At 39.3% G+C, this 52,561-nt stretch overlaps 1 protein-coding gene and 3 pseudogenes across 1 annotated transcript; all 4 read left to right on the forward strand.

The window, feature by feature from the left end:
* Nucleotides 1-513: 513 nt before the first annotated feature.
* LOC122911616 lies at nt 514-1,244 on the forward strand (annotated as a pseudogene).
* Nucleotides 1,245-7,059: 5,815 nt separating this feature from the next.
* On the forward strand, nt 7,060-14,035 carry LOC122911615 (annotated as a pseudogene).
* A 1,933-nt stretch (nt 14,036-15,968) lies between these two features.
* Nucleotides 15,969-27,637, forward strand: ZNF570 (zinc finger protein 570). Its single transcript, XM_044260069.1, is given in 5 exon segments — nt 15,969-15,977; nt 18,212-18,338; nt 21,665-21,763; nt 26,148-26,329; nt 26,331-27,637. Coding segments are annotated over 5 exon segments (1,056 nt in total). The 3' UTR covers nt 26,970-27,637.
* LOC122914619 lies at nt 21,977-23,099 on the forward strand (annotated as a pseudogene).
* Nucleotides 27,638-52,561: the final 24,924 nt, after the last annotated feature.

Consider the following 52,561-nt stretch of genomic DNA (forward strand, 5'->3'; position numbering starts at 1 on the left):
GGAGCTGCCTGAGTCCAATTGGCAGACCATGCCTTGAGTTCCAGTCCAGCTCAGGGAGGACCCTAGGCTCCTCTAGCTCCCAACCAGGACCCAATCCTTCCACCCTGGGCTAGGCTTTGGCCATGAGTACTCAGCCCCTGACTTAGATACCTTCTCAAGGCCTGGCCTACAGGTCCCCTAGTAGGTCTATCTGCCTGGGCCACCCTTCTGGTACTCCCCTTGGGGTGCCTGGGCCCGCCCCCACCATACCTGGGGCCAGGTATGGGCGTGTGACCACCCACCTTGCCTGCATGTCCAGTTCCTGGCTACTCCCCCACTCTGCCCAGGCCTTGAGTGTCTACATTAAGCAGATCTCAAACACCAATGAATGAATTTTTAAAAAATGCTTCCACTTCAACCCTCCCTTAAAAGTTGCTATGATGGCCTTCTACACGATCACGCTGAGCTAGTACCCGCGCCTGGAATCGGGTCGCAGCCCCAGCCGTGCCTGCCGCCTGCCACTGCCTCCGGACCATGGACCCCCGCAAAGTGAGCGAGCTTCGGGTAAGCAGGATCCGAGCGTTCTGCACACCAAGGAAATGCGTTTCCTGCGGGAGTGGGTGGAGAGTATGGGGGGTAAAATACCACCTGCCACTCATAAAACTAAATCAGAAGACAGTATCAAGGAAGAAAAACCAGATAGTAAGAAGGCGGAGGAAAACATAAAGACAGATGAACCATCAAGTGAGGAGAGTGATCTAGAAGTTGATAATGAAGGTGTGATTGAACCAGATACCGATGCCCCTCAAGAAATGGGAGATGAAAATGCAGAGATAACCGAGGAAATTATGGATCAGGCAAATGATAAAAAAGTGGCTGCCATTGATGCCCTAAATGATGGTGAACTACAGAAAGCCATTGACTTGTTCACAGATGCCATCAAACTAAATCCTCGCTTGGCCATTCTGTATGCCAAGAGAGCCAGTGTCTTCATCAAATTACAGAAGCCAAATGCTGCCATTTGAGACTGTGACAGAGCTATTGAAATAAATCCTGATTCAGCTCAGCCTTATAAGTGGCACGGGAAAGCACATAGATTTCTGGGCCATTGGGAAGAAGCAGGCGCATGATCTTGCCCTTGCTTGCAAACTGGATTATGATGAAGATGCTAGTGCGATGCTGAAAGAAGTTCAACCGAGGGCCCAGAAAATTGCTGAACATCGGAGAAAATATGAGTGAAAACGTGAAGAGCAAGAGATCAAAGAAAGAATAGAAAGGGTTAAGAAGGCTCGGGAGGAAGAAGCCAGACGACAATCAGGAGCTCAGTATGGCTCTTTCCCAGGTGGCTTTCCTGGGGGAATGCCTGGTAATTTTCCTGGAGGAATGCCTGGAATGGCGGGGGGATGCCTGGAATGGCAGGAATGCCCGGGCTCAATGAAATCTTAGTGATCCGGAAGTTCTTGAAGCCATGCAGGATCCAGAAGTTATGGTGGCCTTCCAGGATGTGGCCAGAACCCAGCGAATATGTCAAAATATCAGAGCAACCCAAAGGTTATGAATCTCATCAGTAAATTGTCAGCCAAATTTGGAGGTCAAGCATAATGCCCTTCTGACAAATAAAACCCTTGCTGAAGGAAAAGCAACTTCGATCACCTAATGGATGTCGCAATAATACAAACCAGTGTACCTCCGACCTTCTCATGAAGAAAGCTGGGGTGCTGTGAAGAGAGTCCCTATCCTCTCTGCTCCCATGCAACTGAAACATTCTACAATGGTTTGCCATTAGGGTATTCATTCAGATAATGTTTTCCTACTAGGAACTACAGACTTTAAACACTTTTTAAACCTTAAAATATTTAAAAACATATTAAAAGGGTGTGTTAGTCCCTACATTTTTCTTTACTAATCATTTCAGTTTTTTTCCTTTGGATTAATTGGGCAAGGAAGATATTTCAGTGTGGAAGATTCATTGCTCAGTTATAACGTGTGAAATAAAGGGTTATTAGTGGGAGGCAAATAATACATTAAAATAGATGAAGTTTGAGTTGGAGATACGGTTTCTGAAGCATTTTGACTTGTCTTTTTAAATGCTTTATTTTTTAAACACAATTTATTTTGATAGAACCATTGGGACCACCAGTATTGCAGTCGGACCTGGGTAGGGACCGGAAGTGCTTGGCAGGGCAGCAACAACCTTACTCCTTTTATATAGTGTGCACCCTTGTGCAGATGCACTTAAATCTTACACTGTGGTGAAGGGATGATTTTTATAATGCTGCAGTAGACTTGGATTACTTAGCTGTGTTCTTGTCTGATATAGAAGATAAATGTTTTGCATTATTTCCACATAGGGGAAATAAGGGAATACCTTTTTTTTTTTTTTTAAATATTTCTGTGTTTAGAGTGACCTTTCCTGGTCAGAAAATACCCATCTCTTTGTGTGCTTTCTGCTTATTTTCATGTCCCCCCTTCTCCCCTCCCAGTACTCTTTGGGCTAAAGATAGTCCTTTTCACTGGCGTCATCACTATTATCATCATTCACAGCATAATTGTGCAAGTATATGTAATGCTGGGTTTACTATGTAATACATATAGTGATTATGTAAGGTAATACCCATAACAGTTGTAGTTTCTTACTTGGCCAAGCGATTGCATATTTACATGTTAGGTTTCTGCTTCGGTGAGATCTTAACCATCTCAGAAGATGTTGGAAGGAGGGATTCCCTTTGATGTTCAGTCTTCTGAGGAAATACCTGTTGCAGTTGGAGTTTATCTGACATTATTCATCTTCGTAGTTTGGAGGGTATGAGGTTTGAATTCATTGATCTACATAGAGGGGAACCAAATTTCTTGATCCAATATGAATTATAAAATTGATGAGATCCATGGTTCTTCATTGTGGGGTTGATGGCATTATGAGTGTTCTTATCAGCTCTTGAATACTGCACCATATCCCCCACCTCTCCTTTTTTCCTTCCCTCTCCTCCAAGGATAAAGAAATGATGGATTTTCTGTTGTACATTCAAATCTCAACACTAATTAAGACTAAGTCTAGGCACTGTACTAGGAATCGTTAGGTTTCTACCTTTCCAATTTAACGTGCTGGTGTTCAAAAACAGTTGCCAAGGGATGAGACCCTCTATACTTTGCTTATTTGAAGAATCAGTGGTAGGAGCAGTGAAGAAAATTCCATGGAATAATTTCTGAAATAGCACATTTCTGAAGTCATAAGTAAGTTGATTCAGGTTCTAACCCTTTATACAAGCAAATAGAAATGCATCTGTTATTTAAGTGAGAAAAGGCTGTATGCTAACTGAGCATGCTTTTTAAATCCTTTAAAAATACTCAGCATATAAACTTGCGTTTGAGCTTGTCAGTGGTTTTTTTGTTGGTAATGTGTGTTCTCTCTCGAATTTTCTATTTTTTTTTCTCTCGAATTTTCTAATGTGTGCTGTGAATAACCCGAGAAGACCAGTTCCTTTTGGGTTCCTTATTTGATTACTTTTTACTTAATTATATATTACTTAAGTACATTCTAACATTGCAGATATTACCGTAAGTGGGTAAAAGTAAAATTGGTTTTCTGAAAAAAAAAAAAAAGTTGCTATGATGTAGTTCCTTGATACTTTTTCCTTTAATTTTTAAGGGATTTTTCCCTAAGATTTTCATTCATTAATTTGAGAGAGAGAGATAAAACATGAGCAGAGGCGAGAGGCAGAAGGAGAGGGAGAAAAAGACTCCCCACTGAGCAAAGAGCCTGACTTGGGGCTGGATCCCAAGACCCTAAGATCATGACCTGAGCCAAAGGCAGAATCTTAACCATCTGAGCCACCCAGGTGCCCCCCTTTTATTTTTAATTGAACAAATTAGACATTATAATAGCAGTTCACACAGTAAATGGTAAGATATATACAGGTTATATAGTAGGAATAGTTTGCACGTTTTATCATAAATATTTTATTGGTTTTTATTTTGTTTTCTATTTTCTGTTGAATTATTCTCTGCCTTAATCTTTGTTATTTCCTTCTTTCTGCCTTTTGTTTTGTTTTTAAACTAATCTCTATACCTAACGTGTGGCTCTAACTCACCACCCTCAGATTAAGAGTCACACTCTAACTACCCAGCCAGTCAGGCACCTCTGCTTTCTTTATTTTTAGTTTGCCCTACTTTTATTGAGATCTTTCTTTTCAGAAGCAAGTCATGGTTCACCTCCCCTTCCAATTTACCCAAATTCCCTACTCCTCTCTAACGCCCCTTGGAGGTGAACCGTGAGAGACTATGGACTCTGAAAAACAGTCTGAGGGGTTTGAAGTGGCAGGGGGGTGGGAGGTTGGGGTACCAGGTGGTGGGTATTATAGAGGGCACGGCTTGCATGGAGCACTGGGTGTGGTGAAAAAATAATGAACACTGTTTTTCTGAAAATAAATAAATTGGAAAAAAAAAAAGACTCCCAGCAATTCTATAGGAGAAAAAAAAAAAAGAAGAAGCAAGTCAATCTGTGTGGCCCGTCCTTAAGAAAGAGTTACACATTCCAGAATTTTTAAGGTCAATTATAACACTTTTATTTATTTTTTTTAAAGATTTTCTTTTGTTTATTTGACAGACAGAGATCACAGTAGACAGAGAGGAAGGCAGAGAGAGAGAGAGGGAAGCAGGCTCCCCAATGAGCAGAAAGCCCGATGCGGGACTCGATTCCAGGACCCCGAGATCATGACCCAAGCGGAAGGCAGTGGCTTAATCCACTGAGCCACCCAGGCGCCCCAATTATAACACTTTTAAAAACTTCGATTAAAGGGGATGCATTGGGCTCCCTGCTCAACAGGGAGCCTGCTTCGCTCTCACCCTCTCCCTGCTGCTCCTCCTGCTTGTGCATGCTTGCATGCTCACTCGCTCTCTCTCCATCAAATAAATAAAATAGTTTTAAAAATAAATAACCTTATAAATCTTTAATTTTTCATTTGGATCTAGGCACTCAAAACAGCATGTGTGGGCAAGAACCTTGTCTGTGATGCTTTAGGATCTTCCTCTCTTGCTCCCCATTAAAGAACTTCCAGAAAGTCAAAAAACCTTAAATGTTCTTAAGGGGAGCATAATATTTGTAGGCGTTCAGCTAGACCTCAATTGTGAAATTTAAGAGTTTGATTTTTGTTTCTGTCTTTCTTCTGTACCTGACCAAGAGGACAGAAATGCCTCCTGGCCTATTGCCTAGTTGAGGGGAGTTATTGAGGACCAGCAAGAATTTCAGGGAAAACCTAGTAATTCATGATATTTTTCTGATATATAAGGAAGAGACCAATGATGCTAATGAAAAGAATGTGGTAGCCTATGAAAAAATATATAAAGAAAATGAGGAGAAAGAGCCTGCTAAGGACAGTTTTAGAAATGGTAGGTGTATAGGATTATTCAGGAGATTCGTGAGCAATACATCTAAGAAATGATTTAATGAAAGAGAGAAGTGACTGAAGGAAACCAGAATATGTCACCTCTAAATATGCCTCCTTAACATAAAAGTTACTCTGAGCTGAAGGCAATTAAGAAGATATAAACCCAAGGGTGCCTGGGTGGCTCAGTGGGTTAAAGCCTTTGCCTTCAGCTCAGGTCATGGTCTCAGGGTTCTGGGATCGAGCCCTGCAACGGGCCCTCTGCTCAGCAGGGAACCTGCTTCCCCCTCTCTCTCTGACTACTTGTGACCTCTGTCTACCAAATAAATAAAATCTTAAAAAAAAAAAAGGAGATGCAAACCCAGAAAGAACTCCCCATTTTCTGCCTAAAGGCAAAAAAATTATTTTGCAGGAGACAGACTCCTACTCACCCCAGAGAGGGCATCAGAGGAATCTGCAAACAAACCCTACTCCATTTGTTTCCTCTTGATACTCACCTTCCCACAGTTTGCTGCTCTTGGAAGCCTAAAACTGCTTTCTTTGTCCTGTCATTTTCTATAAACTTATTCTTTGTTGACGATGGTATATAATCTGGAATTCTAAGCCACCTATTTGAGCTGTTTTTGTTTTAGATTTCTCCTGGGTGATACCTGCTGCCCATCTCGATAAGCTGTTTTTCTGCTGTTAATCTTGTCTTTTATTACAGGGGTCTCAGCCAGCTGCTCAGAAGTGTAGAAGGAAAATTACTTTTCCACCCCTACATATTCAAGAAGTCTTAGGTTGTGGCTCCACTATGTTTTTTGACTACTTTATTGGTATTTGTGAGTGATTAATTTTTTAGTCTCTGCTCCTTTTTCTCTTCAGGGTATTGACCAATATTTTAAGTGACAGACATTAAATTAAAGCTTGTTTGTCCATTTAATGTTATAAATATTTCCCCCAAATTCATGATGTTGTTTTTGGTTTTGCTTTATTTACTTATACTATTCAAATATTTGGGGTATTTATAAATAACCATAAAGATTTACGAATAACGATTATGTGAAAATTCTCTCTCTCTCTCTCTGGATTCCTCCCCTTGCTTATGTTTAGAAAACCTGTAGCCTAAACCAAAATAATAAAAATATTTACAAGATATTTCTTTAGATTTTTTTTTGCCATTTCTAATTAATTCAGTCCATCTTTAATGTTTCTAAGGATGAAGAATGCAATGGAATGAAGAATGTCACGTCACCTTTATAGATTAGTCATTTCCTTAACACTTCATTGGACACTCTAGACCTTTCCCTGTAGTATAAAAGTTGACATTACATACATTACTGAACAGGCTGTCTTTATTTCAGGGGACACAACAAACTCAGCATCCCACATTCAGATGCTCACACCCTGGCAAGCACACCATGGTCCTCGGGGCCACATCACTGACCCTCACAACAGGGCGGACCCTCACACACACGCCTGAGGCCTTGGAAGAGAAAAGCTCCGCAGTGCCCTTCTCAGAGCTCCCTGGTCGGGTATCAGCCGGACTCGCCTTCTTCAAGCAAGCACAACCGGGGTACCAACCCTTCGCCTCAGGAGTTGGCCTCCAGCAGGTCTGTCATGTGCGCTTGCGCACGGCCAGGCCGGGCGGCCACTCCCAGAAGTCTCCCCGGCTCTCGTGCGGGGCGTGCCGCTTTACGTCACAGGATTTTTACGACCCTACGCTCCGTGTTCCACGGTGCGCGTCGTGACTGGGACCTCGGGCTCTCTCTGCGTGTCCCTTGTTGGGCGCCGCGCGTGAGTGGCCCCAGTGTGAGGAAGACGTCCTTGTGGGCCGCCGCGGAAAAGGCTGTGCGGACGCAGCGTGGAGTCCGTGTAGACGGCAAGTGGCGGTCCCCTCAGGCCTGTGGGTGCTCGAGCCGCAGAGGAGGGTGCTTGCGCCCCTGTGAGAAGGACGGAAAGGGTGCGTATTTATGGGAGGCGGAGCTAGGGTGCAGTGGTAAGACTAGGATAGGTGCGTGGTTGCTCTCCTGTGACGGAGACGTAAGGTGCGTGTCGTTCATCTGAGCTTGGGTTGTGGTAGCTCTATGGTGAGTGGCCCTGGGACCGCTGGCTCTGGGTTCGCTGCCGCTTCCTCCACCTTCCTGTCAGCCACGTGTGACTACTACAGAGAAGTGACTGCTGGCGGGCAAACATACTGAGACCAGCTATTAGGACGGGAATTTTAGATCATGAATTATCCCGACACTGGCTTCTAGGAACGTGTGGATAGAGAGACTCCAAGAATAGTATTCCTTCCTGGGACTGTCCTTCTTGGGAGTTTTCTGGGGTCCATTTACATACCTGAGAATGTCAGCATTCTTTGAGCCCTTAAGGAAGAAACCACGTGTGAACAGTCTTGCTTCATTCTGGTTAACACGTCTGAGGTCACAGCGGTTGTAGCCATAGAACATAAATGCTCAGTACCGTAGTGACTCTGATTATTCCCGTTCAGGTTTCTGTAGTTAAGCAATGAAAACGTGAGTTTGTGACGTGTGTTTACAAGTTAAGGGACCGAGCCAGAATTCACGTGACCAAGACCAGGATTTCTTAACAGGGGTCCTTTGTATTTATAGGTGTAGAGGGAACCACAGCTCCCTGAAATCGTGTAGATAATTGCTGCGTATATTTGGAAACTTTAATTTTCCCAGGGTGTACATAATCCAAAAGATTTACACCTAGTTTTATCTAGAAACAAAAATTGCTACACATTGAAACGATTTTGCACAAAATTAGTGATCAGGATGATGGGGATGGTTGAGAAAGCCCATGACATCAATGAGAGAATATTACGCAGGTGATGTAATTTCTGTTTATACAAATTAGTTATTTTAAGGAAAGAGACTGTTATCTAATGAAACCATCTTTATATTTATTGGATATAGTAGTTAAGAAAATTTTAGGGGTGCCTGGGTGGCTCAGTTGGTTAAGTGTCTCCCTTCAGCTCAGGTCATGATCTCAAGGTCCTGGGATTGAGCCCCATGTCTGGCTTCCTGCTCAGCAGAGGGTCTCTGCTTCTTCCTCTCCCTCTGCCCCACCCCTTGCTGGTGTGTGTGTGTGCCATTTCTCTCAAATAAATAAAATCTAGAAAAAGAGGAAAATTAAAATTATATATGACGTTCATATTTAAAAATAGAATTTTGTAAAACCCTTTTGGGAGGATTATATCCAAAATGATATTTTATTTGGTTATTCAGAGAAGAATGGAAGGTATTGGACAGTTTCTGTGTACTCAAAAAACTTTCCTGCCTATTTTATGTACATATTGTTGTTAATCTGCAAAGGCCATTTCCCTTCTGTTAATGGAAAAATGTTTATAGTGAAATGTATCTGATTATATTCATGTGGTACAACTAAAGGCTGTTAAAGAACAGGTAAGTAGTAGTTGTTTCAGTCACTGATTTTTCATGGCAGGCCTAGTATGTACAGATGTTTTAATTATTTTTTTTAACTTTATTTATTTATTTGTGAGAAAGAGAGTACAAGCGAGGGGTGAGGGTGGCAGGGAGAGGGAGAAGCAGGCTACCTGCTGAGCAAGGAGCCCCATGCATGACTCAATCCCAGGACCCTGGGATCATCATGACCTGAGCCAAAGGCAGACACTTGACTGAGCCAGCCACCCAGGCATCCCAGTACAGATTTATTTTTGTTTTTCAGATTTTATTTATTTGACAGACAGAGATCACAAGTAAGCAGAGAGGCAGGCAGAGAGAGAGGGAGGAAGCAGGCTCCCTGCTGAGCAGAGAGCCCAGCTGGGGGCTCGATCCCAGGACCCTGAGATCATGACCTGAGCTGAAGGCAAAGGCTTTAACCCACTGAGCCACCCAGGCGCCTCTAGATTTTTTTTTAAATGTTGAAAATATAGCCTCTGCCGTAACAGTGACTTAAAATATTTTAAATACTTTTGAATATCCTTATGTTGTGTTTATTATAATAAAAATAATGCAGACTTATTGCAAAAGAAATTAATGTCCTAAGAATTTTTTTTTTTTTTTTTTTTTGACACAGAGAGAGACAGCAAGAGAGGAAATACAAGCAGAGGGAGTCGGAGAGGGAGAAGCAGGCTTCCCGCTGGGAAGGGAGCCGGCTTTATCCCAGAACCTTGGGATCATGACCTGAGCCAAAGGCAGATGCTTAATAACTGAGCCACCCAGGTACCCCTAATGTCCTAAGAAATTAAAAAAAAAAAATCTCACTGTCTAAAGTAATCACTTTTGGGGCGCCTGGGTGGCTCAGCAGATCCCAGGGTCCTGGGATTGAGCCCCACATTGGGCTCTCTGCTTCCTCCTCTCTCTCTGCCTGCCTCTCTGCCTACCGTGATCTCTGTCTGTCAAATAAATAAATAAAATCTTTTAAAAAAAGATTTTAAAGTAATCACTTTTAATATTTTGGTGTATGTGTTTCTAGTTTATGTGTGAACATTTCTTTGTGGCTTTGTTTTGGCAAAACATAATTGGTGAAATAAGAGAGACAAAATTCTACTCTTAGTTTGAAAAAGAAATCTAGCCCAATCATGGGTTTCCTTGTACCTCTGTTTGTTAGGGAGGAGGAAATGCCAGGGACCTTCTTCTTTGAAGAACACTTAATTTTCACATCTTAGATATTAGGAATGTTGTTCAAAATCTTATTGTGGCACCAAATTATTAAATAATACAACCTTTCATAATTAATAATTTAGGCTGTGGCACATGCCTGTAGTCACAGCTACTTGGGAGGCTGAGACAGGAGGATCATTTAAGTCTTTAAGAAAAATTATATTTTCACAAAGGTAGGAACTGAAATTTTTAAAAGTAAAGAGAAAGCTCAAGGAGCACAAATTTTCTATGAGAAAAGCATAATGCAGGAGAATTAATTTCCATGTGTAATAATGGATTAAGGTCGTGTAATGACTTTTGTTTTCAGTAGTGATAAATAATTTATATCAGCCATCTTATACTTTTTAGTGTTTATATAGATTGTCTTGTTTATTTTTTTAAGATTTTATTTGTTTATTTGACAGAGAACACAAGTAGGCTGAGCATCAGGCAGAGGAAGAGAGAGAAGCAGGCTTTCTGCCGAGCAGGGAGCCCAATACGGAACTCAATCCCAGGATCCCAGGATCCCAGAATCATGACCTGAGGCAAAGGCAGACACTTAACCAACTGAGCCACCTAGGCACCCCTAGATTGTCTTATTTATTCTTCAAAACAGTCATATGTTGTAGGTGATACTCTTTTTTTTTTTTTAAGATTTATTAATTTATCTATTTGACAGACAGAGATCACAAGTAGGCAGAGAGGCAGGCAGAGAGAGAGGAAGGGAAGCAGGTTCCCTTCTGAGCAGAGAGCCCGATGCGGGGCTCGATCCCAGGACCCTGAGCTCATGACCTGAGCCGAAAGCAGAGGCTTTCACCAACTGAGCCACCCAGGCGCCCCAGTAGGTGATATTCTTAAACTTCTTTGCTCATTTTGTAATAAACAGAGGCACTGAGGTATTATTATTAACCCTCACAGCTTAAAGCTCATTTTCAGTTCCTAGAAGTCAGCCAATAGAGCCTGTATTCTTAATTTCAACACAATATCACCTCCCTACATTATGCATACCTTTTAAAAACTGTCTTACTGAGTTAATATTGTTTTCTTTCTTTTTAAAAAAAAAAGATTTATTTATTTATTTATTTATTTGAGAGGCAGAGATCACAAGTAGGCAGAGAGGCAGGCAGAGAGAGAAGGGTGGGGATGCAGGTTCCCTGCTGAGCAGAGAGCCCAATGTGGGACTCTATCCCAGGACCCTGGGATCATGACCTGAGCCGAAGGCAGAGGCTTTAACCCACTGAGCCACCCAGGTGCCCCAAGTTAATATTGTTTTTCAGCATTTCTTTTTTTTTTAAAAAAAGATTTTATTTATTCATTTGACAGAGATCACAGGTAGGCAGAGAGGAAGGCAGAGAGAGAGGGGGAAGCAGGCTCCCCGCTGAGCAGAGAGCCCGATGCGGGGCTCGATCCCAGGACCCTGAGATCATGACCTGAGACAAAAGCAGAGGCTTAACCCACTGAGCCACACACAGCCACACACAAAAACAAATGTTTTTGATTTGTTGAAAAACAAACGTTTTTTAGCATTTCATATGGATTTTTTTTTTTCTAAGATTTTACTTATTTATTTGACAGACCGAGATCACAAGTAGACAGGCAGGCATAGGGAGAAGAAGGGAAGCAGGCTCCCTTCCGAGGAGAGAGCCCGATGCAGGGCTCAATCCCAGGACCCAGGGATCATGACCTGAGCTGAAGGCAGAGGCTTTAACCCACTGAGCCACTCAGGCACCCCTTCATGTGGATTATTATTGAAGCCACAGTGTGTCACCATATTGCAGACTATAATATTTTAACCTCTTGGCTTCTGTGAGAAAGTTACCTTTTTAAGTTTTGGTTATCAAAAATTATTCTCTGATGAACATCTTTGTGCATATGCCCTACATACTTCTATAGTTATTTCCTTTTAAAAATTTTCCTAGAAATGGAATTTTGTGGTTAAAAAAATCAGACTTTGGTTAAGTGCCTACAATATGCTAGAGCCAGAAATTTTGGGCTTTGGAGTATTAAAATCCTGGATAGCCGGGCGCCTGGGTGGCTCAGTGGGTTAGGCCGCTGCCTTCGGCTCAGGTCGTGATCTCAGGGTCCTGGGATCAAGTCCCGCATCGGGCTCTCTGCTCAGCCCGGAGCCTGCTTCCTCCTCTCTCTCTCTCTGCCTGCCTCTCTGCCTACTTGTGATCTCTCTCTGTCAAATAAATAAAATAAAATCTTTAAAAAAAATTAAAAAAATAAAATAAAATCCTGGATAGCCATAGTTGCTTCCTTTAAAATGCTTATTATCTAAAATGAGGTAAAATCTGAATGGAAATAATTGTAAGGCAGTGTGTGGTGAAGACCACTGGAAAGATTTAGGTGACCTACTTTGTGAATACAGGAAAGACACACCAGTGTATCTATAGCAACAGTCAGGATATAAACAAAATATACCACTTCTATGGAATATCTAAGGTAATAAGTGGATTTTGTGCTGTGACCTTTTTTTAAAAAGATTTTATTTATTTATTGGACACAGTAAGAGAAATCACAAGTAGGCAGAGGCAGGCAGAGGGTGGGGGGGGAAACAGGCTCCCTGCTGAGCAGAGAGCCCGATGCGGGGCTCGATCCCTGTGCCCTGAGATCATAACCTGAGCCAAAGGCAGAGGCTTAACCCACTGAACCACCCAGGCGCCCCTGTGCTGTAACTTTTATACTCAGTTCTCCTCTTAATTTTGTTAGAGGTAAAGTAAAACTAATAGGATATCAATTCAGTTGCTGTCTGGGGGACATGGTGGCTTAGCTGACACGTTTAGAAACCAAATAAATCGTTCTGTCAAGAAGACGAAATAAAGCTGTACTAGAGCATCATCAGTTTATACAAAAGATTATACAAAGACTGCTTCCTATTTCCTCTAGACAGAACTCCATCATACTTGAGAGGAAATGATAACATGAGTTCAGATATGGGATCCAAAGGAAATAGACAAAACTGTTCAGTAAAACTAACTTTAGTTAACAAAGGACTTTCTTGAATTCTCCTTTTCGGATATCTTCCTGTTAAAAAATAAAGAAAAAGTCCTTTCTGCCCGTGGACGCCACTGAGTAAGCATCGTTAAAGTCTCCCCTCCCACCACTGTCATGTCTAAATCAGAGTCTCCCAAAGAGCCTGAACACTGCGGAAGCTCTTCCTCGGAGGTCTGAGCTTTGAAACAACCAATGAGAGTCTGAGGAGCCATTTTGAGCAATGGGGAGCACTTACGGACTGTGTGGTAATAAGAGATCTAAACACCAAGTGCTCCAGAGGCTTTGGGTTTGTCACATATGCCACTGTGGAGGAATGCAAGGCCACACATGGTGGATGGAAGGGTTGTGGAACCAAAGAGGGCTGTCTCAACAGAAGATTCTCAAAGACCTGGTGCCCACTTAACTGTGAAAAAGATTTTTGTTGGTGGCATTAAAGAAGACACTGAAGAATATCATCTAAGAGATTATTTTGAACAGTATGGGAAAATCGAAGTGATTGAGATCATGACTGACCGAAGCAGTGGCAAAAAGAGGGGTTTTGCTTTTGTAACATTTGATGACCATGATTCTGTAGACAAGATTGTCATTCAAAAATACCATACTGTGAATGGCCACAACTGTGAAGTAAGGAAAGCCACTCTCTAAGCAAGAGATGGCTAGTGCTTCATCCAGCCAAAGAGGTCAGAGTGGTTCTGGAAACTTTGGTGGTGGTCATGGAGGTGGTTTTGGTGGGAATGACAACTTTGGTCGTGGAGGAAACTTCAGTGGTCAGGGTGGCTTTGGTGGCAGTCAAAGTGGTGGATATGGTGGTAGTGGGGATGGCTATAATGGATTTGGTAATGATGGAAGGAACTTTGGAGGTGGCAGAAGCTATAATGATTTTGGCAGTTATAACAATCAGTCCTCAAATTTTGGGCCCATGAAAGGAGGCAATTTTGGAGGCAGAAGCTCTGGCCCTTATGGTGGTGGAGGCCAATACTTTGCCAAACCATGAAACCAAGGTGGCTGTGGTGGTTCCAGCAGCAGCAATAGCTATGGGAGTGGCAGAAGGTTTTAATTACTGCCAGGAAACAAAACTTAGCAGGAGAGGAGAGCCAGAGAAGTGACAGGGAAGCTACAGGTTACAACAGATTTGTGAGCTCAGCCAAGCACAGTGGTGGCAGGGCCTACCTGCTACAAAGAAGACATGTTTTAGACAGTACTCATGTGTATGGGCAAAAAAACTCAAGGACTGTCTGTATTTGTGACTAATTGTATAACAGGTTATTTTAGTTTCTGTTCTGTGGAAAGTGTAAAGCATTCCAATAAAGGGTTTTAATGTAGATGTTTTTTGCACCCATGCTGTTGATTGCTAAATGTAATAGTCTGATCATGATGCTGAATAAATATGTCTTTTTTTAAAATGTGCTGTGTAAAGTTAGTCTACTCTGAAGCCATCTTGGTATACTACCCCAACAGTGTGAAGTTAGAATTCCTTCAGGGTGATGCCAGGTTCCATTTGAAATTTGTTTGCAACCTGCTTGGGCACAGAAGCCATTGTCTCCACAAACCTTGGTGTAGTTGAACTGACAGTTAATTTGTTGTGACCTGGAGTTCATCATTAAAAGGTCACCCAAGCAAAGTCCTGGAGTTTATTTGGTTATTAATAGGATCATTGGCACATCCTATGCAATATATCTAAATTGAATTATGGTATCAGATAAAGTTATAGATGGGATTAAAGTTTGTGTATCATCCATTATCATGTGTAATCAATAAATGATTTATATTCTCTTGAAAAAAAAAGAAAAAAGATATATATTTCAAGTTAACCTATGGTCATTGTTATATAAAGTAAGCTTTAAAAAGAAAAAATCAAGAAAGTGCATCTCGGTGCCTCAGTTGGTTAAGTGTCCGACACTTGATTTCTTTTTTCTTTTCTCATATATATTTTTTAAATTAACATATAATGTATTATTAGCCCCAGGGGTACAGGTCTGCGAATCGTCAGGCTTACACACTTTACAGCACTCACCATAGCACCCACCCCCTGACTCTTGATTTCAGCGCAGGTCATAATCTCAGGGCCTTGAGATCAAGCCCTGAGTCGGGCTCAGCAGGGTGTCTACTTGAGATTTTCTCTCTCCCTCTGCCCCTTCCCACTATGTACTTACTGTTTTTTTCTCTCTCAAATAAATAAATCTTAATAAAAAAATAAATAACAAAAGAAAAATCAAGATCAAAAGAAAAAGAAAAGCACTGTTAAAGAATGGTCCCATAACTTTCCAGACTTTTTTATCTATTGATTTCAATTGTCTGTTTCTCTGCCACTTTTTCTCTATGCTGATTGATACATTCTTTGGTTTAAAAAAAATAATAATTATAATGGTCAATCTAATTATTCTTGACAGTGTATCTGGAATATTTCTCATATCCTTAAATATTTTTCCCAACTTCACATTTGATACCTACTTTGTATTGTAGTACAGTGATGGTTTGTCATATATTTAACTTGTAAGTTTTCTAGGCTTAATGTACTGATGTTCCATCTCCAGTGTCTTTACCAATTTCACTCAGTTCCACAGCCACAAAAGAGGTTCTCATTAAGATGATGTAGACTCTTTTTCAGTCTCAGAAGATAAGAATAAAAGGAAGAGGATTGAAATAAGACTGCACTGCCCATTCTTGGGTCTGTATCTGTTTCACCAAAGTGATACAGTGGCCAGAGAACTTGTACAGACTTATGTAGGTCTGAGTTTAATGCAGATATGTTTCTGTTCTATGACTTTGTTCTTCAGAGACTCCTGGAATTTGGGGAAGGAGATGGCCTTATTTAGAATCTTAATCCCCCTAAATTATGTGTGATGGATAATAGGTTTGAAACCTGGAATGGAAGATCCTAACAATTTATATCCTTTTGGGAACACTAAAGCAAAATCAGTCTTAAGGTCTTTCTCTTCTCCCAGTTCTGACTTTCTTGATCTGTGCTTTTCTGTTAGAGGAATCGTGAGGACTGATCTGCTCTTGCAGGTCTAAAACCATGGCTCATGTAAGTTGGTGTTTCTCTCCTCCTTGAAATGTGTGTGTGTGTGTGTGTGTGTGTGTGTGTGTTTAGGTCATGTGAGTATTTTCTATAATTTTTCTAAAGTTACTACCAGCAGAAGTCCCATCCAATAATCTTCTCTTTTGTTCCAGTGAAATACAATACCAGATTACCCAGCATACTCTCTATGTGACCTGTTGTAAACTAACTAGTGCTTATATTATTACTGCACAATTATTCAACATGTCTGAAATCTGCATTCTTTTATCAAGGGCAGTGATGGAGTAGTGGAGGAGATATATCTTTTAAAGTAAAGATTTATGTTATCTGAGGTTGTTCCATAGTGTGGATAGATGGATATAATGGTTGTATCCAACCATCCATGAGAAGACTTGGAAATTTTCCAGACTTGAGATTTACAGGTACATAGGGTAGAAATTTGGTATTGAATGACTTAAGTCTCAGTGTAGAGTAAAATCTCTCATAGTTTGTGTCAATTACTATATAATTGTGATTTTCAAACTGAGTCATAGACTTTGGCAGGAAGTCTCCGAGAGATAAATATGAAAAGTGTTCTGTTGTTGGATGAGACATATTAAATTTAGGTGATATCTGCATAATTCATCATCCTTCCTCAGTATTCTTTAACTCAATATATTAGTTATCTATTGTATAACAGATTACCCCAACACTTAGTAGCTCAAAGCAGTAGACATTTACCTCACAGTTTCAGTGGTTTGGAAATCCGGGTATGGCTTAGGTTACTCTCCTACCTGGATCTTTTACAAGGCTATCAAGGTCTTGGTGAGGGCTGAGGTCATCTTAAGGCCAACATTGGGTGTATCTGCTTCTGAGATCATTCCCCTGGGTTTTGACAGGATCCAGTTGCTCATGGGCTATTGACTGGAGGCCACTCTTGGTTAAGCAAGTGAGACATCCAAAGAGGGCAAGCGATGTGGGAATCATAGTCTTGTAATCTGTCAGAAGTAACATTTCATCACTTCTGTCATGTTCTATTTATTAAAAGCAAGTCACTCAGTTCGGCTCACACACTTGAGGGAGAGTACTCAAGGGCATAAATACCAGAAGATGATCATTGGTAACCCAAGTAGAAGCTACCTACCATATTCAACATAAGCTAGGTGTTCAGGGACAGATGATAGATGGCAACAAGAAAACTGTATATCATCATAAGTAGTAGGTGAACACAGAATTGGGGAAGACCTTACAAAATATGATACATCCTACCTGTATAAATGATTAAATCCAATATCCATAAATTATGCCATGTGCCAGAAAGTACCTGGGTTTGTCAAAACAAGAAAAAATGTGTATGGTAAGATCTGATGTAATGAAGTATTTAACGCTTGAGGGAATTCTTAATTTTATACAAACCTTAGTTTCTTTTTTTTTTTTTTTAAAGATTTTATTTATTTATTTGACAGAGAGAGATCACAAGCAGGCAGAGAGGCAGGCAGAGAGAGAGAGGAGGAAGCAGGTTCCCTGCTGAGCAGAGAGCCCGATGCGGGCCTCGATCCCAGGACCCTGAGATCATGACCTGAGCCGAAGTCAGCAGCTTAACCCACTGAGCCACCCAGGCGCCCACAAACCTTAGTTTCTAAAATTGAGACTTCCTACTATATTTTAGAAAATATTTGATTAAATTTTCTCTTCTAAAATACAAAAATTTTCTTCAGCATCCCACGTTTACTGAGGATTTATGTGACAGATAACAAATATTACACTTGAATTCACTATTTAATAGTCAGTAGTTATTATTTTATCAAGTCTCAAATGATTCAAATATATTTTTTAATAGATTAGCATATTTTTTTAAGATTTTATTTATTTATTTGACAGAGAGATCACAAGTAGGCAGAGAGGCAGGCAGAGAGAGAGGAAAGGAAGCAGGCTCCCTGCTGAGCAGAGAGCCCGATGCAGGACTCGATCCCAGGACCCTGAGATCATGACCTGAGCCGAAGGCAGCGGCTTAACACACTGAGCCACCCAGGCGCCCCTCAAATGATTCAAATATTTAAGGAGCATTTTGTCTGTTCCAGCAGGCTTCTTCAAAACCTATGTATATATTCTTTTTCACTTCCCTCCTGTGTTAGAGATTTTTAGCCTACATACTTGCTATATTGCTTGCTTCCTGCCGTGCAGTCTTTATCTCCTCTCCATCCATCTTCAACAAAATAATTCTTTAATTTCTCTAGTAATGCATGGGTTTGCCATTTCAGAAATCTATGACATTCAAGGGTGTGGCCATAGACTTCTCTCAGCAGGAGTGGGAATATTTTGACTCTGTTCAGAAGAACTTGTACCGGGATGTGATGATGGAGAGCTATGATAACTTGGTCTCATTGGGTATGTTTATCAGCCTCTAATGATTTAGGATAATTTAGAATCTGTTCTTTAAGATATGCATTTTTTTCCCACTGTGATTTTCAGGGCTGCTTTTAGGAAACTGGTTACATTTCTTTGTTAATTTGTCCCGAAGAAATGGTTTGAGTTTTGTCATTTTGGAAGTTGCTCCTCCATTAAATATTGTTTGGGAGGAAAGATTTCACTTCACCATTCAGAATTCTTCTAGCTGGTCTAAGAATTAAATTGACATGAGACAGATTAACAGGAGAAAAAAACCAAAGTTTATGTGTACACAGACTTCTCCAAATGAAACTGGGGCCCCCCAAAAATGATGAAATTAGGGAATTTTTATACTTTTTAGACAAGGAAACAACAAATCTGTGAAGAATTGACAGAGCAAAGAAAACTTGTATTTAGAATTTCAATTAGTAAGTAATCTTAAATAGAATTTGGGCTGGGGTAGTAAATTAGTAAAAAGTAACAAGGGTTGTTAACACAGACTTCACAGCTTTAAATTCTGTATATTTGTTGTAAGGATGTCTCTTTATCTACTGATACAGGGAGGATACCTTCCATTCGGATATTTATTTCCTGCTTTCTGAAGACAAAGCAGGAATTGTAGTGTTCTTCTTGCATTTAACTTTTCATTTTTTTAATAGATTACATGCCCAGTGTTGGACTTGAACTCATGGCCCCGAGGTTGAGAATCTAATGCTCTACCAGCTGAGCTAGCTAATCACCCCTGCACTGAACTTTTAATTTAAAATAATCAATTAAGGGGTACCTGGGTGGCTCAGTCAATTAAGAATCTGCCTTCAGCTCAGGTTATGATCTCAGGGTCCTGGGATCAAACTCTACTTTGAGCTCCCTGCTTGGCAGAGAACCTGCTTCTCCCTCTCCCACTCCTGCTTGTGTGCTGTCTGTATGCCAAATAAATAAACAAATAAATCTTTTAAAAATAATAATAAAACAATAAATATGCAGCAGTGCTGGGGTGACTCAGTCGAGCACCCAACTCTTGGATTTGGCTGGGTTTATGATCTCAGTGTCATGAGATCAAGCTCCATGTCAGGCTCTGTGCTCACTGGGGAGTCTGCTTGAGTTTCTCACCCTCTCCTTCTGCCCCTCCCTCACTCGCACATGTTCACTCTGTCTCCCTCTCTAAAAAAAATATGCCAAAATAGCACATTTTGGTGGTCTGCCCTTGACCTTTACATTTTTATCTTCTCTGTCCTTCAGTGATATTCATATCCTCTCCGGTCTTATGGTTGCCTCCCTTTCTTCATGAATAGGGTCTTGTTCAGAATTCTCTGGTGTTTATTATATAACCATTGCTTTTTTTTTTTAAAGATTTTGTTTATTTATTTGAGAGTGAGAGAGAGCATGAAAGGGGAGAAGGTCAGAGGGAGAAGCAGACTCCCCATGGAGCTGGGAGCCCGATGCGGGACTCGATCCTGGGACTATGACCTGAGCTGAAGGCAGTTGCTCAACCAACTGAGCCACCCAGGAACCCCTATACAACCATTGTTAAAGGACACATGTTTCTTATTTATTTATGCTCAGAACATCTACAGATACTCCATTTTATGATCTACTTGCAGGTTAATCAGCTTGACACAGGGTCCTGAATTGCTCTTATTGCCCTAAAAGAGCCTGCATAGTTTAAATAGAGATGGATTAGTTAAATGGAATTCATTGAAAACTGAGGCATACACATTTTATTTCATACAAAATCCTGTTTTGTGATTGGAAATTGTAATCTATGAACATTACATTAAAATGGAATGAATATCTTATAGATAGCTTTTCTTGTGTTCTCTTCGTAAAACAGAAGTATCAGTAATAATGTTAATAGCTAGCTTTGTTCTTGTGTATATAATAAGCAATGCTCTGAGCACTTTACATATATATATCAACTTGTTTGATCCTCCTAACAGCCCTGTTCACATTTTACAAGTGAGAATACTGAAGCACTGGTTTAAGTGGCTTTCCCAAGGTCAGACATAGCTGGAAAGTCAAACACAAGAATTGAACCAAAGCTCCAGATTCTGTATTTTAAACTATGGTATTGGGGCACCTGGGTAGCTCAGTGGGCTAAGCCTCTGCCTTCCACTCAGGTCATGATCTCAGGGTCCTTGGATCAAGCCCCTTGTCGGGCTTTCTGCTCAATGGGGAGCCTTCTTCCCCTTCTCTCTCTGCCTGCCTTTCTGCCTACTTGTGATCTCTTTCTGTCAAATAAATAAATAAAATCTTAAAAAAATATATGGTATTATGCATACTCTCAAGAAAAAAGAGGATTTATTAAGGTATTTTTTTTAAAAAATCCAAGTGGCGCCTGGGTGGCTGAGTGGGTTAAGGCCTCTGCCTTTGGCTCAGGTCATGATCCCAGGGTCCTGGGGTTGAGCCCCGTGTTAGGCTCTGTGCTCAGCGGGGAGCCTGCTTCCCTTCCTCTCTCTCTGCCTGCCTCTCTGTCTACTTGTGATCTCTGTCTAATAAATAAATAAAATTAGGGGAAAAAAACCTTATTATAACTGATTTCTTATAACAGATTTCTTATTTGTTTCTTTGTTTTATTAAGATTTTATTTATTTATTTGACAGAGATCACAAGCAGGCAAAGAGTCAGGCAGAGAGAGAGGAAGGAAAGCAGGCGCCCTGTCAAACAGAGAGCCCAATGTGGGGCTTGATCCCATGTTCCTGGGATCATGACCTCAGCTGAAGGTAGAGCCTTTAACCCACTTTGCCAGGTGCCCCTGATTTCTTGTTCTTTAGTTCCTTTACCCTCTCTTCTCAAAAAATGTTTTTGGCTCTTTTTTAAAAGATTTTATTTATTTGGGCGCCTGGGTGGCTCAGGCAGTTAAGTGTCTGCCTTTGGCTCGGGTCATGATCCCAGAGTCCTGAAATCGAGTTCTGAATCGGGCTCCCTGCTCAGCAGGGAGTATGCTTCTCTTCCCCTCTCCTGGCTCGTGTGCTTTCTCTCTCTCTCTCTTGCTCACTCTCTCTTTAAGTAAATAATAAAATCTTTTTTAAAAAAGATTTTACTTATTTATTTGACAGAGAGACAGCAAGAGAAGGAATACAAGTGGGGGAAGCGGGAGAGGGAGAAGCAGGCTTCCCGCTGAGCAGGGAGCTGGATGCAGGACTCGATCCCAGGACCCTGGGATCATGACCTGAGCTGAAGGCAGCCACTTAATGACTGAGCCAGCCAGGCACTGCTCTTCTCAAAAATCTTATTCAGTATCATGTTGACCTTTAGTTTATTATTGTAACTTTAACCTAGCTATATTTTGTTCTACATCATGTGCCATTTTTTTTTTTCTTTGTAAGCGGGACATTCCATTTCTAAGCCAGATGTGATTATGTTGTTGGAACAAGGACAAGATCCCTGGATGGTTGTGAGGGAAGACACAAGAAGATGGTGTACAGGTAAGGATGAGCAAGTCAAACTATGAGGACATAGCTGTATAGGTAAAAGCTAAGTGGTCAAGGAGGAGACACACACACTTGAGTTTTTCTAACTCTGTTTATGTTTTTTTCATTTCATTTTCTTAAAATCAAAACATTTAACACTGTTAAGATGGCAATACTACCCCAAATCTCATCAGCTTATTTGTAGAAATTGACATCCTGATCATAAAACTCATGTGGGTATGGCAAGGATTCAGGATAGTCAAAAAATCTTGAAAAAGAAAAAAGTGGGTGGTATTTGTATTTTCCAATTTCAAAACTTACTACATACCAAAATGTAGGGGATGCAATAAAGGCAGTGCTAAGAAGGAGATGTATAGCTCTAAATGCTTATATTAGAAAGAAAATTCTCAAATCAACAACCCAACCTCACAAAACTAACCTCAGAGATAGTAGAAGGAAGAAAATAATAAGGAATAGAGTAGAGATAAACATAGTAGCAAATGAAAAACAATAGGAAAAAATCAATTAAACCAAGAGTTGGTTCTTCAAAAAAATTAACCAAAGTGAGAAAACTTTTCAGCTAGATTGACCAAAAAAGGAGAAAAGAGCTAAAATCAGAAACAAAAGAAGGGACTGTAAACAATTGTACACCAACAAACTGGGAAACCCAATGAGGTCCTGACCTAATAGAAAATCTAAACAGACTTATACTAGTACAGAGATTGAATTACTAATCAAAAACAAACAGACACTTTCCAGCACCTGCCCTGGACGTAGCAGCTGCCGAGATGTTGATGCCCAAGAACAATCAAATTGCAATTTATGAACTACTTTTCCAGGAGAGAGTGATGGTGGCCAAGAAGGATGTCTACATGCCCAAACACCCTGAGTTGGCAGACAGAAATGTGCGCAACCTTCCCATCATGAAGGCCATGCAGTCTCTCAAATCATGAGACTATATAAAGGGACAGTTTTCCTGGACACATTTCTATTAGTAGCTTACCAAGGAGGGTATCCAGTATCTCTGAGATTACCTCCACCTGCCCCCGAGATTGTGCCTGCCACTCTCTGCCGCAGCCACCCTGAGACTGGCAGCCCATGGCCCAAAGGTCTGGAGGGAGAGTGACTTGCAAGACTCACATGAGGAAAGCTGACAGAGACACCTACAGACACAGTGCTGTGCTCCCCCGGTGCCGACAAGAAAGCTGAAGCCAGGGTTGGGTCAGCAACTGAGTTCCAGTTTAGAGGTGGATTTGGTTGTGGTCAGCCACTCAGTAAGGTTGGAAATTGTTTTATGTTGAATAAGTTAATTAAGTTAATTAAGTTTGTCAACAGGGGAGGAAAAAAATGAACAGACATTGGGCACCTGCGTGGCTCAGTGGGTTAAAGCCTCTGCCTTTGACTCAGGTCATGATCTCAGGGTCTTGGAATCGAGCCCCACATCGGTTTCTCTGCTCAGCAGAGAGCCTGCTTCCCCCTCTCTCTCTGCCTGCCTTTCTGCCAACTTGTAATCTCAGTCTGTCAAATAAATAAATAAAATCTTACCCCAAAAAATGAACAGACACATGCAGAAATGCTCAACATCAGTCATCATCAGGGAAATACAAAACTGCAATGAGTTATCACCTCACATCTGTCACTTCGCTAAAATTAACACAGGAAACAGCAGGTGTTAGCAAGAATGTGCAGAAAGGAGAACCTTCTTAAATTTTTTGGTGGGAATGCAAACTATGTGGCCACTGTGGAAAACAGTATGGCAATTCCTCAAAAAGTTAAAAATAGCACTACCCTACAATCTAGAAATTGCACTACTAGGTATTTACCCAAAGGATACAAAGAAACTAATTTGAATGTATATATGCAACCCGATTTTTATAACAGCATAATCAATGATAGCCAAATGGAAAGAGCTCAAATATCCATTGACTGATGAATGAATAAAGAAGATGTGTATATATAGACAATGGAATATTACTGAGCCATCAAAAAGAATGACACCTTGCCATTTGCAATGATGTGGATGGAGCTGGAGACTATTATATTAAGTGAAATAAGTCAGAGAAAGACATACCATATGATTTCACTCATATGTGACATTTAAGAAACAAAACAAACAAACATAGAGGCAAAAAGAAAGGAAAACCAAAAAACAGACTCAACTATGGAGAACAAACTTGGTTACTGGAGGGGAGGTGGTTGGGGATTGGGTTAAATAGGTGATGGGTATCAAGGGCACTTGTGCTGAACACTGGGTGTTGTATATAAGTGTTGAATCACTAAAATATGCACTTGAAACTATTACACTGTACATTAAATAAATGGAATTTTTTTTAAAGATTTTATTTATTTATTTGACAGAGAGAGATCACAAGTAGGCAGAGGGAGAGAGGAGGAAGCAGGCTCCCTGCTGAGCAGAGAGCCCGATGTGGGACTCGATCCCAGGACCCTGAGATCATGACCTGAGCCGAAGGCAGCGGCTTAACCCACTGAGCCACCCAGGCGCCCAATAAATGGAATTTTTTAAGATTTTATTTATTTGTCAGAGAGAGCACAAGCAAGCAGGGGAACGGCAGGCAGAGGTAGAGGAAGAAGCAGGCACCCTGCTGAGCAAGGAGCTCGATGTGGGACAGGATCCCAACCTGGGATCCTGACCTGAGCCCAAGGCAGTCGCTTAACTGCCTGAGCCACTCAGGCGTCCCTAAATAAGTGGAATTTAAATAAAAACTTAGGAAGGAAAAAAAACCAAACCTACCATTCTTAAACAAAGAATTAACACAATTCCCCTCAAGTTTTTCCAAACAATTAAAGAGAAGGAACACTCCCAAATTTACTCTGAGGCCAGCATTACCCTGATACCACAGCCAGACAAATCCGGTGCAAGAAGAGAAAACCTCAGGTTTTCATTATTATGAAATTATTATGTTCCTGATACTTACTGAAGGAAAAGTTCTCAATAAAAATACTAGCAAACTGAATTCAACAGCACATGAAAAGGATTATACACTATGACAAAGTGGGATTTATTTCTGGGATCCAAGGATGATGTAATATATAAAAATCAAGCAATGTAAATACACATTAACAGAATGAAGGAGGGGGAAACCATATGATTATCTCAATGTAGAAAAAGCATTTAATAAAAAATAATACTACTCATGACCAAACACTCAAGAAACCAGGAATAGAAGGAAACTGCCTCAACGAAATAAGGCCATCTGTTAGTCCACAGCTAACATCATACTCAGTGGTGAAAGACTGAGAGCACTGGTTTTGCTGCATCCATGAGTTTGGCATGTTCTGTCTTCATTTTTATTTATCAAGATATTTTCCAGATTCCCTTGTAATTTCTTTGTTGTCCCATTGGTTATTTAAGTGTGTGTTGTTTAGTTCCCACATTTGTGTACTCTCTAGTTTTCCTTCTGCTTCTGATTCCTAATTTTGTTCGTGATTGGAAAAGACGCTCTCATTTTAATTATTTTAAATTTTATTGATAAAGTTGATTTGAGTCTTATGTGCTCTGTCTTGGAGAATGTTCCAGGGTACATGCGAAGAACATGTATTTTGCTGTTGTGTGTAGCATACACAACATGTGTGTCTCTTGGGTCCAGCTTTTTTAGACTGTTGTTCAAGTCCTCTGTTTCCTTATGATCTTCTGTCTGGTTTTTCTATCCATTACTGAAGGTGGAGAGGACCTGAGAAAAGATATGAAGGAACAAAACAGATGGAACATTTGTAGAATGTGTACTTCATAAGAAAAAACTCAGTGAGGATAATCAAACAAGAGCTCTCATTATTTTACTTAAAATGAGAACAAAGAAATGCACATATAGCTATGCACTGGAGGGAATTACTACAATATTTATATTTTAGGGAGAAATTTTAGTTTTTAAAAAAATTTTTAAAGATTTTCTTTATTTGACAGAGAAAGAGAGAGAAAGACAGCAAGAGAGGGAACACAAGCAGCGGGAGTGGGAGAGGAAGAAGCAGGCTTCCCGCTGAGCAGAGAACATGATGAGGGGCTCCATCCCAGAACTCCAGGATCATGACCTGAGCCGAAGGCAGCCACTTAATGAATGAGCCACCCAGGCACCCCATTAGGGAGAAATTTTAATTGCACATTAAAAGATCCAGTATAAAAAGCTGTTTTTAATATATTTATATTTTATATGGAAACTGATACTGGGGAGAGTACATTAAATTATTATAGTAACAGGTAATGAGTTATGGAGACACTACCTATTGCAAACTGTATAATTGATTTTAGAGTTCTCTAAAATATTCATCTCTGATGGGTCATATTTTTAATTTTTTAAATGTTTTTAATTTTTAAAGAAATTTACTATAAAACATTCACTTATTTTTGTCCAGGAAAACAAAATGTTTTTCTCCTTTCTCTTAGATTTGGAATCAAGATATGAAATAATCAGCTGTGACAAAGTACACATTTTTAAAAAACATTCATCTTTTACTGTACATCAGAAAATTCATACTGGAGAGAAACCCTATGAATGTGACAAGTCTGGGAAGGCTTTTAGTTGACATACAGACCTTACAGTACATCAGAGATTTCATACTGATGAGAAAACCCTATGAATGTGAGCAATGTGGAAAGTCTAATCGTGCATCCAACCTTCTGCAACATCAGAGAATTTATACTGGTGAAAAACCTTATAAATGTGAGGAATGTGGAATGACATTCAGTTGTAGGATAGACCTTAGAGTTCATCAGAGAACACATACTGGTGAGAAATCCTATGAATGTGAGGAATGTGGGAAGGCTTTTAGTCAAGCCTCTCATCTTGTGCAACATGACAGAATTCATACTGGTGAAAAACCCTATGAATGCCATGAATGTGGGATGACCTTTAGCCATGGTATAGGTCTTAGAGTACATCATAGAATTCATACTGGGGAGAAACCCTACAAATGTAAGGAATGTGGGAAGGCCTTTAGATGTGCCTCAAATTTTGTACAATGTGAGAGAATTCATATTGGGGAGAAGCCCTATGAATGTAAGGAATGTGAGATGACATCTAGTCATGGTTACCAACTCATTCCACATCGGAGATTGCATATTGGCATAAAACCCTACGAATGTAATGAATGTGGGAAGGCCTTCAGTCATCTTTCAGCACTTATTCAAATGAGAGAATTCATACTGGTGAGAAACCCTACAAATATAAAGAATGTGGGAAGGCCTTTATCCATGGTGGAAGCCTAAAAATGCATCACAGAATTCATACTGGTGAGAAACCCTATGAATGTAAAGAATGTGGGAAGGCCTTTAGTTACACCTCAGCCTTCTTAGGCATGAGAAAATTCATACAGGTGAGAAACCATATGAATGTAAGAAATGTTGAAAGGTCTTTAGTCGTATTGAAAGCTTTAGTGTGCATCATAGAATTCATACTGGTGAGAAACTCTATGCACATAAAGAGTGTGGGAAGACTTTTAGTAGTGGCCATCAACTAATTTTACATCATAGATTTCATACTGGGGAGAAACCCTAGGAGTGTAAGGAATGTGGGAAGGGTTTTAATGTGTATGGATGACTTACTCAACACCAGAGTATTCACAGTGGTGAGAAACCTTTTGAATGTAACACACATGGGAAGTCTTTTAGGCTTAGTTCAGATCTTAAAGTATATGAGAGAATTCATACTGGAGAGAAGCCTGATGAATATGAGGACTGTGGAAAGGTGTATATGTGCAGTAGAGAATGTATAATGCATCCGTTTTATAACACTGAGAAAGAATGTGGGAATGCTTTTAGATATGGTTCAGTTCCTATAAGGCATTAAAAAAATTATACTGGTGAGAACTCCTCAAAATGTAAAGACTGGAATTTTTTCATTATGATTCAAATACTACTCATACTAAGAAATTTATAATGTATTTTTATATGACATAGAGAAGCCTTTATTAGCATTTCTCTATTTATGGATTGTCAGAATTTTCATAATGGAGAAAAATTCAGAGAATGTGGAAATGCCCTTGTTTTTTATGCTTTGTTTATAAAAGCTTTCCAGCCCTTTACAATTATTCTTATAATTGGGGAAATTATACCACAAAAACCCCTTTGACCTAACAAATATGCAAGAACCATAGTGATTTCCATTTGGTTCTTCACAGCCTGTATGACATTGGGCAAGATATTTATCCCTGTGGGAGTCATTCATAAATGGTGATAATAGTACTTGGATTATAGTGCTTTTTGATGTGGAAAACTTGGAAAGCCACCTTAAACATAGTCTCTGTTTAATAAGTACTAGATACTATTTTTAGATAGAATTTTTAATATTATTATTTGTATTATTATTAGTGAACTATTAAGAGATCAAGTCAATATGGTTGTAATGAACTTAGAAAAGCTTTATTACTTGTGTAATTACTTATGCCTTTTTGAATTTTAAAGAATTTTTTTCTGGGCAAAATCTAATAGAATATGAAAGTCATGAGGATTTAAAACATAGTTTTATTGGGGGCACCTGGGTGGCTCAGTGGGTTAAGCCTCTGCCTTCGGCTCAGATCTTGATCCCAGGGTCGTGGGATCGAGCCCCGCATTGGGCTCTCTGCTCAGCAGGGAGCCGGCTTCCCCTCCTCTCTCTCTCTCTGCCTGCTTCTCTGCCTACTTGTGATCTGTCTGTCAAATAAATGAATAATATCTTTAAAACAGTTTTATTGGAGGACTGACACACTCGTTTATATACATAAGAAAGTGGATGCTTTCATATTTCTCTGGCAGAACTGAATAGTTAAAACAGATGCTGTATGCCCCGCAAAGCCTGAAGTATTTGCTATCTGGTTCTTTACAAAAAATTTGCCAGTTCCTGTTTTAAACTAATATCACCACCATTTTTTCATTACTTTGGATTTTTGAAGAGTGCAGGAAAGTTGTCTTACTGAATGGCCCTACCTTCTGGGTTTTTAAGTTATTTCCTTGTGGTTCATTTATCCTGTTCTTCTATCTCTAATAGTTGTAGTAAATTCAAAGTTAAATGAAGAGGTTTCATTGAGTCGATATGAACATTAAAAAGCATATAATGTTGAGTTTTCCCACTATTAATGATGCTGGATGTTAACACTGATTATAGTGGTGACTGCTAGATCTCGCCATTGTAGAGATTCATTTTGTAGTTATTGATTTGTATGTAATATTTTTATCACCTCCTTTTGTAAATTGATCATTTCATTACAAGTTCTGAATTAAATGGAAAACTGAATTAGGTCCTATTCAGAAAGGAATGATAATGAAATGCTTATACACCAGAACTTTGTGATGTTATCAGTGTTATACTCATTGGAAATTTAATACTCTTCAATCCATGCAGAAAACTAAAAATGAAAACCAGAACTTCCTGTTATCAGCTTTATCCCCAGATCGTATCCTTTGTTTGCCACTTAGTAGGCATTGATAAAATTGATAAAATAATGAATAAGAATTCTACAAAGCTATAAATAAAATGACATAAATTCTAAGCCAATATAAGAAAACAGCTAATAAAACTAAAATTACTAGTATTGATTATTAATCTGAATAGTATTCTAACAGCTTTGGGTTTTTTCTGGGAAAAGCAATGAATACATCTAGAAGTAGAGGTTAGTGATTAAGAAATGAAATGAAAATCTTAAAACAATGTTTTTTAACTTTAAATTTTTTTCTGGGGACGCCTGGGTGGCTCAGTTGGTTAAGCAGCTGCCTTCGGCTCAGGTCATGATCCCAGCATCCTGGGATCGAGTCCCACATCGGGCTCCTTGCTCGGCAGGGAGCCTGCTTCTCCCTCTGCCTCTGCCTGCCTCTCTGTCTGCCTGTGCTCGCTCTCTCTCCCTCTCTCTCTGACAAATAAATAAATAAATAAAAATCTTTAAAAATAAATAAATAAATTTTTTTCTGTTAGAAGTATATTAACATCAGATAGGCTTTGGTAAATCTAGTCAAGATAAAAATAGGAATGATTATAGTATTAATAAGAAAGGGGATATAATCATAAATATGGAAGAAGAATTTTAAATTATAAGAAAGTATTTGAGTTTATTCCAGCATATTTAGAAATCTAGAGAGAATGTATTATGTTCATGGGAAAAATGTGATGTATCAAAATCAACCTAAGATGATATCAGACATTTTTTAATTTGAATTTTTAAAAATGAAAACAACCTTTTTCTTTTAAAAGCAGCACTGTGGCACACATTCAGGTAAGAGTTGAGGAATTATTTCTAACAGAGTCTTTCTAGCTCATTGCTACATGGATTACATAATTATGCCAGATCTCTAATAGAATAGGTCCTAAAAATCAAAAACAAAATGAGTTTTCCCTGTGAAATTAAGCACAGAAAATCTGAATACATTACATACCAACGAAAACTAAGGATCTACTAAAAAATTGGAAACTAAAAAGTATTAATTTAGAATATTAATTTAGATTATCTAAAAAGCATTAATTAGTTATAAACATTGATGAATGACAAAACAGAAAGCAACAAATGAGAGGTTGTGTGCCAACCACCTGTTTTTCTAAATAAAGTTTTATTCAAACAGCCATATCTGATCATTTACGTATTATCTAAAGGTGCTTTCTAGTTTCAACACCAGAATTGACTAGTTGTAACATAGACTGTATGCCCCATAAGCTGAAAATACTATTTACTGTTAACTACTGGCCTTTTAAGAAACAGTTGGCCAGCCTGTGATCAAGGTTCATTAGTTTTGCTAGTTTTTATTTAACTTTAAGAATGACTTGAATTGTAGATAACTGGTTTCTTCAATGCTAAATGGAATCTCACCCCCCCACTGCCACATTTTACCATTTTCTTTTTTTTAAATTTATTTATTTTCAGCATAACAGTATCATTATTTTTTCACCACACCCAGTGCTCCATGCAATCTGTGCCCTCTATAATACCCACCACCTTGTACCCCAACCTCCCACCCCCCGCCACTTCAAACCCCTCAGATTGTTTTTCAGAGTCCACAGTCTCTCATGATTCACCTCCCCTTCCAATTTACCCCAACCCCCTTCTCTCTAACTCCCCATGTCCTCCATGCTTTCTGTTATGCTCCACAAATAAGTGAAACCATATGATAATTGACTCTCTCTGCTTGACTTATTTCACTCAGCATAATCTCTTCCAGTCCCGTCCATGTTGACTGGTGCAGCCTCTTTGGAAAACAGTGTGGAGATTCCTCAAGAAATTAAAAATAGAACTTCCCTATGACCCTGCCATTGCACTCCTGGGTATTTACCCCAAAGATACAGATGTCGTGAAAAGAAGAGCCATCTGTTTATAGCAGCAATGGCCATGGTCGCCAAACTGTGAAAGAACCAAGATGCCCTTCAACGGATGAATGGATAAGAAAGATGTGGTCCATATACACTATGGAGTATTATGCCTCCATCAGAAAGGACGAATACCCAACTTTTGTGTCAACATTTTACCATTTTCTACATCAGGATGCTATTTACAATTGATAACTACTTTCGGTTCCTTCCAGCCAGATAAACGTCTTTAGTTAGTCATTTAAAATAACTTACTCTGTATTTTCTGGCACTGTCAAGAAAGTTTCAGCATCAAGTCATACTAGTTTTGATGAAATACCGTGTTCTTCCACAATTAGTATTCAATCCTGTAAAAGAATCAGTACCTTTCAAATAATGATTACGGAAAATCACACCCAGTGTCAGTTAACCATCTATGATGTCACTGTGATTTTTCCTTCTAACAAATATTTCTATGTCAATTTATTGCAGATGGGGAATAAATATTCAGTCATTCATCATCTGACAGGTAACACCATTGTCCCACACAAGTTTAGGTTTGAGAATTAAATACAACGCAAGACAATAACTTGAGTTCTATAGTAAAATATGTCATTGCAATAGGGCAGCATGGTTCTTTTCCAGATTACTATATATGCATGTTGAATATAGAGACATACCTTAACCCAATATTTTTTTAAAGATTTTATTCATTTATTTGACAGAGAGAGATCACAAGTAGGCAGGGAGGCCGGCAGAGAGAGGAGAAGCAGGCTCCCCGCTGAGCAGAGAGGCCGATGTGGGGCTCGATCCTAGGATCCTGAGATCATGACCTGAACCGAAGGCAGAGGCTTAACCCACTGAGCCATCCAGGCTCTCGTACCCAACATTTTGAAAATTATGCCACTAGGCACACCGTTAGTACTTCATAGTACTTTGTTTTTTTAAAGATTTTATTTATTTATTTGACAGACAAGATTTCACAAGTAGGCAGAGGCAGGCAGAGAGAGAGAGAAGAGGAGGCATATTCCCTGCTGAGCAGAGAGCCTGATACGGGGCTCGATCCCAGGACTCTGGGATCAGGACCTGAGCTGAAGGCAGAGGCTTAACCCACTGAGCCAGGCAGGTGACCCTTCATAGTACTTTTAAAAAAGTTATTGCACTTAAATAAGTTAATGAAATATTAAATACTAAATCTCTACCTTTGAACAATGAGAATCTTGTATCAGCCAAACATGATTAGAGACCTGTTGTAAATAACATGTTAAAATGTTACCAGTGGGGTGCCTGGGTGGCACAATTTTCTGACTCTTGGTTTCTGTTCATGCCCTGACGTCAGGGTCCTGAGATCAAGCCCCACATCTGGCTGGCTCGCTCTCTCCCTCTGACCCTCCTCCAGACTTGTACTGGAGTGTGCCCTCTCTCTCTCTCTCAAATAAATAAGTCTTAAATAAATAAAATGTTACCAGGGAATCCCCATTCCTGATGCCTATTAACATTTCCAGGAAATGTTGCCAAATCCGAGGGGAGTGACTCTAAGGTTCGAATTATCAGTCATTATTTCATGTTACTAGTGATGACTGAATGGCAGACAGCTCACATTATGAACCACAGTTATTTTTGTTTTTTTCTGAATGTACACTCTATTTTTCTACAATCTGAAATATAGTTTAGTTCAATCTTTATGTACTTATACCTCAATGAATTTAAATCTTGTCTTTTGACCATAATACAGTTGTTGACAGTTTTTCCACAATTACAAGAACAGTAAATAGCTTTGCTCCTATATACTAGTATTACTAGTTTTACTAAGGCATACATTGCATACATTTTCAGCCTTGGTATGTATTGCTAACTTACTTAGTTGTGACGTCTGACATCTGACAACTCAGTCAAAGATGAAATATATCTTAATGTTTCTCCTTCTAGTATGTGGTTTAGTTTTCAGGGTTCTTTTTAAGATTATTTTACAGAGAGAGAGCGTGGGGAGTGGGGGTTGGAAGGAGCAGAAGTAGAGGGAGAAAATCTTAAGCAGAATCCCCACTCAGCGCAGAGCTTGAGGCCAGGCTCAGTCCCACGACCCTGACATGATGATCATGACTTGAGCCAAAATCCAGAGGCTGACGCTTACCATCTGAGCCACCCATGTGCCCCAGTTTTTAGTTTTTCTAATTACCAGTGAGTTAAATATTTTCCACATATTTTTATTGGCAAGTCATCCTGCTTACTGTGATTTTTCTAGTTCTTTTACTCATTTTTTTTCTCTGACTTATAGATGCCTTTAAAAAATAGTGTCTAAATCCTCTGCTTTTCCTCCAGACTTATGTTGATTTATGCTGTTTTTTACTAACTTAAATGTACTCCTCATACAAATATTATATATTTTGATATGGTTAGCTTTTGGTCCTACCAAATATTCTTTTTTAATTTATTTTTTAATTAACATATAATGTATTATTTGCCCCAGAGGTACAGGTCTGTGAATCCTCAGGCTTACATATTTCACAGCACTCACCATAACACATATTCTCCCCAATGTCCATAACCCAGCCACCCTATCCCCAGCAACTCTCAGTTTGTTTTGTGAGATTAAGAGTCTCTTAAGGTTTGTCTCCCTCCTGATCCCATCTTGTTTCATTTTTTCCTTCTCTACCCCCCACAACCCCCATCTGCCTCTCAAATTCCTTATATCAGAGAGAGATGATAATTGTCTTTCTCTGATTGACTTATTTCCCTCAGCACAATACTCTCTAGTTCCATCCACGTCATTGCAAATGGCAAGATTCGTTCTTTTTATGACTGTACAGTATTCCATTGTCTATATATACCACATTTTTATCCATTCATCTGTTGATGGACATTCAAGTTCTTTCCATAGTTTGGCTATTGTGGACATTTCTTCTATAAACATTTGGGTGCATGTGTCCCTTAAGATCACTACATTTGTTTCATTAGAGTAAATACCCAATAGTGTGATTGCTGGGTCATAGGGTAGCTCTATTTTCAACTTTTTGAGGAGCCTCCATGCTGTTTTCCAGAGTGGCTGTACTAGCTTGTATTCCCACCAACAGTGTAGAAGGGTTTCCTTTTCTCCACATCCTCACCAACATCTGTCGTTTCCTGACTTGTTAATTTTAGCCATTCTGACTGGCGTGAGGTGGTATCTCATTGTGGTTTTGATTTGTATTTCCCTGATGCCATGTGATGTTGAGGACTTTTTCATGTGTCTGTTGGCCATCTGGATGTCGTCCTTGCAGAAATATCTGTTCATGTCTTCTGCCCATTTCTTTTTTTTTTTTCAATTTATTTATTTTCAGAAAAACAGTATTCATTATTTTTTCACCACACCCAGTGCTCCATTTCTGCCCATTTCTTGATTGGATTATTTGTTCTTTGGATGTTAAGTTTATAAGTTCTTTATAGATTTTGGATACTAGCCCTTTATCCAAAGGTCTAGTAACCTGCCAAATATTCTTATTTCTATTCAGAATTTTATTAGACTGTTTACTTTTCTGAATGATCAGTTACCTGAAAGTCAAAATGAAAATTCCTTTTCTTAGTATTTATATGGATTATTTACATTCACTGAAATGGCTTTGCCTTTGTTTAAAACTAATTTCTACTCTTTTAATCTATCAGCATTTCATTAAGCATTATTCAGTATTTCTCTAAATGATTGCTCTACTTATATTGCTAATAAACCAAATCTTAAAGATTTAACAAGTGAAGTGGCTTTAATTTTATAGTGATCAGTTGCAAATGTAAGTTCTCTGAACATCTGCTGAAAATCAGAAATTTAATGTTTTTTATAATCACCCCAGATCTGTAAATGTTGAGACAACGTCCACAAAAGATTGAAATATTCATAAAACTTATCAGTGAATTTACAGTAATTTGTTTCCAAACATATTGCCATGGATTTGATTATTTTTTACTCTATTCCTATGCATTTTGGTCATACTCTAGTACTTCCCAGTTTTTCTTCCTTTGTCTTTTTTCCCCTTGGGAAAACTTTTATAGTTTATAGTTTCAGTATTCTTACCTGACAAACAAGGTAGCAGTATCTGAGTGATAACATACTTGTTTCTTGGTCAGATTATTGGGACTGGTCAGAGTCAATGTGATCCTGAACTCTTTTAGGTCTTTTTTCATTTTTAATCTAATTACACAAATTGTGGTAAAGTACACATAATATAAAATTTATGTTAAAACAATAAAGTTTACTCTCAACATAAGTTTTTAAGTGTACAGTTCAGTGGTATTAAGTACATTCATATTGTACGGTCATCACCACTATCTGTCTCTAGAATTCATCATCCTGCAAAACTGCAACTATAACTGTTAAACAATAACTTCTTATTCCCACCTCTCCCTAACCCTTGGCTGCTGTCATTCTACTTTCTGTCTTTAAGATTTGACAGTTCTCCGTAAATAGAGTCATAAACTATTTGTATTTTCGTGACGAGTTGATTTATAGCATCACTGCTTTCTTTTGTTACTGTTCTCATAGAATACTTTTTTCCCAGCCTTTCATTTTCAACTTGTTTGTCTCTAGTAAGTCTAAAGTGAGTCTCTTGTCAAGAACAGCATATAGAATTCATTAATTTTTTTATCCATTTTGCCAAACTCTGTCTTTGATTGTAGAGTTTACTCCATTTATATGTAAAGTAATAACTGATAAAGGACTTATTTGTGTCATTTTGCTATTTGTTTTCTATTTGCCTTATTGTTTGTTCCTCATTTTCTGTATTATTGTCATCTTTTGTGTTTAGTTGATATTTTGCAATGAAGTGTTTTAATTCCCTTATCACTTATTTTTGTTTTTATTCTAAAGCTATTTTCTCTGTGATTACCATGGAGATAACTTTTAACATCATATAACATTATAACATTCCAATTTGAATTTATACCAGCTTAAGATCTGGGTATCTTTTAATAGTAAAGATTGACTGATTAACCTGTAGGATATTTAAAGCATAATCAGTTCTTATTAACTAAAATTTTGTGTGACTTCCCTCCCATAGTATACTATAATGTAGTATATTAAACATGCCAACTTGCTTTTTAAAATGTTTTGCTTCTTATTAAAAGTAGTAGTTCTTTTCAAAATAACTGATAGATATTTCAACTCCTAAGAGATGAATGATTTAGTTGTTATATATTCTCTTAAGGATGTTTGGCAGTTTTTTTCCTTTTTGGAATGGTGTCGAATCCTGTATCTGTTTGGTTATTGTTTGTGATATGCCTCATACTGATGATATTTTGGACCTCCTTCTGTGTGGTTATTCTGAATGGTCATTGGTGCTGATCCATTTTTCCCTGAGAACAATTCTTACTGCTTTCATGCTTGCTTGGAATTCTTACATTTCCCTCCCTATTTACACAGATTAACAAAAAGAAATGGGTATCTTCACCACCTTCTAAACAGACAACTGATGATGGGGTATCTGGCTGGCTCAGTCAGTAGAACATACAGCTCTTGATCTCAGGGTCATGAGTTCAAGTCCCATTTAGGGCATACAGTGTACCTTAAAAAAAAAAAATCAAGGGACGCCTGGGTGGCTCAGTCACTTGAGCATCCAACTCTTGGTTTCAGCTCAGGTCATGATCTCAGAGTTGTGGGATCAAACCCCACATTGGGCTCTGTGCTTAGTGGGGAGGCTGCTCAAGATTCTCTCCCTCTGTCTTCCCCTCACCCATTCAGATATTCTCTCTTTCTCAAATAAATAAGTAAATCTTAAAAAAATTAATCAGGTCTCGGGGTACCTGGGTGGCTCAGTGGGTTAAGCCTCAGCCTTCAGCTTGGGTCATAATCTCAGGGTTCTGGGATTGAGCCCCACATTGGTCTCTGCTTGTCAGGGAGCCAGCTTCCCCTTCTCTCTCTTTGCCTGCCTCTCTGCCTACTTGTGATCTTTGTCAAATAAATAAATAAAATCTTTTAAAAAAATTAATCAGGTCTCTTAGCTAAACAAAACCAAATTAAACTTGCAGTCTGGGGCATTCACTCCTCAGATATTAACTGATGAGAGAAAAAAAGTACATGTTTGTATTAACACTCTAACTTATTGGGGCACCTGGATGGCCCAGTGGATTAAGCCTCTGCCTTTGGCTCAGGTCATGATCTCAGGGGCATGGGATTGAGCTCCACATGGGGCTCCTTGCTCAATGGGGAGCCTGCTTCCCCTGCTCTCTCTACCTACTTGTGATCTCTCTCTCTCTCTGTCAAATAAATAAAATCTTAAAAAAAAAACCCCACAAAAACGGGGATGACTGGGTGGCTCAGTGGGTTAAGACTCTGCCTTCCACTCGGGTCATGATCTCAGGGTCCTGGGATCGAGCCCTGCATCAGGCTCTCCGCTCAGCAGGGAGCCTGCTACTCCCTCCCCCTCTGCCTGCCTCTCTGCCTACTTGTGATCGTTCTCTCTCTCTCTCTCTCTCTCTCTCTCTCTCTCTGTCAAATAAATAAATCTTTAAAAAAAATAAAAATAAAAAAATTTTAAAACCACTCTAATTTCCTGATGTGAGTAGTACAATACATGTAACTCATTATACATGTTTATATCATAAATATTTTGTACATTTTTATATTAACTTTTCTCTAACCATCTCATTTTAATGTTATCATTTTATGCCTGATTATTAAAATATTATTGTTGGGGTGCCTGGGTGGCTGAGTTGGTTAAGCTTTTGCCTTTGGCTCAGGTTATAATCCCAGGGTTCTGGGTTCAGACTCCAAATGGTTGTCCCTGCTTTGTAGGAAGTCTGCTTCTCCCTCTCCCTCTGCTCCACTCTACTTGTTTGTGCTTGCTTGCTCTCTCTCTCTCTCTCTCTCTTCCTCCCTTTCAAATAAATAAAATCTTTAAAAATCTTTAAGAATAAAATATTGCCATTTTGTACTTAAATGGAACTTCACCTGTAGCAGTCCCATTACATTGACTTGAAAATGTTACATTTTTCTGAAAATGGATGTTTAGACCTGTCCTTTTGTCTGTTTGCTTTCAATTTTGCCCTGAGACAGGGAACCAGCCTCTCTCTGTATGCTAGAGAACAACATTAGAAAACCAGAGTTCGGGGCGCCTGGGTGGCTCAGTGGGTTAAGCTGCTGCCTTCGGCTCAGGTCATGATCTCAGGGTCCTGGGATCGAGCCCCACATCGGGCTCTCTGCTCCGCGGGGAGCCTGCTTCCTCCTCTCTGCCTGCCTCTCTGCCTACTTGTGATCTCTGTCTGTCAAATAAATAAATAAAATCTTTAAAAAAAAGAAAACCAGAGTTCGATTTTGTGTGATGAGATGTAAAATTGGGGAGGGAAATAGAAGAAGATGACTATGTTTTTTTCAGATGCTCTGGAAGTGAACCTATATGTCTTCAGTTCCAGGATCTTGGTTGAATTCAATAAATCTTTCTACCAGTAATGGTCTCCAGGAAATCAGTGAGTCCCACTGTACTTAATTGCATTTATCTGAACTTAAAACTGTATCTTTGGCTCCCATAGTAAGCAGTCTTATTTATAACCGGTGTAGAATTCATTATATTCCTCTTTTAAGCTAATATTCCAGTTGCTAATTGGTGTAATGACCATTCAGATTAGGGACTTCATTTATTGCTGCTGGGTGTAGCCATAGAACAAATTATAATCAACAGGCTGGCACTGGAATTTTCTAGCAGTTTCTGGGTAACTTTCTGGGTAACTTTCTTGAAAGCATTTTGCTCAGACCCTGTTGAGCTGTTGCTTACATATATATATATATATATATATATATATATATATATATATATCATTGGGATATCACATATTTACCATATTCGTATAGTTTCTCCAGTCTTTTATGTGATAGGGAAATGCACTACTGTCTGGTTGGAGCCACTAGTTACTTTGTGGAACAAGGCAAAGTAGGAAGTCTCATGAAAGAAAATAAATGTTCCTAATTATGTTAGTCTGCTTGAGCTACTATAACAAAATACCACGGACTGGCTTGAAACAGCAGAAATTCATTTTCTCAGTATTGGATACTAGAAGTCCATGATAAGGTGCCAGTGAATTTGGTTTCTGGTAAGTATTCTCTCCCTAGGTTGCAGATGGCCACTTTCTTGCTATGTTCTGACATGGCAGAGAGAGCAAGATTTCTGGTGTCTCTTATGAGGGTACTAGTCTCATTATGAGGACCCCACCTTCATGACCCCCACCTAATTCTTATTACCTCTCAAAGGCCCCATCTCCAAACATCATCACATTGGGATAAGGGCTTAAACATATGAATTTGGGGCTGGGAACATGAACGTTCCATCCGTAACACCAGTCCTTGAAAAAATATCAATATAGCAGATTTTCAAAAGTAAAATCAGTAATTTGCCTGATATATAGTTTTCAAAATCATCATAGCTGATCATTCCTTAAGGTTCTTTTTTTGTGCAGATCTCTGAGGAGGCAGACATAAGTTGCAGAAGTCCATGAAAGCATGCATATATTTATCAAAAGTGATATACTAGAATATTCACAGTAGCAGAGTCTAAAGTTGGAAACTACCTGAATGTTCATTAACAGTAGAATGGATAAATTTTGGTATATTTACACAATAGAATAATATACAGCAATGACAATGAATCCTCTAAAACTATAGTCAGCAATGTATATGAATATCCCAAAGAAGAATGTTGTTGAGAAAAAGAAACCAGATACCAAAGACTATGTCATATATAATTTCAATTATGTTTTCTAACAGTACAGATTGGGAAGCTAATTTATGCTCTAATAAATTAGGACAGAGGTTTCATTCAAAGGTAGTGACTGGAGGAAATCATGAAAGGGAACCTTGAACATGCTGGTAATGAGGTTAATCTGGGTGCTGGTTCCTAAGCTGGTTTAGCTTAGGAAAATTCACTTCACTGTTCTCATATATGTGCATGTTGGGTGAAAATCTGTCTTGGACCGTGAACAACTCCATATTATTGCTGAGTATTTTTTTTATTATTGAAAAAAATCATTTTATTTTTTCCTCTAATTCTGTATTTTACATACTAACATCTAGTAAGTATATAGTAATATTATACTGACAAATACTACTTAATTTGCTGAGTTTTAGTAAATTAACCAGAACATCTAATAATTGAAAATAAAATGGGATGAATTTAATTGAAGAAACATAATTTGACATATAAAATATAAATATATATTTACATATCAAAGTTTATTAAATTTATTAAATTAGTTTATATTAAATGTGTGATTTATTTGGTTGTATTTTTCATTTTTTCATTTTTAACTTTGTCATAATTTTGGAGACATATTTTTAAAAGTAGCAAAAATTACAAAAGTTTGGGTGGTTCAAATGAACTTCTAGGAGTAAAATAAAGGGATGAGACATTATTAGGGTTTTATTTTCCACCCTATTATAAATGCCAGCTAAAATAATATAATGGGTATTGATATCAGAGGAAATTTATTCACTGTAGTTTTTGACATTTTGAAACAATCTGAGGGTATTGAAGGGGCAGGGGTTGGGAGGTTGGGGGAACCAGGTAGTGGGTATTGGAGAGGGCACGGATTGCATGAAGCACTGGGTGTGGTGCAAAAACAATGAATACTGTTACGCTGAAAATAAATTTTAAAAAAATTTTTAAAAAGAAGAGAAAGACAATTATCCTGTTTTTACTCATATGTGGAACATAAGCAGTAGCACGAAGACCACAGGGAAGGGAGGGAAATCTGAAGAGGGAGAAATCAGAGATGAAGATGAACCATGAGAACCTATGGACCCCAGGAAACAAACTGAGGGTTTCAGAGGGGAGGGGTGTCAGAGAAGGGAGTAACAGGGTGGTGAGTATTAAGGAGAGCTCATGTTGTGATGAGCACTGGGTGTTATGTATAATGGTGGATCTTTGAACATTACATCAAAAATTAATGATGTACTATAAGGTGGTCAATAAACATAATAAAAAAATTAAAAAAGGACTTTTTTAATATGAAAAAAATCGAATGTTAAATCTTCACAAAAGAATGTTTGTTCAACTACCTTGGATTGCAAATTCAATGCAAACCGGCTTTGAAATAATTTTCTTTCCATAAAATTCCAAAATTTTCTTTTTCATACTTTTGAACTGACTCAAGATTATTGTTAATTGTATTGTTGGAAACATGTAAATATAAGAACAGTGAAGTATTATCTAGAGTAAAAATTGTATTGCTGAGTATTTTGAGCTGAATTGTGCTCCCTCTCTGTCAATGAAATTTTAAAAATCACAATGCCCTAACCACCACTACCTTAGAATATGACTGTATTTGGAGATAAGGCCTTTGAAAAGGTGATTAAGGGGTGCCCAGTGGCTCAGCTGGTTAAGTGTCTGCCTTTGGCTCAGGTCATGATCCCAGGGTACTGAGATTGAGCCCCAAATCAGGCTCCCTGCTCATTAGGGAGCGTGCTTCTCCCTCTCCCTCTGCCTCTCTCTCTCTCATTGTCTCTCAAATAAATAAATTCTTTTAAAAAAATAATAAAGAGGTGATTAAGTTAAAATAAGGACCCTTAGGGTGAGCTCTAACCCAATCTCTCTGATGTTTTATAACAAGATACTTGGACACAGAAAGACATGATCATGTGAAGACACAGCAAGAAGGAAGTAATTAGCAAGCCAGAGAGAGTATGTCATCAGAGGAAATCAACTCTAGCACCTTGATCTTGGACTTCTAGTTTTCAGAACGTGAGAAAATTAATTTCTGTCGTTTAAGTCAGTGATATTTTGTTATGGCGGTGCTAGCAAACTAATATACTGGGTATACCAAAACCACAGATCTCTAACTACATTTTATCAGGACATTCTCAGAGTTGTGCTTTCAGCAAGCAAATTTGAGGCATAAGAAAATATCTCACTCTAGGCAAAGAGATTTGCTCATAGGCTATTAGAAAGTAGCATGCTCTTCAGGTTCAGTGTTCCTCACCTGTAACATAACCTACACCTTATGGGTAGGCATCTGTCTAGGCCCACCTGCTTCATGCCTCTGGGACTTTGGGGACATGGAGAACTGATACAAGAAGCTCAAGTTTCTTGGTGTGCCATGAGTAAAGTCCTGTTTTCAACCAGAAATCTCGTGTCTTCTGCCAGCTTTCATGAAACCATAATAGGCCAGCTCAATAGCCATCACATAGGGTAAAATCTCAGTCTCTTCAGAAAACTTGGCAGTGCATACTGTGGAAAATACATACATTTTTTAGCTTCATGAGAGAATAATCTTGACTTCTATCTCCCAAACTGACTTATTTGAAAAAAGTCTATCTATAGTCCAAATATGTTAAGCATGTCTGGATCACAGCCACTACTTCCTTCAACACCAGGGATTCCAGTCTTGAAGTAGAGACAGAAATTAGCCATGTTCTCTCCTTCATACATATGCCATACTCATTCTCCCTTGAAGTTTTAACAGAGGAGACCCACAGTTTCCCTTACAAGGAAAGATTCTGGGGATCCACATCAGGACCAGGAATTTCTTGAGTACAGCTTAGTCCATCTGAGCAAGAAACTGAATTTACTTGCTTGGTATTCCAAGTATAATTTTTTTTTAAGATTTTATTTATTTATTTGACAGAGAGAGAGATCACAAAGTAGGCAGAGAGGGAGACAGAGAGAGGAAGGGAAGCAGGCTCCCTGCCTAGCGGAGAGCCCGATGTGGGGCTCTATCTCAGGACCCTGGAATCATGACCTGAGCTGAAGGCAGAGGCTTTAAACCACTGAGCCACCCAGGTGCTCCTCCAAGTATAATTTTTGCTCTTACCTCTCTGTATATAATGTTAGTGGCACTCCCTCTTGGGTCTCAGGGGGCCAAAATCCGCACATTATCTACAGCTTTGTTATCAATTCATTTCCCAGTACTTCCAAGTCATTCTTACTCCTTTCAGGATACAGAACTACTGCTTGGAGAGTATACAGTAACTACTGTTAAGATGATAATCGAGGGGTGCCTGGGTGGCTCAGTGGATTAAGCCGCTGCCTTCGGCTCAGGTCATGATCTCAGTGTCCTGGGATCGAGCCCCGCATCGGGCTCTTTGCTTGGCGGGAGCCTGCTTCTCTCTCTCTCTCTGCCTGACTCTCCGCCTGCTTGTAATCTCTCTCTCTGTCAAATAAATAAATAAAATCTTAAAAAAAAAAAGATGATAATCGAAATACATAGTTAAAAAAAAAAACACAGGGAAAGCAAATACTATTAAAAACACTAGACGAGGGACGCCTGGGTGGCTCAGTTGGTTAAGCAGCTGCCTTTGGCTCAGGTCATGATCCCAGCGTCCTGGGATCGAGTCCCACATTGGGCTCCTTGTTCAGCAGGGAGCCTGCTTCTCTCTCTGCCTCTGCCTGCCTGTGCTTGCTTTCTCGCTCTCCCTCTGACAAATAAATAAAATCTTTAAAAAAAAAAAAAAAACACTAGACGAGGGGCGCCTGGGTGGCTCAGTGGGTTAAAGCCTCTGCCTTCAGCTCAGGTCATGATCTCAGGGTCCTGGGATCAAGCCCCACATTGGGCGCTCTGCTGAGTGGGGAGCCTGCTTCCTCCTCTCTCTCTGCCTGTCTTTCTGCCTACCTGTGACCTCTGTCAAATAAATAAATAAAATCTTAAAAAACAAAAACAAAAACACTAGACGGTGGGTCATCTGGGTGGCTCAGTCAGTTGAGTGTCTGACTTCAGCCCAGGTCATGATCTCAGGATTCCTGGGATTGAATCCCCACATTGGGCTTCCTGATCAGCAGGGAGTCTGCTTCTCCCTTTTCCTCTGTCCCTCCCCCTGCTTGTGCACTCTCTCTCAGATAAATAAATAAAATAAAATCTTTAAAAAAAAAAAAACCCACACACACTAGATAGGTTTGAAAAAGGACAGACCTTAAAGCAGTTAGCTGATTTGATATACCTGGGTGGGGTGGGGGGTGGTGAGTAATTTAACAATTAGAGGAAATTAAAGAGAAGATAATTTGGATGTATAGAGATAGAAACTAGGATAGGCCAAGAGGCAGTACCATTGAATGAGAAATGCCAACCTATTTGTAATCAGAGTTCCAGAGAATCAATAGAGTCAACGAGGGAGAGGAGATAAGAAGAATGTTAACATTTGAGAATTTCCTACTACTGAAGAAACATATGAATCCTCAGATTATGCAATAATAAAAAAATTATTTCCAAACATTTAAAGATTTAACACCTTCTCAAACTCTTCCAAAACATAGGAGGGAATACTTCCAAGCTTATTTTACAAGGCCAGTGTTACCCGATACCAAAACCAGACAAGGATACTATAAGAAAAGAAAATTATAGGCAAATATCCCTAATGAACATGGATGCAAAAGTCCTCAACAGAATACTAGCAAATCAAATTCAACAATACATTGAAGGGATCATACCCAGTGATCAAGTGGGATTTATTCCAGATTGGAAGGATGTTTCACCATCTACAAATCAATGAAATATACCACACTAACAAAATGAAGAATGAAAAATCATATGATCATCTCAGTAGATTCAGAAAAAGCATTTGACAAAGGTCAATATTCATTCATGATAAAAATCCTGAACAAAGTAGGTATATAGGGAATATACCTCAACTTAATGAAAGTCATATATGACAAACCCACAGTTAACATTGTGCCAAATAGTGAAAGCTAAAAGTTTTTTTTCTAAGATCAGAAGTAAGACAAAGGTGCCCACACTCATCACTTAATTCAACATAGTACTGGAAGTCCTAGCTAGAATCATTAAGCAAGAAAAAGAAAAGTCATCCAATTGGAAAGGAGGAAGTAAAACTGTCTCTACTTGAAATGACATGTATAGTAAACCCTAAAGACTCCACCAAAAATGTGTTAGAACTAATAAATTAAATTAGTAAAGTTGGAGGATATAAAGTCATCAGAAAATCAGTTGTGTTTGTATACGTGAATAACGAGCTGAAAGAAATTAAGAAAACAATCCCATTTGCAATTGCATGGAAAAGAAAATACCTAAGAATAAATTTAACCAAGGAGCTAAAAGACCTGTATATTGTAAAGTATAAAACAGTGATGAAAGAATTGAAGACACAAATGAAAGATATTCTGTGCTCATTTAAATGTCCGTACTACCTAAGGTAATCTATAGATTCAGTGCAATCCTTTTAAAAATTTTAATAGCATTTCTCAAAGAAATAGAACAAAGAATCCTAAAATGTGTATTGAATCACAAGAGACTGAGTAGCCAAAGCAATCTTGAGAAAGAAGAACAAAGTTGGAGGCATCACACTTCTGATTTCGTTGTATTACAAAGATACAGCCATCAGAACAGTATGGTATTGGTATTAAAATAGACACATAGATGAATGGAATGGAGCCCAGAAATAATCTCGTGCTATATCTTCAATTAATTTATGACATAGGAGCCAAGAATGTACAATGGGGAAAAGATGGTTTCTTTAATAAATGATGCTGGGGAAGCTGCACAGCCAAATGCTAAAGAATGAAACTGATCTTACACTCTACACAAGAATCAACTCAAAATGGCTTAAAGATTTGACATAAGACTTGAAACCATAAAACTCCTAGAAGATAACAGGAGATATGCTTCCTGGCATTAGTCTTTGTGATTTTTTGGATTTGACACACAAGCAAAAACAACAAAAGCAGAACTAAACAAGTGGGATTATCAAACAGAAATATCTGCACAGCAAAGGAGACCAACAAAATGAAAAGGGCACCTACAGAATGGGAGAAAACGTTTGCAAATTATATATCTGTAAGGGTTTAATATCCAAGTTATGCAAAGAACTCAAAACTCAATAGGAAAAATTCAATTTAAAAAATGGACAGAGGAACTGAATAGACATTTTTCTAAGGAAGATATATAATTGGCCAATAAGTGCATGGAAAGGTGCTCAATGTCATGAATCTTCAGGGTAATGCAATTCAAAACTATAATGAGATTTCACACCTGTTGGTATGGCTATTATGAAGACAAGAAATAACATATGTTGGGGAAATAACTATGAGTGTGGATTGTTTGTACACTGTTGCTGGAAATGTAAATTGGTGAAGCTCCTGTGGAAAACAGTAAAGAGGTTCCTCAAAAAATTAAAAACTACATATGATCCAGCAGTTCCATTTTGGGTATTTAACCAAAGAAAACAAAGTTGCTATCTTGAAAAGATAACTGCACTACCATAGTCACTGCAGTATTATTGTAATAGTAGTAGTAGACATGGAAACAACCTAGATGTCCATCCACAGATGAATGGATAAAGAAAATGTTACACACACACAAACACACACAGAGGAATATTATTCAGTCACAAAGAAGAAAATACTGCCATGTGCAACAGCATGGGTAGATTTTGAGAGCACTATGCTAAATAAGTCGGAGAAAGACAAATACTGTGTGTTTTTACTTATATGTGGAATAAAAAAAAACTTATAGATACAGAGAATAAATTGGTGGATGTCAAAGACAAGAATTCAGGAGTGGATGAAATGGATGAAGGTAGTCAAAAGGCACAACTTCCAGTTATAAGTAATTTGTGGGGAAATAATGTGCAGCATGATAGCTATAGTTGACAGTATTGTGTTGTATATTTGAAAGTTTCCAAGAGAATAAATCTTTAAAGTTCTCATCACTGGAAGAAATTTTGTAATTATGTGTGGTGATGGATATTAGTTACACTGATTTGGTAATGATTTCACAATATTACATAGATAAATCGTGTGTGTACCTAAAACCAATACAATGGTATATGTCAGTTACACCTCACATTTTATTTAAGAGCACATGCACAGATGGAGGGAGGGGAGAGGGAGAGAATCTTCAAGTAGGTTCCCTGCTGAACATGGGTCCCAGTGTGGGGCTTGATCTCAGGACATATGAGATCACAACCTGAGCTGAAACCAAGAGTTGGAAGCCCAACCAACTTAATCACCCAGGGTCCCCTACATCTCAGTTTTTAAAAAGCCCACAATGATGGGGGTGAGTCAAAAGGATGTACAACCCAACTGAAAAAGCTCCCAGTTGCTAGCACTGAACAATTGAAGCAACAAAATACATAATATCATGTTGGATTATAACCCAATTTATAAATATCCAGAAATACATGATGTAAATAAATGATTTAGTAAATAAATAAGTGGGGATGAATAAGCAAATATCCCATCCAGTAGAATTCGAAATAATGTATATAGATACTCCACCACCAAGGAGGTGCATTTTAACTCTCCAATCCTTGCATGTGGGCTGTGCATAATGACTTCATTCCAAAGAACACAGTCTGGAAAGGGAAAAAAGAGTAATTTTATAATGGAGAAATCTGATATACACTATCCTAGGTAGGTGATCAAGTTAACTTCATCAGTGAAAATTTATCCTGGTAGTATACTTGACATGATTTGATGAAAATGGTGCTTTGCTTGTTTTCCCCCCCAAACCCCATTAACCCATAATTATGAGAAAAAGGTCAGTCTCATTTGAGGGACATTCTGCAAATTACCTAACTAGTATTCCTTAAAAACTTCCAATGTCATCAGAAGCAAGAAAAGGTTGATAAACTGTCACAGCCAGAGTAACCTAGGGGAATATGACAACTAAATGTCACATGGTGTCCCAGATGGGATCCTGGAACAGAAAAAAAGGATATTAGATAAAAACTAAGTAAATCTGAATAAGGTTATCAGATTAATACTTTATAGTGTATTAGCATTGGTTCATTAATTGTGACCAGTGTACCATAATGTAAGATAACAATAGGGGAAAACTGTTGTGGGATTCATGGGAACAATCTGTGCTATTTTCACAACTTTTCTGTTAAAGTTTACCAACAAAAATTCAACATGCTCATAATAGTTATCAGCACACTAAAAATAGAAAGGAATTTCCAAAGCTTGATAAAAAAAAAAGTAGGAAAAACATATAGCTAACATCATATTCAATGGTGAACTTTGGAACAGGTCTCCCTAAGGTTGGGAATAAGGTAAGGATACCTGTTCTCACTGCTTGTATTCAGCATCGTATTGAAAGTCCTAGTCAGTGTGACACAAATGGAATAAATATGAGAAAAGATGAAGTAAAATGTTTTTAAAGCAATTACAAATTGAAGAATTTGAGTCTTAAAAAGCTGAGTACCTAAGTAAACAACAACAGAAAACCAGTATGGCGAGGGTATAAGACAAATATCCAAATTGGTCTCTTTGCCTTGACTGACAGCAGGTGCCTCTGCTTATGTATATAAAACTTTCATTTGCAAATAACATGTTTGCATTTGAAGAGAACTCTATGGAATTTTTTTTAAAAGATTTTATTTATTTATTTGACAGACAGAGATCACAAGTAGGCAGAGAGAGGCAAGCAGAGAAAGAGGGGGGAGGCAGCCTCCTTGCTGAGCCAAGAGTCCAATGTGGGGCTCAATCCTAGGACCCTGGGATCATGAGCCAAGCCAAAGGCAGAGGCTTTAACCCACTGAGCCACCCAGGCGCCCCTGTGTCCCTTATTTCTATTAGTCTTGGTTACACTTAGCAGAATTTTATACTTTTAGAAATACCTTAACCTCTACTGAAGATTAAATATAAACCAATTGTGAACTGTTACAACAGAATTCTTTAGATGGCAAATTTATCAATCAGTTAAACACAAAACATGTTTACCAACAGATTTAAATATTCTTAGTTTCTTTGCAGTAAGAAGTCAAAAGTACAAACCTAGTTCTAGTAATCAATGCTTTAGCATTTTATCCCATTTGGTTAAGACCTAGATGTCCATAATTTAATTCCATGTGTCATCCAAGCAAAACTTTAAACTTTCAGGTTACCAAAGACTTTGAAAGCTACCTCAGCAATTATCCATTAAAACTTTGAGACAGACAATTAACCATCAGTTTAGTCATCTCTTTGCTAACAAATTTTAACAAACAACATGAGTTTATTTGACCTTCAGTAAACTTTGAAGTTTCCTGTTTACTGCTGATAACTTAAAAGACATGTATATCTTAATTAAACCAACAAACTTAACTTAGTTCAAATACTGATTTACGTTCCACCCAGGCCCAGTCCACTTTGAATGTTTCCCTGAGACACGGGTGGGAGGATCTGGAGTGGGGGGTGTTAGGTCCAGGGGCTGTTCTTCTTGCTTCTTGACAGTGAAGAGAGAAGGAGATGTGGTGCATGATCTAGAGGCCAGTCATGCAGGCTGCATGCACGTTGGTGCAGAAATAAAATAAGGGGCAGACAGAAGAAACAAAGTGATGCCAGAAGGCAGAAAAAGGATTCCTGGTTTTAGAGCTTATTAACTCTAACAGAGGAGCAGACGCTATGCTTTCCCACCAGCAAGGGGGAGGGGCTAGGCAGTCCATGTCGGGCCAGAGAGGGCAAGGAACTTCCCCGAAACAAAGGGAGTTTCGGCAGCTGCTTGGAAATATTACTTAAAGTCTCTGTCTCAAGTTAGACCAACCCCAGTTGGCTCCAGTTATAGCCAGCCATTAACACGGGAAATGAGTGAGAGAGAAGCCCCCACATCTATTAGGAGGAACCTAGGGAGATAAAGTCAGAGTCCCCTTTGCTAGGGATGGCCCAGCAACCTGGGCTTACTAGAAGGCTTATTCTGCAAAAGGCCCTTAGATCGTGGTCCTGGTGTAGAGCAGTGAAGGCCTAGGTATGAGCAATGAAGGTATAGCTTTAAGTAGTTAGTAGAAGACACTGACAAGAAACAGTAAAGACTGAAATCCATCATGGTCTATGCGACATTCCAACGCATGTGGTCCTTATAGCCAGCTTCCCTAGGAAACGGTCCCAGTTGTGTTTTAATTCAATCAGGTACTGGTTTCGGCTGTCTCCTAATGGAGGTCCTGCGGCCAGAAGCGGCTAGACCAGGGATGTGGAGGGGATCACATTAGATCAGTCAGGAGGAAACCTCACAAGGGAGTCTTAAGATTGGCAGCCATCCTGGTGAGTTAGGTGGCTGTCCCGTGCCCAAGAGAGACAGCTTTATATAAGAACAGGAACAGAGAGAGGACATCAAGTTTCTGGGTCTTATTACCATTCTTGGCCCCCTAGAGACACTTATCAGTGGGAATTTTCTCGGTTCCCTAGGGACAAGCAACAAAACAGGCACCAAAAAAACAAGAGAAGGACAACCAATGACAATTAACAAGAACACACTCACACGGCCTCAGTCCACACTAAGACAAAGCCCCATACACTTAACAAACAGCACAACCGACAAAATTCCTATGCATTTAACAAACAGCACAACTGACAATAAAAACAAGATGCCTGACCGCCTAGGGGAGACCACCTAGGGGACTTGAACCCCCTGGCTGCCTTGGGGGATCACAAATCCCCTGGTGACGGCTTAGAGGGACTCCAACCCCCTGAAACAGCGGGGGACTCAAACCCAAGCCAACAAACACACAAATTCGAACGGAGTTTTCTAACACCCACCGGCTGGTCAGCCACACCACATCCACAGGCGCAGTCCCACTCACACAACACTCAGGATCCTTACCTAGCCATCAAAACGGCGTCCACTGTGGACGTCGTTCTGGCACCCTTTCGTTGGGGACGTCTCCCGCGACTTCCAGTTTCCTGGGGATGTCTCCTGCGACTTCCAGTAATGGAGCCTCCAGGGTCGCAACCCTTTCACCCACCCAGATGAGAATTCTTTACCAGATCCAGATAGGGACCTTCAGTCCCTCCAGGTGAGAAATTTTTCTCCAGACTGAGGTGGCCAATTCTCCTTCCGCGGTTTCTTTAGTTAAACCTTGGTATCGGGGAGTTGTCTGTGTCTCTGAGGAGGCTCTTAAATCTCGGTGGGACCTCCAAATGTTAGGGTACGGAGCCGACCACCCCTCAAATGGACAGAGGACACTCACGATAATGCAAGTCACACATTGAGGTTTATTTCCAGCTAGCTGGAGTCTGAGTATCTGCCCGACGCAGCAAGCTTCTACAAGGACCCCGAGCACTCAAAGCCAAGGGTTTATATAGCATTTTTAAAAAAACATCCAACTCACAGTAATTTTCCATCACTTCAGAGACCATACATACTTTTGGTTTGCGCCTCTCCCCGCAATGGTGGTTTAGTAAGATAAGCTCTTTTCAACATCTGGTCCCTATGGCGTAACTGCCTAGCCCTGGTGGTTTAAGCTGATTAGCTGCTGCCCGGGTGTTGCAGGGTGGGGTACTTTCTTGGAACTAAAGCAGGGTGGGGGTCCCTGGTAGTAAAGTAGGGGAAAGTTCAGCCCTTGGGCCCGAGATGGTTGCCCAAGCTAAGATGGCTGTACTTATGCTAACCTACTCTTATACCCTTTGGTTCTCAGACCTCTCCCGTGAGATCTGTCTCCTGCTCCATGGTTCCTTCTCAATACTCCCAAGCTTCTGATCTCCTGGACTACCAAACCTTTTTCCTCAGAATTTGTCACCTCCCTCAGGAGTCTTGATTTCTGATGCCCAAGATCTTCTCTTGGGCTTCCAAACACCCCCTTCAAGCTCTAGCTCCTTTCTTGCTCTTGCAGAGTCCTTGAGCTCTGTTCCCTCTCCCAAGGTACCCTCAAACTCCCTTGAGGTCCCAGGTCCCTCCTCTAGCCTTCAGTTCCTTTCCTGTGTTCCCAGTACACTAAAATAGGCATACCCAAAATCTCCTCTGGGCCTCTCAATGAGCCTCATTTGCACAGGATAAAGTTGAGGATTAGAATAAACAATTGAAAATTTAATGAAACAAAATAATACCTGAGGCTTAGAGAAGTGAAATCACTGGCTCAAGATTACATGTCAAATTGAAAGGCAGAGATTCAAATCCTATTTGATTCTTAGACCTCTTATTTTCATCTACACACTTAAGATAGCTACATCTCCCTTTAAAATAGCTATCCATTAGAAACAACTATATTCCAGAAATTGTGTTAAGTGTTTCATTGAGATAGGCATCATTATTACCGTTTTACTTTGAGGAAACCAAAAGCTAAGATTAAGGAACTAATAACTGGCAGAAAAAAGAACTGGAATGAGAGTTCTTTCAAATTCAAAGTTGGCATTCTTTTTCTTTTTAAATAGCTTTAAGGGGTGCCTGGGTGGCTCAGTGGGTTTAGGCTCCGGTCATGGTCCCAGGGTCCTGGGATTAAGCCCCGAATTGGGCCCTCTGCTCAGCGGGGAGCCTGTTTCCCCCTCTCTCTCCCTACCTGCCTCTCTGCCTACTTGTGATCTCTGTCTGTCAAATAAATAAATAAAATCTTTTTAAAATTTTTTTTAAAAATAGCTTTAAATTTACCGCACTGTTTTGTGAACATTTATAGTTTACCAGCCCTTTTACCTGAGAGGCAAAACTGGCTGAGATTATTATTATTCCCACTTTATAAATGAGGGAAAATGTTCCAAGAGGTTAAGTGATAAGTCCAAGATTAAATCATCCATGTTCAAGTCAAGATGCAATCTTTTTCTTGTGAATACATAGCTGAGACGCTTTTCTCCACTAGCTCACTCTCTCTCCTCTCTTTCCATTTTTATGTGAATTCAGGTTTTGACCCTCTCACTGTGGAGCTCATCATGTCCTCAAAGTTGGCATTCTTAATCCTTATTTCACTCTATTTCCA

Source organism: Neovison vison, chromosome 7 (assembly GCF_020171115.1).
Source record: "Neovison vison isolate M4711 chromosome 7, ASM_NN_V1, whole genome shotgun sequence".
Taxonomy (NCBI): domain Eukaryota; kingdom Metazoa; phylum Chordata; class Mammalia; order Carnivora; family Mustelidae; genus Neogale; species Neogale vison.